This window comes from Neoarius graeffei, chromosome 15, assembly GCF_027579695.1.
Source record: "Neoarius graeffei isolate fNeoGra1 chromosome 15, fNeoGra1.pri, whole genome shotgun sequence".
In the NCBI taxonomy this organism is placed as follows: domain Eukaryota; kingdom Metazoa; phylum Chordata; class Actinopteri; order Siluriformes; family Ariidae; genus Neoarius; species Neoarius graeffei.
This window is the reverse complement of record NC_083583.1, coordinates 36,727,270-36,799,358: the sequence shown is the minus strand read 5'-3', so window position 1 is coordinate 36,799,358 and position 72,089 is coordinate 36,727,270. Positions and strand designations below refer to the sequence as shown.

General features: G+C 40.4%; 4 protein-coding genes across 10 annotated transcripts in view; 2 read left to right on the top strand and 2 right to left on the bottom strand.

Annotated features, from left to right (window-relative positions):
* The window catches only part of rc3h1a (ring finger and CCCH-type domains 1a), a 55,600-nt gene extending 54,823 nt beyond the window's left edge, over window positions 1-777 (top strand). For all 3 annotated transcript variants that reach the window (XM_060941232.1, XM_060941231.1, XM_060941230.1), the window contains exon 20: window positions 1-777. This exon is cut by the window's left edge and continues 3,575 nt beyond it. The gene's annotated coding sequence lies outside the window, so the exon portion shown is untranslated.
* A 16,086-nt stretch (window positions 778-16,863) lies between these two features.
* On the bottom strand, window positions 16,864-67,817 carry zbtb37 (zinc finger and BTB domain containing 37). Of its 5 annotated transcripts, XM_060941226.1 has the most exons (5): window positions 67,355-67,817; window positions 64,310-65,257; window positions 63,764-63,863; window positions 17,096-17,171; window positions 16,864-16,944 (listed from the first exon to the last, which is right to left on the bottom strand). In XM_060941226.1, exons 2-4 carry the CDS (start codon window positions 65,245-65,247, stop codon window positions 17,124-17,126), a joined length of 1,086 nt encoding a protein of 361 aa, XP_060797209.1. In that variant the 5' UTR covers window positions 65,248-65,257; window positions 67,355-67,817; the 3' UTR covers window positions 16,864-16,944; window positions 17,096-17,123. The 5 variants fall into 5 exon arrangements, with proteins under 5 accessions (XP_060797209.1, XP_060797210.1, XP_060797207.1 ...); XM_060941227.1 differs by lacking the exons at window positions 16,864-16,944; window positions 17,096-17,171 and adding an exon at window positions 19,801-19,979; XM_060941224.1 differs by lacking the exons at window positions 16,864-16,944; window positions 17,096-17,171 and adding an exon at window positions 39,746-44,890.
* serpinc1 (serpin peptidase inhibitor, clade C (antithrombin), member 1) lies at window positions 17,560-32,867 on the top strand. The gene is made up of 7 exons (XM_060941229.1): window positions 17,560-17,934; window positions 19,857-20,072; window positions 20,161-20,298; window positions 24,794-25,012; window positions 25,144-25,318; window positions 25,415-25,479; window positions 32,697-32,867. Exons 1-7 carry the CDS (start codon window positions 17,560-17,562, stop codon window positions 32,865-32,867), a joined length of 1,359 nt encoding a protein of 452 aa, XP_060797212.1.
* Window positions 67,818-71,253: 3,436 nt separating the features above from the next.
* The window catches only part of s1pr1 (sphingosine-1-phosphate receptor 1), a 3,902-nt gene continuing 3,066 nt past the window's right edge, over window positions 71,254-72,089 (bottom strand). The window contains exon 2 of the mRNA XM_060940502.1: window positions 71,254-72,089. This exon is cut by the window's right edge and continues 2,140 nt beyond it. The gene's annotated coding sequence lies outside the window, so the exon portion shown is untranslated.

Below are 72,089 nucleotides of genomic sequence, written 5' to 3'. Positions count from 1 at the left end.
CATTATGTCCTCCCATTACACAGTCTGGTTAGTGTATATACCCTCTTAATGCATTTAATCCAGAGGTGGGTGATTTGTAGTAAACATGTCGGCTTTGTTCTGGACTTAATTTTGCTCGTTTTTGTCAGTGTTTCCATCGGCTTTCCAGGTTTTGAGAAGATTGGTGCATGTTTGTTAATCCAGTGAGTAAAAATCATTGTGGGCGGCAGAGTGGTGAAGTGGTTTAGCACGGTCGCCTCACAGCAAAAAGGTTCTGGGTTCAAGCCCAGTGGCTAACGGGGGCCCTTTCTGTGTGGAGTTTGCATGTTCTCCCCGTGTCTGCGTGGGTTTATTCTGGGTGCTCAAGTTTCCCCTACAGTCCAGAGACATGCGGTTAGGTTAACATGGGGCAGCCATGGCCTGAGGTTGGGCTGAAGTGCCCTTGAGCAAGACACCTAATTCACAACTGCTCCCCGGGCGCTGTGGCATGGCTGCCCACGGCTCTGGGTATGTGTGTGTGCTCGTTTGCTCACGTGTGTGTGTGTATGTGTTCGTTCACTGCTTCAGATGGGTTAAATGCAGAGGTTAAATTTCACTGTGCGCTTAAGTCTGTGCTTGAGTGTATGTGTGACAAAGGCTTCTTGGCTTCTGCCATCAAGCAGATCACACCGTGAGTAGCATGTGCTATAGTAACATCAAGGTTGGTTACATCACTGTAATACGCTTTAAAGTGCCATTCCACCATTGGATGTATTTTTTTGGCATAAAATACAATATATATTTTATGACAACATGACTAGACAGAGAAATCTTTTAGCTTCAAAATGATGTATCAGACATAATTTTTTGACAACGACAAGTATATTCATTTTGCGACCGAAGTCACCTACCCTTTTAATTTCCGCGCGGTAGTGAAACGTGATGTCATTGGCAGGTTCCCCTTCTTGTGTACCACGTCACGTGTGACGTGGCACAGATTATCAGCAATGGCAGATAGAACGCGATTTCCACTTGTCGATTGCTGTGCCGATATTCACCATCGATCGTCTCCTTTGGGCATCACTTGCTATTTTCCTTCGCTTCTTTTCCGAAGCTGTCAATCGCGTTCTATCCGCCATTGCTGATAATCTGTGCCACGTCACACGTGACGTGGTACACAAGAAGGGGAACCTGCCAATGACATCACGTTTCACTACCGCGTGGAAATTAAAAGGGTAGGTGACTTTGGTCGCAAAATTAATATACTTGTCGTTGTCAAAAAATTATGTTTGATATATCATTTTGAAGCTAAAAGATTTCTCTGTCTAGTCATGTTGTCATAAAATATATTGTATTTTATGCCAAAGAATACATCCAATGGTGGAATGGCACTTTAAGATTAAACATGCATAACAATTGTTGAAAATGGTTTTGTGAAAGTCAATAGGAAGTGTGTGGGGTTTTTTTTTTTTTTTTGGTCCCCCCCTTCTAGTTGTTGACTACTTGTCCACAAGGCAAATGCGTATTAAGAAAAACTAGTATGAAATTTGCTAGTCCCGGGTACCCGGGAAACCGATTTGTCCACTCCTGTACTCGACTCCTTTTTCATCAACCAGCAATAATGCAGTGTGTTAACAGGACTCTTTTTACGTAGTGAACATCAGCAGAGCATTGATTTTCTGAGACTGTGGATGTTGTGTAGCATCAGTCACCACCACTCACTGTTGGTGTGCACAGATTAATTACAACCACTTTCACATCGTTATTCTCATATTAGTTAGATTTAACACTTTTTTTTAAATTTGTCTGTGTGTTTATACACTCTGAATGGCTGTTTAATGGCCATTCTGTGCTGCATCATTTAACACACCTATTTGGTGTCAAATTTTCTTTAACTGTTGCTGTTATTGCTTGTGCAAGAGCTTGACATTTATATACATTAATGCAGTGGAAGTGAACATTAGATCTTCCTGTACAGAGTTTGTGAGGTATTATGCGGAACCACTTTTGCACACTTTCGATACATCATGTTGGGGAAGAATTACACATTAGTTCAGCGCTTGAGAGGAAACCGCAGTGCCTTGCACTTACGTTGCGTCATCAGCCAGTTCGATTGTTCATCTGGTTTGTAAATCTGCCTTTGAGAAAAACGTTTGTTTTTAGGGTGATTTCATATGCCGATTTGCGATGTCTAAGAGAAGTTTGATACTTTTGGGTTTGATTTTTCATAGTGCAGATAGGGAAACCAAAAAGGGGAAAAAAAAAACATTGTGTAGGGCTGAAAATGACTTTGTAAACCAGAAATATGGTGATAGAAAAATAAACCTTGTTTATGTGTAAACGTCACAAAAATCACCCAAGCATGAAAACACAGTCTGTGCTAAATAAATTATTATACAAGTATATAAATAATGTATGTAAACATTGTGTCGCATCCAGAATTTTCTTTTTATTCATCCAAATCTCCAGAACAAGCCATCAGTGTCTGGCCTGGTGATTTTTAATTTTTATGCGTTTTGTAAGTGTGTGTGTTTGTGTGTGTGTGCTTTTTTTCATTCTTGTGCAAGATTTGAATTTGAGACTGGTTTGAATTTGTTTCCTTACATGAAACGGAGTGATAAACTAGTGTCTGTCTCTCAGAAGGCCTTCAGTTACTGACCTGCTGAAGGAATTGATCAGTCGTTTAAAAACTGCTCAGCTGGTTAACTATTGTTGCAAAGCAACATCCACATTCAGCCTCTCATCAGGCAGCGGGAGAAACACCTTAAGTGTAAAAGGAAAAAAAATGGAGCGACCATGTTTACTCAGTGTCATGTTTTATATTTGATCAGTAACCAGTAAGATGTCTCTCATTTTCTGTAGAGAAATGTAAATGTTTAATTTTTTTTTAAAGATTTGTGATAGTAATTTGTTTCAAACTCATGTACAGTGAAGCAAGCTTGTGTATAGGGTTTTTTTTTTTTTTTGAACACACTGTCTGACAGCTAGAGTGGGAGGGGATTCCATGTGGACCAATGAGTGAGTGTTGAACAGGAAGTCGAGCATCAGGCACACTTGCTCAGAGATGTTCAGGAAGGACTCCTCACCGTAATGTCACCACACACAAACACGGGTCTTAGTGTTCAGCTCCTAGACATAGGATGTTTCAAAATCGATGATCATGTACGAGTCCCGATGGGAGTGTTTTTTGTTTGTCTTTTTCTTCTTGTTCATGCTGAACATGTTCACTGCTTGTAGTCACCTGGTGTGTGTGGGGGTTTTTTTTTTTTCCCTCCTCTCTTCTCCCTCCCCTGTGGCATCTAGCTGTTCTTGCATTTTTTTTTTTTTTTTTAATCTGTAAATCCTAACCTTGGGAAAATGTAATTGCTTTTGATTGATTCCTCTCAGGTTAGCTCATAAAAGATTGCATAAACTAAGGTACACAAACCAACTGCAACATGAGTAAGAATTTAAGGGTTTTTTAAATATATATTATACTCCATTAAGGAATGTTTAGAACTATTTCTCCAATGTGGATTTAGCTGTTAAACTTTTTTTTTTTCCTTCGTTAAAATTCACTGTGTGAAATTTTGGATTGCATTTTTGTATAATACAATTGCTTTTCTTCATGGAATGGGGATGGGAGGGGAACTGACTGGAAGGCTGAATTAGATAAAACATGAAATTATTTAAAAGTGTAACTTAATGTGCAACAATAATTCTGTACTGGCAGGGATTGTGATTAAATGATATTGTAAACAGCTGCTTTTCATGTTTCATTTATTAGCACATGCAAGAGATCATTCACCTCCAAAAGTATATGAATACCATTTACCCATTAACCACGATTACACAGCACCATTGTTGCTATAGCAAAAATATTACTACACTACCGTTCAAAAGTTTGGGGTCACTTTTGAAATGTCCTTATTTTTGAAAGAAAAGCACTGTTCTTTTCAATGATCACTTTAAGCTAATCAGAAATCCACTCTATACATTGCTAATGTGGTAAATGACTATTCTAGCTGCAAATGTCTGGTTTTTGGTGCAATATCTCCATAGGTGTATAGAGGCCCATTTCCAGCAACTCTCACTCCAGTGTTCTAATGGTACAATGTGTTTGCTCATTGCCTCAGAAGGCTAATGGATGATTAGAAAACCCTTGTACAATCATGTTAGCACAGCTGAAAACAGTTGAGCTCTTTAGAGAAGCTATAAAACTGACCTTCCTTTGAGCAGATTGAGTTTCTGGAGCATCACATTTGTGGGGTCGATTAAATGCTCAAAATGGCCAGAAAAATGTCTTGACTATATTTTCTATTCATTTTACAACTTATGGTGGTAAATAAAAGTGTGACTTTTCATGGAAAACACAAAATTGTCTGGGCGACCCCAAACTTTTGAACAGTAGTGTACATGAATAACATTACCACCATTAATTATTCATGTAATAACTAATAGTAACAGGATTACCAGTAAAATTATTCTAAATCAATAGTACTTGCAGAACTATTGCCAATAACACTAAACCAACATTGCAATATCACTAACAGTTATTAAACCAATACACCAAAGTATATTATACCAGTAACCCTACCACTATACCAATAATATTGTCACTATAGTACTGGTTCTCAAACTTTTTCTGTCATTCCCCACTTTGGAGAGGGGGAGGATTATCAAGCCCCACCTGCCCCCCATTGCCCTAACAAAATAGGCCAATTTTAACATTTCAAATTTATTGAAATAACATCAAGTTCAAAAATGGAGAAAATAAAAGTGCATTTGTATTCTCACTGTGTGCAAAAAAAGAGCAAATGTATTTGGAAAGATGAACAAGTCAAGATGCGAGTTCTCACTGCATTAGTGGCTGCAGTGAGCCGGTTTTGCTTTTCAAAACGGGGTTGCAGGCTTGATACTGCCACTCTCAGGTCATGCTCACTGTTGAGCTGAGAGCTGCACTTTTTCAATGAAGCAACAGCTGAAAAGCTCATCTCGCAGAGATGTGGCAAAGGGAAGAAGAATGCTCACAACCCTCTGCCCAATGAATGGATGCTCCCTCTCCACTCCAAGCCAGAATTCATTCAGTGTCTGAAATGTACACCTCCACCTCAATGGTCCATCTCGATGAACCGGTCCTCTTCAGCAGAGCTGAAATTGGCAGATAGAATATAAATAAATATTTTTGTCATTGCATATTAAACTCAAAGAACTGTTTGATGATCCATTCCAGTTAGTAAGTAGCATACACCATAAATAAAATGTACAATATAGGAGTATAATAGTCAATAAAATAAATACCAAAACACCAACCTGCTGCATTGAGCGGATCCATAACCCAGTCATACTGAGCACTATTGTTTTTGGAAAGTATTTTTGAAATAATCCTCTCAGGGAGGAGGAGACGTGCTGCTTAATACATGGGATCGCTGTGGTGGCTCCAGAATCACTGGTTTCAACAACTTCACTCGGATTCTCAAGGACCTCGGTATTTCCTTGATCGAGGCACCTGCCCCATATCTCGAGCTTTCGGGTGAACGCAGTGATCTTAGCTGCCAGGTAAGTCGGTGCTTGTTTCTGCCTTGAAGCTGAAGATTGAATTAATTCAGCTTTCCAGATACATCGCTGAGAGGCCAGCCTCATCAGAAACTGTTCATCACTGAACTTGCTTGCAGCTTCATACTGTACATGCACTCCAAAAAGATCCAAGTCTCTTCTCTGAGCTCAAATACTCATGACAACGCTTTGCCTCAGGAGTGCCACCTTGCCTCACTGTGAAACAGCACCGCCGGATGATCAGCTCCTTCTCACAGAGAACAATCGCGTTTTCAGGGGTCGGGTTTTGATTAAATCGACCATGCTCACTGCCTTTGTCAAAACCTCGTTTAATTCGGGGCCGAGTTGTCTCAATGCTCGCGCTTCTCTGTGAAGGACACAGTGTGTCCATTGTGCATTTGGCATGACCCCCTTGATCAGTGCCTGCAGTCCTTTTCTTTTCCCTGCCATGGTCTGTGCACCATCTGAGCAAAAGCCCACATGGTTTTCCCCATTTCAGCCCATGCTCTGTGAAGTAACTGTCAAGAATCCTGAAGAGCTCATCAGCTGTAGCTCAACTTTGGACGTTCTTACAAAACAGAAAATCCTCACTCACTGACTCAGAATTTACAAAACAGACATATGAAATGAACAAACAGTCTTTATTACTGTCAAAACTTTGTCCACTTGTAATGCAAAACGTGTGTCTTTGAGTTTTTCTATTAGTTGTTCAAGAGGCGGCATGGTGGTGTAGCACCATGCTACACTGTCGCTTCACAGCAAGAAGGTTCTGGGTTCAAGCCCAGCGGCCAATGGGGGCCTTTCCATGCGGAGTTTGCATGTTCTCCCTGTGTCCACGTGGGTTTCCTCCGGGTGCTCCGGTTTCCCCCACAGTCCAAAGACATGCAGGTTAGGTTAACTGGTGACTCTAAATTGACCGTAGGTGTGAATGTGAGTGTGAATGGTTGTCTGTGTCTATGTGTCAGCCCTGCGATGACCTGGCGACTTGTCCAGGGTGTACCCCGCCTTTCGTCTGTAGTCAGCTGGGATAGGCTCCAGCTTGCCCGCGACCCTGCACAGGATAAGCGGCTACAGATAATGGATGGATGTTCTTCAAGATCACATGAAATATTGCATACTGTATGTGTCTTGCAACAGTGTCATTTGACAAGGGGATAGCTTTCAATTTTGTGGCACTTGACGTCTCATCAAGCATAATTGACACCATGTCTAGCGCAGCGGGGAGAATGAGCTGCTCAGCTATCGTGTGTCGTTTCTTGTGCTGGGCAATTCTGTATGAAATTTTAAATGCAGCCATTTGTGCTTTGCAGATTTTACCAAGCGATTTTCCTGCTGATGGTATTCTGCCCGTTTTCTTTGAAAGAAGTTGAGTGGTTTATGTACGTGATTGGAGTGTGTTTGTCTCCAAGTGTATTCTTAATTTGTTAGGTCTCATGCTGTCTGCTGCCAGTGGTTTAAGACACAAAACACACATGGGTCTCTCCTGTGCCCTCACCACCCCCACTATGAATCCAAGAACAAGATAAGCTTCTTTTTGGCTGGCTTTTTGGTTGTTTACCATCAGTCTTGTTTTTCTCTGCTGGTGTTGCAACACCTGTTTTCTTTGTCATCCATGTCACAAATTTATCCATTCTGTAACGTTATGCCCACTACTGCCTCTCTGTGAACGCCACTGTGGGAAAGTTTGTTTATTGTTCTGCTGCAATTAACAAGTTGACGTTAAATCATGGTTTTTACAATATGGTTCCATGTTAAATTTTACTCTCAGTCCCCTGGATCTGATGTTTTAATTTATCTGTATTAATGACGCCTTTGTGTGTGTGTGTGTGTGTGTGTGTGTGTGTGTGTGTGTGTGTGTGTGTGTGTGAGGGTTTTTTTTGTGTTGAGTGTATGATCTTTAATGTCAATAATTGCATTAATAAAGACAGGCACAAAATACCCCCCCCCCCCCCCCCCCCATTGCACCCTATTTGTCACGTCTTTATCCCCACACATTGAGAACCGTGGCGCTATAGAAATACATCAATAACACTATTGCCATAACATTTATTATACCAGTAACATGACTATATTAGTAAATATATCTGTATTAATAACATCATTACTATAACATTACCATTGATATTACTATACCAATAACATTATTACTCTACTAGCAACACTATCATACCAATAACAGTACAGTGGTGCTTGAAAGTTTGTGAATCCTTTAGAATTTTCTATATTTCTGCATAAATATGACCTAAAACAACATCAGATTTTCACAAAAGTCCTAAAAGTAGATAAATAGAACCCAGTTAAACAAATGAGACAAAAATATTATACTTGGTCATTTATTTATTGAGGAAAATGATCCAATATTGCATATCTATGAGTGGCAAAAGTATGTGAATCTTTGCTTTCAGTATCTGGTATGACCCCCTTGTGCAGCAATAACTGCAACTAAACGTTTGCGGTAACTGTTGATCAGTCCTGCACACCGGCTTGGAGGAATTTTAGCCCATTCCTCCGTACAGAACAGCTTCAACTCTGGGATGTTGGTGGGTTTCCTCACATGAACTGCTCGCTTCAGGTCCTTCCACAACATTTCGATTGGATTAAGGTCAGGACTTTGACTTGGCCATTCCAAAACATTAACTTTATCCTTCTTTAACCATTCTTTGGTAGAACGACTTGTGTGCTTAGAGTCGTTGTCTTGCTGGATGACCCACCTTCTCTTGAGATTCAGTTCATAGACAGATGTCCTGACGTTTTCCTTCAGAATTCGCTGGTATAATTCAGAATTCATTGTTCCATCAATGATGGCAAGCCATCCTGGCCCAGATGCAGCAAAACAGGCCCAAACCATGATACTTCTACCACCATGTTTCACAGATGGGATAAGGTTCTTATGCTGGAATGCAGTGTTTTCCTTTCTCCAAACATAACGCTTCTCATTTCAACCAGAAAGTTCTATTTTGGTCTCATCCATCCACAAAACATTTTTCCAATAGCCTTCTGGCTTGTCCATGTGATCTTTAGCAAACTGCAGATGAGCAGCAATGTTCTTTTTGGAGAGCAGTGGCTTTCTCCTTGCAACCCTGCTATGCACACCATTGTTGTTCAGTGTTCTCCTGATGGTGGACTCATGAACATTAACATTAGCCAATGTGAGAGAGGCCTTCAGTTGCTTAGAAGTTACCCCGGGGTCCTTTGTGACCTCGCCGACTATTACATGCCTTGCTCTTGGAGTGATCTTTGTTGGTCAGCCACTCCTGGGGAGGGTAACAATGGTCTTGAATTTCCTCCATTTCTACACAATCTGTCTGACTGTGGATTGGTGGAGTCCAAACTCTTTAGAGATGGTTTTGTAACCTTTTCCAGCCTGATGAGCATCAACAACGCTTTCTGAGGTCCTCAGAAATCTCCTTTGTTCGTGCCATGATACACTTCCACAAACATGTGTTGTGAAGATCAGACTTTGATAGATCCCTGTTCTTTAAATAAAACAGGGTGCCCACTCACACCTGATTGTCATCCCATTGATTGAAAACACCTGACTCTAATTTCACCTTCAAATTAACTGCTAATCCTAGAGGTTCACATACTTTTGCCACTCACAGATATGTAATATTGGATCATTTTCCTCAATAAATAAATGGCCAAGTATAATATTTTTTGTCTCATTTGTTTAACTGGGTTCTCTTTATCTACTTTTAGGACTTGTGTGAAAATCTGATGATGTTTTAGGTCATATTTATGCAGAAATATAGAAAATTCCAAAGGGTTCACAAACTTTCAAGCACCACTGTATCACGATAACAAACATTAATTTCCTGTCACTTTAAATATCATACACTCAGGTAAAATACCTAGATAAAATGATCTCTCCCCCTTTAAAAAACACCCAACAACACAGCCATTAATATTTAATTGATATTGTATTTCATTACAGACAGTATGAACCCAAGATGTTTCATGTTTGTCTGGTTTTGAGGGGTTTTTCACTTTTCTGTGTGAAGCACAGCTCACAGATTCCTCAGGCTGATTAAACTAACCATCATAATGACGGCTACAGCTGATATAAAGCGTTGTTTTGTATTTTCACCTGCCACAACAATGAATATTGTTTTTAAACATAAATTAATGATGGGTGTAGGGGCCAGAATTGAAGAGTTTTATTCTAGAGGAGACATTTTATTACTGATGCAGCCCTGAGACAACTGGATGAATGACAAGTGGGTCGGTTTCTGCAGCGAGCTATTACAACCCCAAATCAGAAAAAGTTGGGACGGGAAAAAAACAACAACAGTTATGTCAAAATTTATTTTGACTTGTATTTCATTACAGACAGGATGAACCCAATGTATTTCATGTGTTGTCTGGTCAACTTCATTTCACTTGTTGATATACATCCATTCCTGCATTTCAGGCCTGCAACACATTCCAAAAGAAGTTGGGATGGGGGCAATTTAGGGCTATTAATGAGGTAAAACAGTTAAATAATGATGTAATTTGAAACAGGTGATATCAACAGGTGATTGGAATCATGATTTGGTACAAACTCAGTATCCAGGAAAGGCCTAGTCTTTGAGGACCAAAAATGGGCCGAGGATCTCCAGTTTGTCAACAAATGCGAAAGAAATTTTTTAAAATGATTTAAGAAAACAATGTTCCTCAAAGAAAGATGCAAGATATGGTGCATAATATCATTCAGTGATTTCAAGGAATCTAGAGGAATTTCAGTGCATAAAGGGCAAGGGCACAAGCCTAAGCTGAACACCGGTGATCTCCAACCCGCTAGACGGCACTGCATCCAGAACTGTCATTCATCTATAGCTGATATAACCACATGGGCTCGGGATTACTTTGGCAAACTTTTCTCAAGCGCTACAATACAGAGTTACATCCACAAATACCAGTTAAAACTTTACTGTGCAAAAAGGAAGCCTTATGTTAACAGTGTCCAGAAGCTCTGTTGACTTCTCTGGGCTAGGGGGCATCTGGGACGGACCATCACACAGTGGAAACATGTATTGTAGGTCAGATGAATCAGTATTCCAGGTCTTTTTTTTTTTTGTAAGAAATGGACACCATGTGGCGGCACGGTGGTGTAGTGGTTAGCGCTGTCGCCTCACAGCAAGAAGGTCTGGGTTCGAGCCCCGTGGCCGGCGAGGGCCTTTCTGTGCGGAGTTTGCATGTTCTCCCCGTGTCCGCGTGGGTTTCCTCCGGGTGCTCCGGTTTCCCCCACAGTCCAAAGACATGCAGGTTAGGTTAACTGGCGACTCTAAATTGACCGTAGGTGTGAATGTGAGTGTGAATGGTTGTCTGTGTCTATGTGTCAGCCCTGTGATGACCTGGCGACTTGTCCAGGGTGTACCCCGCCTTTCACCCGTAGTCAGCTGGGATAGGCTCCAGCTTGCCTGCGACCCTGTAGAACAGGATAAAGTGGCTAGAGATAATGAGATGAGATGAGATGGACACCATGTACTCCGGACTAAAGATGAAAAGGACCTGTTAAAGTCCAAAAGCCAGGGTGTGTCGTGGTATGGGGTTGGGTCAGTGCCCTTGGCAAAGGTAACTTGCACTTCTGTGATGGCAGCATTAATGCAGAAAAGTACATTGAGCTTTGGAGCAACATATGCTGCCTTCAAGATGACCTCTTTTCCAGGGATATTTCAACAAGCCAATGCAAAACCACATTCTGCACACATTACAAAGGCATGGCTGTGGAAGAAAAGGGTGTCTGTCCTCTCTGTCCCCAATAGAGAATGTGTGGAGAATTTGGAAACGAATGACCCTGCGCTGTTGCACACTTTACAACCTGTTTGCAGGAAAAATGGGACAAATTATCACCTGAAACGCTTCATCACTTGGTGTCTTCAACCCATTGACATCTTTTAAGCGTTGTGAGAAGGAATGGCAACATTACAAAGTGATAAATGCTTTACCATCTCAACTTTTTTTGAAATGTGTTGCAAGAATTAAATTTGAAATAAGTATTTGTTTTGAAAAAAAACCCAGCCAATATAATTCATGAGGTAAAACGTCAAATAATGTGCTAATGTATTGTTTTGAGTGCAATACAGGTCAAATATTATTTACAGATCGTTTTCAGTTTTAATTTCAATTTCAACACACCGTCCCAACTTTTTGTGATTTGGGGTTGTAGGTGAATTTGCTTTACAGCACTGAAACATTACTCTCAGCCATAGCACAAACAATAATTTTATGGCAAAATCAGCTCAAATACATGATGTGAGTTTTACTTTTTTGTTTCATCGAGGAGGCACCAACTTTACAGAGGTAAAACAACATGGGCCAAAAAAATGACAGAAAACAGTATTTCTAAATTGTTTTGGAGAAAGTACAGAAGGCTGTTTTAGCCTCACTTTAGATGAGATGAGCTGATCAATAGCTCAAAGGTTGCATTGAGTAAACTGTTGGCGCCTCAGTGTTCTGTCGGACGCTGACCTGTTTGGCTGTGTTGCATTTTATGCTTTACTCCTGAGCAGTGTCACCTTGAAAATCTGCTCTCTTTGGAAGGATTTAAGATCGTAACAGGTAAGTATAATGGACAGTGATAATTATTCATAAAGTCAAGGGAAAAATATGCTTCTGCACTTTTATCCTTAATGCACTGCTTCTCAGTAAACAAGCTGTACCATGTAAGGCAAGGCAAGGCAAGGCAAGTTTATTTATATAGCACATTTCATACACAATGGCAGTTCAATGTGCTTTACAGAAGCAAAAACAAAAACAGTAAACAATAGAGAAATAAAATTACATAAAATAATTTTATTTTTAATCTAAAACAATTAATTAAAAGAATTAAAAGAAAATAATAAGAATTAAACAATAGTAGAAATAAAATAATAAAATGCCAAAAAGAAAAAAGGAAAAAAAGAAAAAGAAACCAGCGGAATAAAATAGAATAAAATTAAAGTAAATTTAAAACATGCAGAGAAAGTAAAGATTATAAAAAATGTAAAAATATTAATTATTTAACAGAAAGCATCTGAGAACAGCTTGGTCTTTAACCTAGATTTGAAGCTGCCAACAGCAGGAGCATTTTTAATGTCCTCTGGCAGTTGGTTCCATAGCTGTACTGCATAGTAGCTAAAAGCTGCTTCACCACACTTTGTTTTAACAACTGGTTTTAATAGTAAATTTTTCTGTTTTGATCTGGTAGATCTGATTGGGTTAGGCCGCTGCAACATATCAGAGAGGTAATTGGGCCCTGTACCATTTAGAGATTTGTATACCAGCAGCAATACTTTAAAGTCAATTCTGTAGCTTACTGGAAGCCAGTGAAGGGACCTTAGAATTGGAGTAATGTGCTCTGTTCTTTTTGTTCGTGTGAGAACCCTAGCCACTGCATTTTGAACCAGCTGAAGTCGTTTGATGGTCTTTTTTGGCAGGCCTGTGAAAAGGCCATTGCAGTAATCAACCCTACTAGAGATGAAGGCATGCATAAGTTTTTCCAGATCATTTTTTGACATAAGTCCTCTTAGTTTGGAAATGTTTTTTAGGTGATAAAATGCCGTTTTAGTGATTGCTTTCATGTGACTGTCAAAGTTTAGCTCGCTGTCAATGAAAACACCAAGATTTTTAACCATTTCTTTAGTTTTAATCCCTTTTGTGTCAAGAATAGTGGTAATCCTGAGTCTTTCATCTTTTTTTCCAAATAGAATTACTTCTGTTTTATCTGTGTTCAACTGGAGAAAATTTTGTGACATCCAGCTATTGATTTGATCAATACACTGGTAGAGACATTCAAGGGGGGCATAGTCATTTGGTGATAGAGCAAAATAAATTTGGGTATCATCTGCATAGCAGTGATACAAAATTGAATTTTTATTGATGTAGTTCGACCTTACTATCTGTACAGTCACAGAAACTCTGGAGTTGTACTCTTTTCTTGTTTCAGTAATTGATATACAAAGGTGAGTCAAATGAAAGCCTTAATTTTATAAGTATCACAGAAGTGTAGCGTTTTCTGCATAATCTCCATTTCATTCGGTACAAATGTTGCAGCACTTAATCAGGATCCAGATTCTTCTAGAAAAAAAAAACTGATTCAATTGGATTTTATTTAGACTTTCAAGGTTTTTATTTCACTCACTTTTGTATAATTTCTGGGTGACTTATTTTGACATGGACTTACTTTGTGAGGTTTCTCATTATTTACCAACAGAAGCAGGCAGAATGTTGGCTACGATTCAGGGGGTGTCTAATGTGGGTCCTGGGGTGGCACCAGGCCCCACACTTATATAAATTGGCCACTCCATTTGCTGAATCTGGTAGTTCGAGTTATTAGGTTGGGAGTGAAGGTTGCCTTTATCATCACATGACAGTACAGTGAGGTTCTTTTCTTTGCATCCCAGCCTATACCCTAGGTAGCTGAGGTCAGAATGCAGGGTAAACTCTGATGCAACTCCCACGGAGCAGAAAGGGTTAAGGGTTTGATGTTGCCGTGTCTTAAACTTCTAAGCTTTAATCAGGCATAAACTTTTGAACCTGAACCCAAGCAAAGTAACAAATCAGACCTGAAGCCAACCAACCAAAGACCAATGAAGCAGAACAATCCTAATGAACGTTAAACATAAAATATGTCATTTTCTAAGTCTGCATTTGCAGGGTCATCAAGTCATGTCTGAATCAAATGTTTGCATAAAATACAACCTTTTGAAGTAACTTCATCATTCACTGTCCTACATTTCCCATGAATACAGTCTGTCAGTCAGTTAAAAAAAAGCCGTGGAAAAAGACAGGTGAGCAGTTAGTGAGCAGAAAAATAAGTTAAATTTTACAGTGTTTTTCTTTCTTTTTAATAAGAAATGTCTGGTGAAGTCAGAATTTTTGCTCTGTCTTCATTCCATATCACTTAATGGACTATTGAGTTGGGCGGCATGGTAGTGTAGTGGTTAACGCTGTCGCCTCACAGCAAGAAGGTCCGGGTTCGAGCCCCGTGGCCGGCGAGGGCCTTTCTGTGTGGAGTTTGCATGTTCTCCCCGTGGGTTTCCTCCGGGTGCTCCGGTTTCCCCCGCAGCCCAAAGACATGCAGGTTAGGTTAACTGGTGACTCTAAATTGACCGTAGGTGTGAATGTGTGAATGGTTGTCTGTGTCTATGTGTCAGCCCTGTGATGACCTGGCGACTTGTCCAGGGTGTACCCCGCCTTTCGCCCGTAGTCAGCTGGGATAGGCTCCAGCTTGCCTGCGACCCTGTAGAACAGGATAAAGCGGCTACAGATGATGAGAAGAGATGAGACTACTGAGTTAGTAACTGTTAGAAAAAGTCAGTAAGATAGGAACATGGTGATGTAGGATGCTTTAAAAGCCGAGATCAAACTGAAGTGAAATCAGAGTTAGGTGTGAAATTAACCTCTGTAGCAAATCCCTTTTTCAGGTACTGTGTCTATTCAAATGAATGGGCTTCCGGGCATCCAGTGTAACCATGGAGTTACCTGTACATTACATATACGTGTACTGCTTTTAAAAAAGAACCGACTTATGAGCGAGCATAGGCATCAAAATAAAGCTTCCTTCTGTTCTTTTCAGAAACATTAATCTGACCATGGCTGGACTGCAAAGTCCAAGTGTTGGAGACAAATCATGCTCTGATCACTCAGACCACTTTCAGAGGATGCAAGTGACAGCATTTATGTGACTTTATTATGAACCTGTACGTTCAAACACAGGCTGAATTTCAAACTGCTTTACTGCTATACACCTGCTCATTCATGCAATTATCCAGCCAACCAATCATGTGGTAGCACCACAATGCATAAAAGCACTCAGATACAGGTCAAGAGCTTTGGTTAATACTCACATCAGACAGAAGAGGGAAAAATGTGATCTCAGTGACTGCTGATGCCAGATGGGCTGGTTTGAATATTTCAGAAACTGCTGATGTGCTGGGATTTTCACACCTTTAGTTTGGTGAAAAAAAGCCCACCCAGTGAGCAGCAGTTTGTAGGCAGAAATGTCTTGTTGATGATAAAGGTCAGAGGAGAACAGCTAAATTGGTTCGAACTCTCAGGAAGGCTCCAGTAACTCAAATAACCACTCATTACAACCAGATGGGCTACAATAGCTGAATTCCACATTGGGGTCACTGTTGTCAGCCAATAATAGGAATCCGAGGCTACAGTGGTCACCGACTCACCCAAACTGCGGTGGGTTTCCCAAAAGCCTCTTAACGTTAAGAGTATCTTAACTAGGCGAGACAGAGTGTTCATTGTGTTGCTTGCTCTACCATTTAACGATGATCTTTGTGCTATGATGCTTTTGGGAAACTTGGCACTGGACAGCTGAAGATTGAAAAAAACATTTCCTGGCCATTTTCCAATCTTGAACTGTCCAGTTTTGATGATCGTTTGCCTGCTGTAACCTCAGCCTTCCTAATAAAATAGTTAGTGAATGCATACAAACTGCATCCAATATAGTGGTGTAAAGTGTACCAGACAGTATACTCAGAACTTTATCAGGGATTCAGCAACCAAAATATGTTTCTATCCACCTTTGGCATGTAGATGCAGAAAACTGAATGAAACCTGATTGACCATATACTTGGTCTGAATAATAGTGTTGAAATAAAACCCTGGTGGTTTTATTTGATAACAGCCTTGAACCAGTTCAAAATCAGAGTCCATACATGACACAAATCATTCCAAACATAAATGACTAATATCATTACATTACATCGCATGGCATTTAGCTGACTCTCTTATCCAGAGCGACGTACAATGAGTGCAAAAGTCAGGTACACGAAGTGCTGAACTTCTAGACAAGAAAGTTCTAGTGCCAACTGAAAAGGTGACAACAATACCTAGTGTAATATTCTGTTGAAGTACCAATACTCAGCAAACAGCCAAGGAAACAAACCAACCATACAAAGTACAACTAAATAGAGAACTCAAATGGCTAACCCCAGGGTATACCATACACAGCCTGGGTTGGTCTAGACCGAAACACAGTTGCACAGTGGGCAGAGGAGAGGTGCAGCCAAAGGGGTGGATCTTCAGTCTGCCCTTGAAGGTGGTCAGGGAGTGAGCAGTTCTGACCTCAGTGGTAAGGTCATTCCACCAATGGGGAGCCAGGACAGACGGCAGTTTTGAGCGGGCTGGACAGGAGCAGAGAGGAGGAGGGGCCAGGCGACCAGTACTAGCGGAGCGTAGGGATCTGGCTGGCATGTACAGGCAGATCAGACTTTGGAGGTATGTTGGCCCTAATGCTTTGACAGCCTGGTAAGCTAGCACCAATGTCTTAAATTTGATACGAGGTGTGATAGGTAGCCAGTGCAGGTTGGCAAGCAGAGGGGTGACATGGGAAGAACGAGGGAGGTTGTAGACCAGGTGAGCTGCAGTGTTCTGGGTGAGCTGCAGGGGTCTGATGGCAGACGCTGGAAGGCCATCAAGGCGAGGATTGCAGTAGTCCAAGTGGGAGAGGATCAGTGCTTGGACCAGCAGCTGAATAGGTGATAAGAAAAGGGAGGATATCAGACTCGACCAGTAAAAAGACCAGGTACTATATTATAATAGTTTTTCATTGTCAGGCACTTGTAATGATTGAGTAAATCAATTTAATGCACAACATCTCCATGCTACCATGTATACACACCAAGGTGGGCAGACAAATAGACTGTTCTTTAGGGAAGCTGCGCCATCTGAGTGCTGGATTCCATGTTCCAAAAATACTGTCAAAATGAAGTAGATTAATCATTTAGGATGCGAAACTTCATTTACCAAATTATTCTTGTCATGTCACTGTCCTTGTACATGCACGTGCATGATAGAGATCATGCGGAATTATATAAGCAAAATATAGTTTCATCTCACATAACTTTAAAATTGAGAGGCAACTGTAATATTACTAACATAAAAGTCCAATTTTATTATTCACTGATGCCTTGGATACACCACTACTAGCAGAATATCAGTATTGGATTAGTATCAGTATACACTATAAGCCTTTAATAGAGAGGATGTTATAAAACCTATTTCTGATTCAGATTATTTATTCTCCTAGAAAATCAGTTTGTGCTCAATGTCTAAGCATTTTCACACATTCTCGCTTCTTCCTAGATGAGAATGAGGTGGGTGGTGTGTGTAGGAGTTTCCTGGATCCTCTCCATCTCCATAGCTCATGCAGACTTTGACATCTGCAGCCTGAAGCCCAAAGATCTGCCCCTGGAGCCAGTATGTGTATACCGCAACCTGAATATCCTTGATGAAGAAGAAGAAACAGTTGCGACCTCTAAGGAGATCCCTACGTCCACCAACCCCCGAGTGTGGGAGCTGTCTCAAGCCAACGGGGGCTTTGCACTTTCTCTCTTCAAACAGCTCTCCAAAGGCAAGTATGAGGATGAAAACATCTTCATGTCCCCGCTCAGCATCTCAACAGCCTTCGCCATGACGAAACTGGGGGCTTGCAACAGTACGCTGGAGCAGATCATGAAAGTAAGGCAGTGAGTTTATATGGAACACTTACTTAGCGTATACATTCAGGTCAAAATGACCAATATGTAAGTCTGTTTTACAAATATAAATATTCAGGCCATTTTTTCCTGTGTGACAGAGTTACATAAGCTGTTTTTACATAAGCCATTTCTAGCACCCTCTGCTGGCTGTAAGACAAATCAAAATCTCAACGAAAATGAAAACAATAACAACCCCTCTACTCCTCTCTTACATATGGTTTGTCCATTTCCTTTAAGGAAAAGGGATAGAGCTGTGCAACACTGCTCTGGCTGGGGGTAGAACTCACGTTAAGGTCACAAGAATATAAACAGAAAATGGAATGATCAATTGTATGCCAATATCGCACATCAGGGGTTTTTTTTCCAGAGGTGTCCCTGAAATTAAGATTGCATGTTAAAATCCTACAGCACTGTGGAATTCTCAGTTGTGATTGGTTAGAAGGTGTTGTTAATTTTCTATAATAGCAGCTCTGATAATAGTGCACCTGAAAATCACAAGTTTATATTAATGCCCTTGATCTAATGCTCAATCTATAGTAACAGCTTATTCACAGGGACTTGTTCAGTGGATGCTTCGCATAAACGGATTAAAAACCAGGTGTTGTTATTGATATGGTGACATTGTAAAATGTTTATTTGAACATTTATGGAATAAGTCTCTCGTGTCAGCACTTTGTAGCAGTCAGAGGTAAAGCTGTAACTAAGGACAGAGGAGTTTATTCTTTACAGTTTCTCTGTAACATGCTGAATTTTTCATTTGATTAACTATAAGAAAGAGAAAACAGTGCTGTAGTTGAGCCACTAAACCTCAAGTCCAAGTCCAGTCTCAAGTCCCCAGTGTTCAAGTCCGAGTCAAGTCCAAGTCATTAAAGAAAATTTCGAGTCAGAGTCAAGTCTACTACTGATCTGAGTTGAGTCCGAGAACAGGACTCCAATCGCGCCATTTGACGGTGGCTGTTGCTGCCTTTATGTGAACGCGTCTCTGCTACTGTGTTGGACTAACGTTACTGCTTGACTGCCCCATTTTAGTTAATAGGCTGCAGATAAAAAGCTTGTTCATCGCTCAGCAAGCCCCGACCACTATCAACAGGGCAAATAACATGAGAGAGGGTTAACACTAGCTAGTTCATCTCTCAGCAAGCCCCGCCACCAACAGGGCAATGAACATAGCGTGTCACTGATTCCTCTGGGTGGAGTCTTGCCTAATGACGATTGAAGCTCGAGGTTGTCCCCGTCGTCTCCTCGATAGTTCTTCTACATAGCAGTGCATTCTTTCCCACTGCATGAGAAGTCTGTATAAGCAAAGTGGACAATCCTAGGGGCTTCTCTCCAGGCATTTTAGCACCATTAATGTTAGTTTGTTCCTGAACATGACGTATGAACAGGTGAATGTGCATTCTCTTGCACAAAATTAATATAAAAATTAATGTAGATATAAATATCTTACGCCAAATTATTATGGCATGTTACAAAAAATAAAGAAAAAATCGCCTCCAATTTACAAGTCCGAATGCAGTTAATGCATGAGTCCGAGTCCAAGTCCGAGTAATCAGTGCTCAAGTCCAAGCCAAGTCACGAGTCCTTAAAATTAGGGCACGAGTTGGATTCGCATCCGAGTCCTGGACTTGAGTACTACAAGCCTGAGAGAAAATAATGGGATACTGGTGAGGGAATGACCAGTTTATAAATGCAAGTTTATAAAATGTTTATTGCTGCTATAAATGATAACAGGATCTTGTTTCATGGACATTCTACATCATCAAATGCAACTATTAATGGATAAAAAATAAAATATTGCATTCTTTAGTACTGATGTGGTAACTCTGCTTCACCACACTACCTTTTTAGTGACGTTTCTCAGAAAGTGAAGTTGACCTTCCATCCATATGCCCTCAATCACAGGTGTTCGAGTTTGACACAATAAAAGAAAAGACGTCAGATCAGGTTCACTTTTTCTTCGCCAAGCTGAACTGCCGCCTCTATCGCAAAACACACAAATCTGTGGAACTGGTCTCAGCAAACCGTCTGTTTGGAGAGAAAACATTCGAGTTCAGTGAGGCCTATCAGAACATCAGTGAGATAGTCTATGGGGCCAAGCTGCTGCCGCTCAACTTTAAGGTCTTTAATACTTCACAAAACATAACCAACAAAACAGTAAGAACCATCTCTTTGATCAGCATTCATCAGTCTTGTTTCCTTCCTGCAGGAGAAACCTGAATTTTCAAGGCAGAGAATCAACGAGTGGATTTCTGAGAAGACAAACAATAGAATAAACAACACGTTGCCTGAGGGCTCAATAGATGTAAATACCATTCTGGTGTTGGTCAATACAATCTACTTTAAGGTAGGCATAACTGTATGGGTTCATCAAGGGTTCTCAGAATGGTCCATGGTTCTAGTTTTCTGAAAGGGTTCTACTTTGAATCTTTTCTGCAAGAAAAACATTCTTCATAGAACCTTTATGAAGAGCAAATGAGTGAAATCTGAAGTTGTCAATTCCAATGACAGCTGGAGGGAACCCAAAGCGGGAGGGGTTAGAGAATGGAAAAATATTTAATATAGTTATGTGGTGACTTCCAGTTGGAATGAGTGATGCTTTACGATTCTCTTTTCCACTCTACTGTGAAACAGCCATAATTATTCATTTCAGATGCCCATTCTTTAAGCAGCCAGCAAGATTTGCAAAGAGGAAATGTTGTTTCTACCAGTGATGTACTGAAGTCAGGAGTGGAAAATTCAGTAGCCCAGGCAGCCAGGACAAGCAGATTTCATGTCCAGGGTATGATTTTTTTATTTGAAGGTGCCTGGCGGACAAGTAGCTTCAACAACCAGAAAAGGAAAATAATCCCTACTATTGCAAAAGTTTTTATGTTACAAGAAGGTTTAAATATAATATTATGCTTCATGGGCGGCACGGTGGTGTAGTGGTTAGCGCTGTCGCCTCACAGCAAGAAGGTCCTGGGCTCAAGCCCAGTGGCCGACGAGGGCCTTTCTGTGTGGAGTTTGCATGTTCTTCCCATGTCTGCGTGGGTTTCCTCCAGGTGCTCCGGTTTCCCCCACAGTCCAAAGATATGCAGGTTAGGCTAATTGGTGGCTCTAATGTGAGTGTGAATGGTTGTTTGTGTCTCTGTGTCAGCCCTGCGATAACCTGGCCCATAGTCAGCTGGGATAGGCTCCAGCTTGCCTGCAACCCTGTAGGACAGGATAAGCGGCTACAGATAATGGATGGATGGATTATGTGATGTACATCACTGCTGTAACAATAGCACAAGCTACTCATTCTGAATGCCACCACCTGGTTGCACTACACACATTATCTGAGACGATCTGACAGCAGAATGACTTTTACTAGGCAGATTAATTAAGTATATCTCATTGCTGTAATGTTTTCCAACAACTTTGAGGGCACAAACATACTCATCTATACTGGAAACTGTTAATGAAGACAAATAATCACAAATGTTGATTTCCTTTAGTCACCATTAATGCACTTGTCTAGTAAACTAGCTGATTGATTACCTGTTTTTACATTGTTAGTTACCACTATTTTATACCATTTTAGTTTTTCCAGGCAACTAAAGCATGGCACTGGGCAGCACACTAGAGCTTTTACTTGCTTGCTGTGCTTGCTAATGAATTTATGAAGGGAATTTAATTTATCACATATACATTTTTCCTCCAGAATGATTATCTTTAGGGGGAAGGCATCTGGTTTGTGGTTCAAAAGGGTTGTTTTGAATTGTATGTGTTGTACAGTTTTGGTGGGAAGTTTACATACACAAGCAAGAATGTCATGGCAATATTGGGCTTTCAATGATTTCTTTGAACTGTTCTTTTTCTGTGACAGAATGGTTGCACCACATACAGCTTTAATAGGAAACCCCCCCAATAATTTAGTGTACAAATTTTAATTTATTTTGGGTGTAAAAAAAACCCATACATGTTGGATGTCACATCGCTTGCGACAAAGACCGTCATTGGCTGTCTGTGGCATGGCGAAGATGGAGGTGAGTGGCGAGACCAGCAATAGTGGCATAGGGCCTTCTGCACAGGTGGCATGCAAGTCCTGTTGGTGCTACCTTTTCAGGTTCCTTTCTTCTAAGTCGATGCTGAATTATGCACTCAGAGCGATCCTCTTTGAAGAGCTTGATACTCTGAGGTAGGCTCCTTCGCTATGATGATGATTGATTATTAGCTTTCAGTTCCCACGTCTCTGAGTCAATCCCAAAGCTCTTCACTGATGCTTTTATACAGCCCTTGTAGCGTTTCCTCGGTCTGCCCCTTCCATGCTGTCTTAATGTCAGCTCTCCATAAAACAACTATTTAGGTATCATGCAATCTTCCATTCTAATTAAGTGGCCTGCCCACTGTAGCTGGCATTTCTTTACCAAGCTCTCAACTGATGGACAGCCAGCTTTAGTTAGAACTTTGAAGTTGGTCACTTTACCTTGCCAAGTCACGTGAAAAATTTTGCATAGGCACCTTTAGTGAAAAGCCTCAACTTGATACTTGATGGAGGTGACGGGCATAAGTCATCCAGGACTCCATGCAACGTGCAGAGCAACATGCTCAAAACCACGGCTCTGTAAACAGTGATTTTAGTTTTCAGGGTGATGTGGTGGCTATTCCAGACATGGTCATAGAGGTGACCAAAGGAGGCACTAGCTTTAGCAGTGCAATTGGCAATCTCATGGTCTAGTTGGCCATCATCAGCGAGAATGCTCCCCAAGTATGTGAAGGCATCTGTGTTCTTCAGCTTATAACCATTTACCAGGATACATGGCTCCATACGTTCCGACCATAGCGGGGGCTGGTGCAGGACTTTGGTTTTCTTGATGCTGATGGTCAGGCCAAAGTCCTTGGCTGTGGTACAAAAGTTGAGACAACGTCAGAAACATCTTACTTGGGCTAAGGAGAAAAAGAACTGGACTGTTGCTCAGTGGTCCAAAGTCTTCTTTTCAGATGAAAGTAAATTTTGCATTTCATTTGGAAATCAAGGTCCTAGAGTCTAGAGGAAGAGTGGAGAGGCACAGAATCCAAGGTGTTTGAAGTTTCTGCAGTCTGTGATAATTTGGGGTGCCATGTCATCTGCTGGTGTTGGTCCACTGTGTTTTATCAAGATCACTGAGCAACAGTCCAGTTCTTTCTCTCCTTAGCCAAGGTAAGATGCTTCTGATGTTGTCTCTGTTTCAGGAGTGACTTGATATTAGGACTGCAACAGTTGTAGTCCCTTTCCTGAAGACATCTGTGTGTGATGGCTCTTGATGCACTGACACCAGCCTCAGTCCACTCCTTCTGAAGCTTTCCCAGTTTCTTGAATTGACTTTTCTTGCCAATCCTCTCAAGGCTGCGGTCATCCCTGTTGCTTGTGCACCTTTTCTAGCCAGTCTTTTCCAGCAATGACCTTCTGTGGCTTACCCTGTGGTTTTCGATAGGGTTGAATTTAGGACTTGTTTTAAGCTTAATGTCAGCCTGCTTTATCCATTCCACAACCAGCTTTGATGTGTTTGGGGTCATTGTCCTGTTGGAACACCCGATTGTGTCCAAGTTCCAATTGTCTAGCTGATAGTTTGAGGTTATGCTGAATAATTCAGAGGTTCTTCTGTGTTCCATCCACTTTGTGCAATGCACCAGTTCCACTGGCAACAAAACTACCAACATGCTGAACAGATGGTACAGTGTTCCTCTGTACCTTTGTTATTGTGGCAAAACAACTCAATCTTTGTCTCACCTGACCATAAATCTTTCCTCCAGATGTTTTTTTCTTTGTCCATGTGGTCAACTGCAAACTTTAATTGAGCTTGAAGGTGTCAATTTTGGAGCAAGGTCTACTTTTTTGGACAGCAACCTCTCAGTCTATGATGATGTAAAACTTGTTTGACTGTAGACAGTGTCACTGGTGTTCCAGCAGCTTCCAGTTCATGGAAGGCCTGTGCCTTGGTAGTTCCTGACCATCTGAACCAATTTCCTCTCAGCTGAGGGTGACATTTTGGGTCACCAAAGTGTCACCCTCACCTTGAAATAATTTGGTCTTACACTTTCAAATAATTTGTTCTTACAGTTGTTTGAACTGATGATCTTGGAATCTGCAATTGTTTAGAAATGTCTGAGTTGTGTGATTCTATGATCCTCTTTCTCAGATCTGCACTGAGCTCCTTAGACTTTCCCATTGTACTATGTGTTGGTGAACACAATGAGTACTGTCAAAGAAACCCTTTTTATGTTGGCACAGAGAAGCTACCAGCTGTAGTCAATCATGATCACTAAGAGGAAGTTAAAAGGCCGTGGCAAGTTAAGACGTTTTTGAACTTTCAGCATTGATGTATATTGCACAATCATTCTACCATAGAAAAAGAACAGTTCAAAGAAATTATTGAAAGGCCAATGTGCCATGATATTCATGTCTATGATATTCATGTCCCCGTATGTAAGTTTCAAACAGCTGTACATGCAATAATATTGCACTAGCCAAGTGATACCAGGAAAACCATGACAACTCAGCAATGTCCACTAGACACCGACATGGAATTACCGAAGGTGATAAATTACTGCCATCATTCACACAGGTTGAGTGTAGGAAATGAAAGAAAGGGGATTTTATTTACAATGTCTAGTAGTAGTAGTATGTCAAAGTGAGTGGATTTCTTTTTCATTAGCTTGATCAACACCTGTGATATCATGAAACTTGCTAAGGTGCATGAAATTTATCCACTTGACATTATTACTTCACAGGGACTGGAATGAATGAAATCTATCTATCTAATAATAATTTTATTTATTTTTAAAATTTCACATCTACCTTTCTTGCTACATGACATTTGATGTTGTACATTATCTAGGGCCAATGGAAACACAAGTTTGACAGATATAATAGCATGGAGTCCAAATTCCATGTCAACAAGACGCAAAGCTGCCTGGTGCAGATGATGTACCAGGAAAACATATATCACTATGGAAACTTCCCAGAGGACAAGGTACAGGTGCTTGAGATGTTCTACAATGGAGAAGGCATTTCAATGCTGATTGTATTACCACACAAGGACACAAAGCTTGCTGAGGTATAATTTTGTAACTTCCTTTTTTTTTCTCCAAAAAAAAAGACCAAACATCCAATAACTTTTTGATTACAAGCAGTAAAAGGTGTTCTTGCCTGACATTCTACACCTGTTTCTACACCTTTTTAATAAAGGTGGAGGAAAATTTAACTCTCCAGAAACTCAGTGACTGGTTGAACAAAATGAAAAATAAACCAGTGGGAGTGCATTTTCCACGTTTCCGCATAGAGGATAACTTTGGCCTCAAAGAGAAGCTTCAGGCTATGGGCCTCCGTGATATTTTCAGTGCAGAGGATGCCAGTCTACCAGGTAAAGCCTCTGGTTATGAATTTCACAATCCATGCCTAAGTATAACTGCATAGTCCAGTATGAGAACATCTTTCTCTGTCTGGAATCTATTTTCAGGCATGGTAGCGAAGAATCAGAATGACCTTTACGTCAGTGATGCTTTCCACAAAGCTTTCCTTGAAGTAAGTTCCTCTTTAATAGCAATTAGTCTATTCCAGCATTGTTTACACAGTGAATAATCAATCACTGGGTCTCATTTTTCAAGATACATAGGAATTAATTTACAGTCATGGAAAAAAGTAATCCCTCCTTCAGTTCTATATTTTTATTTAGGGCCTAAATAACAATTGTGTAGTCTTCACCAATTTCTGTAAACAAACAAGTGTTGCCAGGCAAAACAAACCTCGCCTGGCAGCACTTATTTTATACCTACAGTGGTGCTTGAAAGTTTGTGAACCCTTTAGAATTTTCTATATTTCTGCATAAATATGACCTAAAACAACATCAGATTTTCACACAAGTCCTAAAAGTAGATAAAGAGAACCCAGTTAAACAAACGAGACAAAAATATTGTACTTGGTCATTTATTTATTGAGGAAAATGATCCAATATTACATATCTGTGAGTGGCAAAAGTATGTGAACCTCTAGGATTAGCAGTTAATTTGAAGGTGAAATTGGAGTCAGGTGTTTACAATCAGTGGGAGGACAACCAGGTGTGAGTGGGCACCCTGTTTTATTTAAAGAACAGGGATCTATCAAAGTCTGAGCTTCACAACACATGTTTGTGGAAGTGTATCATTGCACGAACAAAGGGGATTTCTGAGGACCTCAGAAAAAGCATTGTTGATGCTCATCATGCTGGAAATGGTTAGAAAACCATCTCTAAAGAGTTTGGACTCCACCAATCCACAGTCAGACAGATTGTGTAGAAATGGAGGAAATTCAAGACCATTGTTACCCTCCCCAGGAGTGGTCGACCAACAAAGATCACTTCAAGAGCACGGCGTGTAATAGTCGGCGAGGTCACAACGGACCCCAGGGTAACTTCTAAGCAACTGAAGGCTTCTCTCACATTGGCTAATGTTAATGTTCATGAGTCCACCATCCGGAGAACACTGAACAACAATGGTGTGCATGGCAGGGTTGCAAAGAGAAAGCCACTGCTCTCCAAAAAGAACATTGCTGCTTATCTGCAGTTTGCTGAAGATCACGTGGATAAGCCAGAAGGCTATTGGAAAAATGTTTTGTGGATGGATGAGACCAAAATAGAACTTTTTGGTTGAAATGAGAAGCGTTAAGTTTGGAGAAAGGAAAACACTGCATTCCAGCATAAGAACCTTATCCCATCTGTGAAACATGACAGTGGTACTATCATGGTTTGGGCCTGTTTTGCTGCATCTGGGCCAGGACGGCTTGCCATCATTGAGGGAACAATGAATTCTGAATTATACCAGCGAATTCTAAAGGAAAATGTCAGGACATCTGTCCATGTACTGAATCTCAAGAGAAGGAGGGTCATGCAGCAAGACAACAACCCTAAGCACACAAGTTGTTCTACCAAAGAATGGTTAAAGAAGAATAAAGTTAATGTTTTGGAATGGCCAAGTCAAAGTCCTGACCTTAATCCAATCGAAATGTTGTGGAAGGACCTGAAGTGAGCAGTTCATGTGAGGAAACCCACCAACATCCCAGAGTTGAAGCTGTTCTGTACAGAGGAATGGGCTAAAATTCCTCCAAGCCGGTGTGCAGGACTGATCAACAGTTACCGGAAACGTTTAGTTGCAGTCATTGCTGCACAAGGGGGTCACACCAGATACTGAAAGCAAAGGTTCACATACTTTTGCCACTCACAGATATGTAATATTGGATCATTTTCCTCAATAAATAAATGACCAAGTAACATATTTTGTCTCATTTGCTTAACTGGGTTCTCTTTATCTACTTTAAGGACTTGTGTGAAAATCTGATGATGTTTTAGGTCATATTTATGCAGAAATATAGAAAATTCTGAAGGTTCACAAACTTTCAAGCACCACTGTATATGTTGATAATGGTAATATTTCTCAATCATCAGCTGTCAGGTTATAGTCCTATGAAAATCCATGACCTTGAGTATGACATTTCAAAGTCATTCAAGGTCAAAGGTCATGGCAGCAACTGAAAGCCCATATGGGACTTCTTATATGTTGATAATGGTAAACATCTGGCTATCATGAACCATTTTAAAGTTATAGCCCTTTGAAAACCCATGACCTTCAGTTTGACCTTTCAAGGTCACTCAAGGTCAAAGGTCATGGTGTCAAATGAAAGCCCATATGGCACTTCCTATAAGTTGATAATGGTAAATCTCTGTCTACCATCAACCGTTTTCAAGTTACAGCCATCTGAAAATCCGTGACCTTGAGTTTGACCTTTCAATGTCACTCAAGGTCAAAAATCATGGTGCCAAATGAAAGGCCATATGGGAGTTCCTATATACTCATAATAGTAAACATCTGTCTCTCTGCAACTGTTTTTGAGTTATAATGGAAAAAAAATTATTTTGACTGAAACGTTGACCTTTCCGGTGACCTAGACCTTCACCTTGACCCGATTAACCCCAAAATTTAATCAGGTAATCTACGGACCACTGCCCAGCTACCCTGAAAATTTGAAGTCAATCGGTGCAACCGTCTAGACGCTAGATTCTTAACAGACAGACAGACACAAACAAAAAGTCGTGCAGAGCACGATACTTGCGAAAATCACAAAGAAACGGAACTTATGGACGATTAGGTGTTTTTACAAGATTTGACCTCTGTGACCTTGACCCACCAAAAATTAATGATGTTTTTGTATGACCCTAGTGAGTTGTTCTGTGCATTTTGATGAAGATTGGTCAAGAAATGATGACGCTAGAGCACCAACAAACAAACAAACAAACAAACAAGTCAACATACTTGCAAAAATCTCCGATTTTCGCAAGTAACAAACAAAAATCAAACAGCACTGATTACAATACCTCGCCCCGCTTACCCTGTCACGGATGAGGTAATAACCTCAGGTGACAACAAAAAATACAATGGATTTAATTATGTAGTTTTTCTAAAAAAGTAAACCAACATTCAGAAACCAGGTGAGGATAAAATAAGCACACCCTTCCTACTTCCAATGGAATTGTTAGCAGCCAGATGTTACTCATGAAATGCACAAGATTAATTAATCATCAAGAAATATGACCATCTCTGTAAAAGCAGAACTTTTGGCAATTTGGTGTTCTGGAGCACTCAGTTGTGTACCCGTATGGGTTCTGGGTGAGAATAGGCCCAACGTATCCTCTGTGTGTCGTAAAAGGCGACTAAAAGGGGTTGGCGTCAGGAAGGGCATCCGGCTGCAAAACTCTAGCTTCAATTTCATGCTATGATCCGGAAAAGAATTGGGCAGGGTACAGCCCGAAGTACCCTGTGGGCGCCCCCACCTGCATACGACAAAAAAAATGCTGGGGACACCGATGGAAGAGTAGTGGGATATGACGGCTTCCAAAGGCCCGATGTGCTACCTGGAAGTCAGAAAGGAAAGGAGGGATGGAGATATGCTACATGGAATGTAGGCTCTATGATAGGTAGAGGAAGAGAGCTGGCAGATGAGATGGAGAAAAGGAACATTGATGTAATGTGTATCCAGGAAACCAAGTGGGGAGGTAATGCTGTTAGAGAAATAGGAGGAGGATATAAACTGTACTACAGTGGAAAATCCAATAAAAGAAATGGAGTGGGGATTATACTGTCACAAAAGTGGAAAGAAAATGTACTGGAAGTGAAGAGGGTCAATGACAGACTGATGTTAATCAGACTGAAAGGTGGACTGGAGATGGTCACAGTAATATCAGCATACGGTCCACAGGCCAGATGTGAAGAGGAGGAGAAAGAAGCTTTCTTGATGGATCTGGAAGGTCTGATAGAGGAAGTGGCAGAAAATGAAAAGCTGGTAATTGGAGGTGATTTAAATGGACACTTGGGTTGGGAGAGCAATGGTTATGACGGAGTGCATGGTCGTCACGGCTATGGAGTGAGAAATGAATAAGGGGAGAAAATCCTAGACTTGGCGCAGAGGCAGGAGTTGTTAGTGTGTAACACAAGGTATAGAAAAAGAGATGACCACCTCATTACATATAGTAATGGAGGAAGATGTAACCAGCTGGACTATATCATGGTCAAGCAGAGTGAAGCAAAGAACTTGAAGGACTGTAAAGTTATCCCAGGGAGTGACATTGTGAGCCAACACAGACTAGTGGTGCTTGACATGAGAAGCAAAGAAGAACAAAAGCGAAATGTCTGGAAGATTCAGAACATGGATACTGAAGAATATGGAAACAAAGTGTGAGTTTAATAAAGCGGTGGAAAAGTTGAGTGCAGGGAGGGAAAGAAAAGGTGATGCCGAGGGTATGTGGCAAAAGTTGAAGGAGACCTTGAGAAAAGCAAGTGAAGAGACATTAGGAAGAACAAAGCCCGGAAGAAAGAAACAGAGAAACTCATGGTGGTGGAATGAAGATGTGAGACAAGTTCTCAAAGAGAAGAAACTGGCTTTCAAAAAATGGCAGAAGTCAATGTTGGAGATTGATAGGATGGAGTACAGGTTGAAAAGGAGAGAAGCCAAGAAGATTATCGCTATCGCAAGAAAGCAGGACATGCAGGAGCTGTATGACGAACTAGAGACCAAGGAAGGGGAGAATCGAATCTACAGGATTGCAAGAGCAAGACACAGAGTGTGAGGATATGGGAAACATCGATATCATCAAAGATAAAGAAGGAAAAATCTTATTCGAGGAGGAAAAGATTGGTGCCAGGTGGGCCGACTATTTTGAAGAACTCTTTAACATAGAAAATGAGAGGGAAGAGACAGGAGAATCGCTCAAAGTGGAAGGACCAGTAAAAGGGATAGAGGTGGAAGAGGTGAGAGAGTCATTAAAAGAAATGAAGAACAACAAAGCACCAGGAAACAGCGAAGTAAATGCTGACATGTTGAAAGCAGGAGGTGAACAATGCCTGATATGGTTGACAGACATACTGGGAGCGGTATGGATGGAAGAGAACATCCCGGAGGATTGAAGGAAGAGTTTGATAGTGCCCATTTTCAAGAAGAAGGGTGACATTCTGGAATGTGGTAATTATCATGGAATTAAGTTATTGGAACATGGACTGAAACTATTGGATAAAATATTAGACAAGCGAATCCGTGCAGTGGTAGAAATTGACCCTAAGCAGTTTGGCTTCATGCCAGGAAAGAATACAACAGACGCGATCTTTATTGTCAGACAACTAGTAGAGAAAAGAATTGAAGGTAACCTGTCAGTATTCTGTGGTTTTGTGGACCTTGAGAAGGCATACGACCGTGTTCCGAGGGAAGTAATGTACTGGTGCTTGCGAAGAAAAGGAATACCAGAGAAACTGGTCAGACTGGTCATGGAAACATATAAGGAGTCAAAGACAGCGGTGAGAACAGCAGAGGGGATGTCAAGAGAGTTCGTGATCAGGGTAGGACTACACCAAGGCTCAGCATTAAGTCCCCTTTTGTTCGTGATTGTCATTGATGTACTGTCAGAGCATCTATGAGCTGAAAATCTGTGGGAGCTGCTTTTTGCAGACAATCTGGCGATTATGGCAGACAGCGCAGGTCAACTGCAGGACAGACTTGTGAGATGGCTGGAGAGTCTGGAAAGATACGGGTTGAAGGTGAATGCTAAAAAGACGGAGGTGTTAGTGTGCAGTAAGAAAGGAGATGAGAATGTTACTATCAGAGACAGACATGGAGAGGAATTGAAGCAGGTAAAATGTTTCAAATACCTGGGATCGCTAGTCGCTGATAGAGGAGGGTGTGAAAAGGAGGTACAAGCAAGGGTGAATGCTAGCTGGATGAAATGGAAGGCGGTTAAACCAGTTATAACTGACAAAAGGATGCCAATGAGACTGAAAGCAAAGGTCTATACAACTGTAGTCAGGCCAGTGTTGACTTATGGGTCAGAATGCTGGGGCTTAAAGAAGAAAGAAAGATCAAAGAAAACTACTAACAACAGAGATGAGCATGCTCCGAAAGATGTCACTGCGTGACAGGATAAGAAATGAGGAAGTGAGAAGAAGAACAACAGTGATGGCAAGTGTAGTAACAGTAATAGAACAAAATAAACTCCGCTGGTACGGTCATATTTTAAGGAAAAAGAAGGAGGAGGTGGTGAAATAGGCATGGGAAGAGCCAGTGAGGGGAAAGAGGAGCAGAGGGCGCCAGTTGAAGAGATGGAAAGATGGATTGAGTGAGAGACTGGAAGAACTAGGGTTGAACGAACAGGACGCCGAGGACAGGCAGAAATGGAGGAGGGGGGATCATGGCCACCGACCCCCAACCAGGGGAATAATAAGGTGTTGGCAAAGAAGAAGCAGAAGAAGCACTCAGTTGTGTCTACATCATGCCAAAAAGAAAGGACGTCAACCATGACCTCAGAGAAGCAACTGTTGCTGCTCATCAATCTATGAAGGGTTATGAGGCCACCTTTGAATTTCACCATTCTACAGTGAGAAGGATTGTTTACAATTGGAGAGCCTTCAAGACAGTTGCCAATCTTCCCAGGAGTGGCCTTACCAGCAAATTCAGTCCAAGGTCAGACCACTTAATGTTCAGAGATACGTAGAAAGAAAAACCCAAGAGCTACATGATGTGGTAGCAGTCACACTGAAATGGCTGAGTTGCATTAATGGAATATTTAGCACATGACACGTTGAGGAGGAGCTCTTCCACTATTTGAGAGCCATTTTGATGTTTTCTGCTCATATGTGAACTTTGCCTTTTATGGAATTTTGCCGGCATCACCAAGTATAAATCAGCTGTGCCGTGAACCTGTATGATAATTTATGGGTGATTGATATTTAACAACAGATTTGCATATGAAGAAACTGTTTACGTTTGGCCAAAAATTTTACTAATTATTTGGTTCCTGAAGTAACAAAAGTTCCTTATAAAATTTTGTGGGTGGGTACAAACAAAAATAATAACTGCAGTATTGGGATTAAAATAAAAAAAACAAGGTCACGCGCACACACCTCTAACTTTTAATGCTTAGCAGCAAAACCCACAAAGCAGCAAACTATAATTCCCTGCTGAATATTCTGACAGCATGCAAAACTCTGGTATTAAATTGCATTCGGTTTGTCTAGACTCCTACATGATGTTAGTCTTCTACGCATACTACTGACATTTAGATCAAGGTTATTAAAAGATGTCAAATCTATTTCAGTACACCCCAAGGTGAAGCCCTACATAACAGTAAAAAAGTTGCTATAGATGGAATCAAAAACAAGACAATATAATATTAAAATAAACTAATAATAATAATAATATATTCATAATAACATCTACCTTTCTTCAAGGTCAATGAAGAGGGTAGCGAGGCCGCAGCAACTACTTCTATCCTGTTCATCGGTCGCTCCCTCAACCCGAACCGCGAGGTTTTCTTAGCTGATCGGCCTTTCCTGCTCTTTATCCGAGAAACCACCATCAACACCCTGATCTTCGCAGGCCGTGTAGCAAATCCCTGCTAAGGAGATACAGGTTCACTCCTTTACTCACGATGAGTGAGGAGAAGAGAGAGGAAGATTATGATGAAGCGCTCAATGATGGTGTTATTATTCTCATTCTACAGGTGGTATGATGGTGTTCCACTTCATTATTCATTACAAATAAAAAAAAAAAAATTACAAACTGGTGTACTGTGTTTCTATCACGGGCGATTGCTCTAAGACAACGAGAGAGGCTCAGCCTCCTCTAAAAATTCTGGATCTGAAATAGCAATGTTATAAGTTATAACATTGCTATTTCAGATCCAGAATCATAGAAATATATGTGCTCAACCCAACTACAGTGCAAAATCATTCCGTTATAACTTTCCCCAGTTCACCTAATGTGTGCGTGAGTTTTTCCCCCTCGTGACAGCGCGATGCAGCCCAGCCTCAGTGGACTTCAATGGCATTTGGGAGCTCTGCGCTTTCAATATCAAAATGCAAGACGATTATTGGACAAATACTGCGAAAACGCCCGCCCCACGGACTCCCAGCCTCAGTGGACTTCAATGGCATTTGGGAGCTATGCACTTTTCAATATCAAAATGCAAGACGATTATTGGACAAATACTGTGAAAACGCCCGCCCACGGAGTCTCACGGACTCCCAGCCTCAGTGGACTTCAATGGCATTTGGGAGCTATACGGTTTTCAATATCAAAATGCAAGACGGTTATTGGACAAATACTGCGAAAATGCCCGCCTACGGACTCCGAGCCTCACAGTGGGAGGGACATGGCAGTTTCCGCGAGGAGACTGGTGATTGGTGAAAGCGGCTGGATATTTTCTTTGATTGACAGCTCATTTCAAATATAGACAGGCAGCGGTGAATTTCAGTTCAATCCCATGCGGATTCGCAAGTGCTGTGGTGTATTGTAAGAGATCAGTTTACATTTTGATTTCATTCATTACATACGGTTTCTACCAGCTTTTTTAGTTTGTATATATTTTCATTGTAAATAAAGTGCAAATATAGTGTTGTCAAGTTTGCTATCTTAGTTCCAGAAATGTCGTTTATTTGAGTGACTGAACTTGAACTTGAAGGGGCTAGTCAGCTAGCAAGAAAGCTGCACACGGATGCCAAGCATTGCTGATTTAATTTTGGCGAAGCCATTTGCCAGTCTTCCTTTCGAGGAAAAAATTAAAATTAAAGAGCAGGGTAGACCAACGCCTCAAATTGACTTGGTGAAAAAGGTAGGGAATAATACTCGTTCCTTTCAGCTCTCCTGGTACGAGAAAGTGAATTGGCTAACAGCAAGTGACCCACATCAACAACAGTAAATAGGCTACTTTAGTAATATGTCATGGATGGACCAAAAATATAGAATCTATTTAAAATGTTTATGCTGATTATATTATATTGGAATATATATTTTTCTGGATATGAATTAAACACAGCTACAATTTGGAAAACATTTTTAAACAAAAACACAGCCGAGAACATTTCACACTACAGACCTGGATTAAAAGTGAAGGGTTATCAAAATTGTCAATAAAACATTTCTCAGTCAAAATAAGTAAAATATAGGGAAAGTGTCATTGAATGAAATGTGTGGCACCCAGCTCTATGTTTGGCTCCCCAAGGTCAGTGCTTGTGCCTATTCCAGAACACTCTGCTGTTACTGCTGAGGTTCCTGACAAAGAGCTGCTTTCAATAATGATCAATTTTTAAACAACATGCCACAATTTTAAAATATAAAATGTTAAAATATACCCCTCCCCAACACCACCATCATGTATATTGGACAGTAGGCTAATGGGCCAAAAGAACCTGTTATTTCACAGTTTGTGACCTTGCCAACAATCAGCCAGATCAGAGGCAAGAGTATGGGCAAAATTGATGTGTTTTTTCTTTTAAAATCTGGAAACATCGTAACCGACCAGCCTCCCCTGTTTGAAAGACTACCAGCCGCCACTGGTTTCTATATTATTGACATACCCGTGAAATAATTTGAGAGCTGTGGTTTTATTCCATATGTTGAAGTATTTCCTTCTGAAACAGGAAGTCGGTGACAGCTTGAAGTACTTGACCAACTTGTACAGCAGCCAATAACATTCAATGTTATGCCACACCACCACCATAGTATCTAAACAAACCTGACGATAACTTAGTGAACTAGCTAAATTGGGAAAACATTGATGAGTTTTTCATTTACTCTTGCTGTTAGAGGAATCATGTTCTAAAAAGACAATCACAAACTCCATCAGTGTGAGGTATTGACATATTCCAGGATTGATCTGCTCCAAATTAGTAAATCTCATCTCATTCATCTCATTATCTCTAGCCGCTTTATCCTGTTGTACAGGGTCGCAGGCAAGCTGGAGCCTATCCCAGCTGACTACGGGCGAAAGGTGGGGTACACCCTGGACAAGTCGCCAGGTCATCGCAGGGCTGACACATAGACACAGACAACCATTCACACTCACATTCACACCTACGGTCAATTTAGAGTCACCAGTTAACCTAACCTGCATGTCTTTGGACTGTGGGGGAAACCGGAGCACCCGGAGGAAACCCACGCGGACACGGGGAGAACATGCAAACTCCGCACAGAAAGGCCCTCGTCTGCCACGGGGCTCGAACCCGGACCTTCTTGTTGTGAGGCGACAGCGCTAACCACTACACCACCGTGCTGCCCATGGAAAATGCTAATTAAAAAAAAAAAAGAGGCAGTGATTTCTAAATTTACTTTGATTTGTATTCCATTGCAGACAGTATGAACCCAAGATATTTCATGTTTTGTCTAGTCAACTTCATTTCATTTATTAATATACATCCATTCCTGTATTTCAGGCCTGCAACACATTCCAAAAAAGGTTGGGATGGGGGCAATTTAGGGCAAGTAATGAGGTAAAAATAATTAAATAATGATGTGATTTGAAACAGGTGATTATAATCATGATTTGGTACAAAATCAGTATCCAGGAAAGGCCTAGTGTTTGAGGAGCAACGATGAGCCGAGGATCTCCAGTTTGTCAACAAATGCGTGAGAAAATTATTGAAATGTTTAAAAACAATGTTCCTCAAAGAAAAATAGGAAGGGATTTGGATATTTCACCTTCTATGGTGAAAAATATCATTCAATGATTCAAGGAATCTGGAGGAATTTCGGTGTGTAAAGGTCAGCCTAAGGTTTAGGTTCAGCCTAAACTGAACACCCGTAATCTCCGATCCCTCAGATGGCACTGTATCAAGAACCATCATTCATTTATAGCTGATATAACCACATGGGCTTGGGATTACTTTGGCAAATGCTACAATATGGAGTTACATCCACAAATACCAGTTAAAACTTTACTGTGCAAAAAGGAAGCTTTATGTTAACTGTGTCCAGAAGCTCTGTCAACTTCTCTGGGCTTGGAGGCATCCGGGATAGACCATCACACAGCCAAAATGTGTATTGTCAGACAAGACAGTATTTGAGGTCTTTTTTTTTTTTTTGTAAGAAATGGACACTGTATGCTTCAGACCAAAGAAGAAAAGAACCAACCAGATTATCATCAAGTCCAAAAGCCAGGGTGTGTCATGGTATGGGGTTGGGTCAGTGCCCTTGGCAAAGGTAACTTACACTTCTGTGATGACAGCATTAATGCAGAAAAGTACATTGAGATTTGGAGCAAGATATGTTGCCTTCAAAACGACATCTTTTCCAGGGATATTTCAACAAGACAATGCTAAACCACATTCTGCACACATTATAAAGGCATGGCTGTGGAAGAAGAGGGTGTCTGTCCTCTCTGTCCCCAATAGAGAATGTGTGGAGAATTTGGAAATGAAAAATATGACCACAACCCCATAGTGTTGCACACAGAATGGGACAAAATCACACCTGAAATGTTTTATCACTTGGCATATTCAGTCCCTGGACATCTTTTAAGTGTTGTGAGAAGGAATGGCAACATTATAAAGCCATGGGGAAGCCATGGCCTAATGGTTAGAGAAACAGCTTTGGGACCAAAAGGCTCGCCAATTCATATATGTTATACAGTTAGGTCCATAAATATTTGGACAGAGACAACATTTTTCTAATTTCGGTTCTGTACATTACCACAATGAATTTTGAACAAAACAATTCAGATGCAGTTGAAGTTCAGACTTTCAGCTTTAATTCAGTGGGTTGAACAAAACGATTGCATAAAAATGTGAGGAACTAAAGCATTTTTTAAACACAATCCCTTCATTTCAGGGGCTCAAAAGTAATTGGACAAATTAAATAATTGTAAATAAAAATGTTCATTTCTAATACTTGGTTGAAAACCCTTTGTTGGCAATGGCTGCCTGAAGTCTTGAACTCATGGACATCACCAGACGCTGTGTTTCCTCCTTTTTAATGCTCTGCCAGGCCTTTACTGCAGCGGTTTTCAGTTGCTGTTTGTTTGTGGACCTTTCTGTCTGAAGTTTAGTCTTTAACAAGTGAAATGCATGCTCAATTGGGTTGAGATCAGGTGACTGACTTGGCCATTCAAGAATATTCCACTTCTTTGCTTTAATAAACTCCTGGGTTGCTTTGGCTTTATGTTTTGGGTCATTGTCCATCTGCATTATGAAACACCGACCAATCAGTTTGGCTGGATTTGAGCACACAGTACGTCTCTGAATACCTCAGAATTCATCCGGCTGCTTCTGTCCTGTGTCACATCAATAAACACTAGTGACCCAGTGCCACTGGCAGCCATGCATGCCCAAGCCACCACACTGCCTCCGCCGTGTTTTACAGATGATGTGGTATGCTTTGGATCATGAGCTGTACCACGCCTTCGCCATACTTTTTTTCTTTCCATCATTCTGGTTGAGGTTGATCTTGGTTTCATCTGTCCAAAGAATGTTCTTCCAGAACTGTGCTGGCTTTTTTAGATTTTTTTTAGCAAAGTCCAATCTAGCCTTTTTATTCTTGAGGCTTATGAGTGGCTTGCACCGTGTAGTGAGCCCTCTGTATTTACTTTCATGCAGTCTTCTCTTTATGGTAGATTTGGATATTGATACGCCTACCTCCTGGAGAGTGTTGTTCACTTGGTTGGCTGTTGTGAAGGGGTTTCTCTTCACCATGGAAATTATTCTGCGATCATCCACCACTGTTGTCTTCTGTGGGCATCCAGGTCTTTTTGCATTGATGAGTTCACCAGTGCTTGCTTTCTTTCTCAGGATGTACCAAACTGTAGATTTTGCCACTCCTAATATTGTAGCAATTTCTCGGATGGGTTTTTTCTGTTTTCGCAGCTTAAGGATGGCTTGTTTCACCTGCATGGAGAGCTCCTTTGACCGCATGTTTTCTTCACAGCAAAATCTTCCAAATGCAAGCACCACACCTCAAATCAACTCCAGGCCTTTTATCTGCTTAATTGAGAATGACATAACGAAGGAATTTCCCACACCTGCCCATGAAATAGCCTTTGAGTCAATTGTCCAATTACTTTTGGTCCCTTTAAAAACAGGGTGGCACATGTTAAGGAGCTGAAACTCCTAAACCCTTCATCCAATTTTAATTTGGATACCCTCAAATGAAAGCTGAAAGTCTGGACTTTATGTCCATTATATAACTATAACTTGAATATGTTTCAGTAAACAGGTAAAAAAAGAAAATTTGTGTCAGTGTCCAAATATATATGGACCAAACTGTATGTCACTCTGAATAAGCGCATCTGCTAAATGCCATTAATTTAATGTAATAATCCCAACTTTTTTGAAATGTGTTTATTTTGAAAAACCAACATAATGCATGAGGTAAAACATCAAATAATGTGCTGTTTTGAGTGCAATACCTGTCAAAGATTATTTACAGATCATTGCAATTTTAATTTGAATTTCAACATACTGTCCCAACTTTTTCTGATTTGGGGTTGTAATAAGGCTAAAATGAGAATATCTCCAAAACCATTTTGTATTCCCCCCCACATAGTACTGTGTTTGTACTAAAAAAAGACAGATATAAAAAGCTCTAAATCAGAAATTTTGATTCCAGGGACAGTTTAAAAAGACCATAATTATCTTTCTACATTTAAAAAAAAAAAAACCTCTTGATGTGGCAGTGTGACAAGATCTGTCATTAGACAGCAGAAAAGGTGCAGAACATAACTACTTTTACTCATCAAAAAAAAAAAAAAAAAAGATAAAATAAAATATTTTATTGAATATGCAGATTGGACACACCCACAACTGTACAGACTCCACCCCATTTCCTAGAGAACCGTTGTTAGGGGGCCTGTATTTGCATACTGGAACGTGATTGGCTAGCTTAGATTTTTCAGTGAAATGTTTCTCAGCTTGTTTCTTGAAAGACTGTACAGCCAGGGCATCGAACAAAAACATACATTAAATTAAAAAAAAAAAAAGTTATAAAATGACGCTAAAGTAAAAAAACAAAACATGAAAACATGCACTACAGCTTGGATTAAAACAAGTTTATTTTCTATGTTAGAAATGTTGGGTTTATCAGATCACACAATGTGGGCTTTGTATAATCAGGCATTTATAGAATATTGTAATAAATCCTTCACAGTTAAACACTTAAAGTGCTTTATTTCCTTTTAGGAGAATGGATTTAAAATCTGCTAGTGAGGAAGAAAAACAGTGGTTGTGGAAAGAGGCATTCACATTATAAATCACTAATAATCACATGTATCTCTGTACCTTTTCCAAAGCAAAATCTGATTTGCAATAATTCATTTTCTTACATTATATTACTTTGAGTTTCAACAATATTCTGGTTATTACAATAAATGTCTAAAATTTAAATATATGAGTAATTGATGTCTAATACACTACTAAATCATTTTAACTTAAAGAATCCAGAGTAAAATACCTTATTTTAAAAATATGCTTAATTCATGTTAATGCAAAATAAAATATTTTAATGTATGCGTAAGAGTAACATGATCAAGACAGACATAGAAATATCTTTAGAGACTATATTGCTTTTGGGAAATAAACAATATAGCAAGACAAAATGAGGGGGAAAAACATCGTTATTTTGGCATATACTGGTGCAATACTTTTAGATGAGTGGAAACATTCTTATAAACAGACTAATGTTTGGCCATCACAAATGACAAAGACATGCAAATTAACAAGTAACATTTCAAACCAAGTCTGTTTACATCCCTCCCCCCCAAAAGACAGAGTGTGAGGCTGCAAAAACAACAACGAGAGGGAAAAAACGTCTCTGCCGCAGCTTCACAAATCAGTGTTGTTGTTCCGTTAGAAAAAAAACTTTGCATTCGACTCGTCTAATACGGTCCCTGTACAAAATATTCTGAGGGACGAGACAAGACTGAACAAATCTGTCAGATATGGCTCAGCACTGTCGTTCAGTGTTCCCAGGTTTTTTTAATAAAATGAATACGTAGTAGAGACATGCAACTTCACAAGCTTACTGTTAGAAAACTGAGAATCTGAGGTAAGTGGAGTTGTTGAATGAGGAGCTACAAAAAAAAATTTCACTGCATTTTCCAAACGCAACAGCCTGGAACAATAAATACAATGAAATGTACAGGATCACAAATTGCCATAGATCATGATATCCTGTAAGCAGAAACTGCTTAAAGAAATTGATGGTGTTTTCACTATATTTTGTGCATAACAGAGCCTCAAAACATCAGACTCCGATGCTCCATATGATGCATGATGGTGTAATCGGACTTTACATTTCAGTGGATCTGCACAAGCTTTTTGTGGGAAAATACATTTTTGAAAACTGGAAAATGAGGTTTTTAGATCGACATATAATCAATCAGTTATTAGTAAGTAAATGTGGTTGGACTTTTGTGCAAGTAGGGCACACTCTACACCCCAGATTCTAGTGAAAGAAAGAAAGTCTGGCTCACAAAGATAAGGGATAAAGCAATTTTAAGTTAAGGGATAAAGCAATTTTAGATTTTCATAAATCACAGGTCTTGGATGAAGCACGTACTAGTGTTCATCCTTCTTTTTGGTAGCTGTCGTGTGCAGTCAATCTGCCTAAAGACATTAAAACCTCACGAGCTAAGGGTGAGCTTGTCACACGGTCAATGTTACACTGAGTTGGAGATCACCGTGTTGTATCTGCTTTGCTACAAGTCTAATCAGTTTGTGATCAGACACTGAGTGTCAAAAAGCCTGTGCTGTTCCTCTGGAATGAAACATAACATGACTTCCTCCCTTATTACTTTGAGGATTTAAAAATAAAAAAATATATACTATTACTTTTGGTTGATCTACATACAAAAGCTAAACATTTTTAAACAAATTTTCACCAACGACGTTCCTCTCTTGGCTGCCGTACAAATGCATGTGGATAAAACTTGATCAAAATACACTCCAGGTGTAAACGAGGTCTACAGACAGATGCTGGTTGGAAAATGCACTGAAATTTCTTGCAACAGCTCAATTTTCCTGTAAAATCCGACATGAAAACATGTAAGCCTGGAGTGTGCGTTTAATACAGAACACTTGTTCAGTCAATGCCATCTTATCTGCAGTACCTGTGCTGATTATTAGAAATTTTAAATAGCACTAGTATTTACATCATGATAATGTGTTTGTCTTATGTGATTAAAGCTTTGAAAGCAAACAAAAAAATCAAAATGAGAAGGTCAGAGAAAGATAAGTAAATCATGAAGAGCTTGGTTTCTCAAAAAAAAAGTAATTAAGAAAAAATATGTTGACAGACTTTAGTGAGCACATTTTTTTTTTTTTTAAACCTGGACAGATATGATACTGCACGTTAGTATTAGCCCTAACATTTTACTCTTCTGATAACATTCTGCAACTTGGAATGATCAATCATACACACAAATCCTTTGCATTGTACTGAACAGAAACAAACACGCATCTGATACTAAGATACGTCCAGTACGGTCACTACAACCATCACCCTGCCATTATGGGACTGGTTAATATCAAACAATTTTAAAATATGAGGGGAAAAAAAACCAAACAAAAAACAACTTGCTTATATCGTGTCGCACTAGGTTATTATTATGAGGTTATGAATATATAAAGTTGTAATCTACATCGGCTGTTCTCATGAGGTTGCGCTGGAGTAAAAAGAGACCCACGACATCGGCGTGTTCCTCATTAACCTGACTGATGCACGCCGACACCACATGTACACAGTTTTATAACATTTTCATGTTGCTACTTCTTCTGAGGCTTTAACTATGGAGATGCTTGGACGTCGTCATCGCCGTTGTCAACGTGTTTTTCTGCTGCACTTGTGAAGTTGAAAGTAATATGAGGTCCAAGAACATCAAAATAAACGGCTTTTAGTGTGGAAAGAAGAGTAAACATCAAAAAAAAAATAAAATTGAGATCCTGATATCGTTCTAAAGAGGTGTTGACCTGTATTAACCTGTATTCACAGAAATGAGAGGAAACGGTAGAAAAGTCTTGAAGAGTCCTGAATGGTTATTAAGAGGATAAGAGGTGCATTCCATTGAAGGTAATCAGTAGCTGTTTCTCATCTAGGCTCTTCCCAGTCATCAGGAAAGAGGAAAAAAAAAAATTTATGGTCACAACCAACGTGTGATTCACAGCCTTAAAGGAGGAAAAAAAAAATCCACACCATCGATCAAACAAACATCTTTTCACTTTACCAAAGCTTTTCTTTCCTTTCTCACTTTTACACATACAAAAAGTTGTCTCTATATGCATAAGTGATATATAAATAGATACTTTAAAAGTCCCCCTTCCTGCTTAAAAACAATCCTATCTTTATGTGCCGGATGTAATCTTTCTCTCTCTTGTTTTTTTTTAATAATAGATTCCTCAGTGACATGGACACCATGCGTCACAGGGATAACATCTACAATACATTTCTGTTCCTTTGGTTCTCGAGAGCTTCTGTCCCTTGAAGTCGAATCGGAGCACCAGTATGGCTCTGGTGCGTTTATATAATAATTAAAAAAAAATAATAATAATTGACTCCACACTTAAAGTGCTCTCCTCTGATAAATCCTAATCTCACAGTCATTCCGTGGCATTAAAAAAAAAAAAAAAAAATCCTGTTAACAGACGTACATGTGTCCTGGATTTGGTTCCATTCCTGACTTCCATTTCTTGGACGTTTGCCATAAAAATGTTCTTTACCTACAAAGGAAAAAAACAACCCCCCCCCAAAACAAAAAACAAAAAAACCACACGCTTCCCACTAATGTAACATGCTCAATCAATCACTTTCAAAGCGATACTGAGGAGAAAAAAAAGAAAAAAAAATCTACAAATTACAAATGTCTTATTGTTCACTTATTACAAAAAGAAGAAAATAGTAAAATACAGAAACATGGAGAAAGAAACCTTTAAACGTGAAACTGAGTTGAGTGCATCCACCAATCTGTGTGTAACAGATCTGTATTGCGTAGTGATGAGGGAGAGGTAACTGAGTGGTACTGTAGCTTATCTGAGGTTGAACACTTTCCTGTTTTTTATACTACTGTATCAGTTATATTCAGCAGCTGGATTTGGAGTATGAGAATGAGAAATATTAATCAAACATCATTTGCTTTTTTTTTCTCCCCACATTCCAATATTAATCTTACTGTTTTCAGAACATGCTAAATTGAGTTAACGCAACAACTAATTAAAATCTAAGTCTAAAGTCCATCACCTAAAGTTTTTTTTTTTAAGCCTATTGACTAATTACAAACAGAACAATTTATAACAAATTTATGACTAATCCAAACTAATTAAGAATCTGGCATTAGATCAGACCTGAGGGGCCCTAACGAAGAAAAACAGAACCCGTTTTTCTAGCCTAGCTATAGCTGGGGAGCAGCAGCATCGAACCCCAGATCAACGTGTTAAGATTGTCTCAAGGCAAAAGTAACTGAGGACTGAAACATCCTCTATTTTATAATCACCATCTGGCACACCATCTGAAGTTTGGCAATTTTAACACAATTTGACCAAATCATAACATCTCTGTCCTGAATCCTGAAGCTTTTGTTAAAGTTGTACAAAAATATATTTAAAAAAAAAAATACAAAAAAAAAAAAAAACCCACTGCAACACACAGAAAAGACAAGAAAGTCAAATTAAAAAAAAGAAAGAAGAAAACTGCATCCAGTGGTGTGTGAGGTTGTTGGAGTGTGGCTTGTCTTCATTTGTTGAAGTAACGGTTCAGTTTGTGCAACTGAAGGTAGATGCGGTTTAAAGCGCATATATGTTATTTATTTATAAATACCTAATCACTCTTACTTTAGTTTTATAGCAAACAGTCTTCGCAATTGTTTCGCAGTTTCATGTTTGTTTACTTACAGTTGAAAAAAAAAAAAAAGTCTGAGAATCAAAGAGAAAATACCCACCAACTTATACTGAGACTGACAGTAGCTTTACAAGCGTATACGGATATACCGTACTCCATCAGCTCCTGTACATGCTTACTTGTTGACTAGCTTCTCGAAAATGTCTTTTTTTTCCTCAAAAGCCCAAAATGTTTTTCATCTCCTCAACCTCCATGCATTGCATCAAACCCAATCCCTTCAATCAGGCCCAGTGGTGGAGACCGACGGTTGTATCCCTTCACCAAAAGATGAAGCTCCTCCTCTGGTTCCTGCACCGGTTCCCTCAGACTCATCATCATCTTCATGCTGAGTGCGGCGTGGTGTGGCAGAATTGGCGTTCGCGTTGTTGATGTTATTGTTGTTGTTGGTGGTGGTTTCAGGCGAGGCGCTGTGTGAGCCCTCATGTGGTGTGCAGCCTGGATGGTTCTTGCGGAAATGCTGGTTGAGGATAGCCTGGAAGGGGAAGCTCTTGCCACAGACGTGGCAGTGGAAGGGCTTGTTTCCTGTGTGCTTGCGGATGTGGTACTCCAGCTGGTCCTTGCGCGTGTACTTCTTTCCGCACATGCGGCACACGAATGGAGTGATGCCCATGTGCAGCCGCATGTGACGATCAAGACTGCCCTTCTGGTTAAAGGACTTGCAGCAGTAGATACAGGTGAGGCGGGGGTTGTAGCGGAACCAGCGATCACCCACCTGTTCACGCAGATACTCTTCATACCCTCCCACATCAAACACAGCTGCTTCCTCTCCCTGCAGAGCAGAAAAGCAAAAAGGAGTTCTTTTTTGCACATTGAAAAGCATATTCTACTGCCCCACATTTTCTTGTTTCTTACACTTTGTCTTTGGGTTGCACAGAAACAGGTGCCATTCATGCAGGAATTCAGTGGAATGGCGTTTTAACACTCAGTACGTTTACATGCACATAGAGAAAATCGAATTTCTGCCGTTGCTCGACTGAAATCAAAGTTCTAAATGCCATGGAAACACCTTAGCTAGGCTGAAATCGAACCGAACTTAATTTCTCGTAATCAAGCTACACGACCTAGATTATGCGATTTTAGCCGAGCTACTTAGTGCATGTAAACCCTATCGAGCTACTAGTCGAGCTACTTACTTCAGCACTGCCCCTTCCGGAAGTGACGAGACCACAAGCGGGAAACACAACAGCCTCGGTCGGCATGACAACGAATCATGACAACGGCATGAATCTTTTCTTTTTGTGGCATTGTTTGCACTGTTAAAATTTAGCTCACTTACTGTATCACCAAATACATCTGTACAGCTGTTGCATAGCTGTGAATTGTGTACATAAACAAGTCATTGTATTTTTGTGTGTGTGTGTGTGTGTGTGTGTGTGTGTGTGTGTATATATATATATATATATATATATCTATCTATCTCCAACATCTGAAGAATGTCAATAAAAACAAAACAATTGAACTTTTTTGTGTGTTTATTAAGACACAAGTTAAATTGTAAGCAAAGAAATTTTTTTGTAAGTAAAAAATGGACTTTAGAAAAATATACAATTGTGCAAAATAAGTTGTCTTACAAAACAGTGGTCTGCGCAGGACAGTTTGTAGCCATACAGTCTGTTAGAGCAAGCCTAACAGCTTGAGCACGGAACTTGTGAACACGGAACTGCCAGTGTTGCCAGATTGGGCGGTTTTAAGTGCATTTTGGCGGATCTGAACATGTTTTGGGCTGGAAAACGTCAGTAGTATCTGGCAACACTGCTGATAACTTTGTTTATACTCTTGAATAGCTCTTCATGACGACAACCAGAAGTGTACCAACACGATGGGGCGTGTAGTGCCACCTGTGGCTCGGGTGCACAATGTACCTCACACAATAGCTCGATTTCCTTGTGTGCATGTAGGATTGGATTTCTCTGGCACCCCTGCTGGGACCCTTAGCTCGATTACTGACAGCAGCTCGATTTGGATGTGCATGTAAACACACTGAATGACGAGCTGGTTGAGGAGAATAAAGCAAGAAGACCCTTTCAAGGAACATGGAGTGGATGAAGAATGGATACTGAATTAACTTTGCACACCTGCCTCTACCAGCACACTTACAGTAGAACACACTGCCCTAACACAATTCCCTGATTAGCAGCAGATCACCAGGTGGAACTTTACTGGCCAGCAGAAAACTCACATACTGAAGACCTGGGATTATTCAAAACGGTCCAGGATTTGTGAAGGAGGCAAACACACAACCGTTCAGCCAACACTGAGAATAAAGGCTTTGAAAGCAAGAACAGAATCCGTTAATGAAATAAATCAATTAGGAGGCTGTAGAACTAGCAGAGGCTGACCAAACAGGAGTAGTAATGAAAACTAGAAAACTAGAACTGCGAGAGTTTAACGACCAAATACTGAACAACGGGCTGATATTAAGCTGTTATATTGGCATTGGATTGAATGACATTTTCAGATCCATGCCACTCACGTACATCATGAACCCATATTATGTTGGCGGATATGATTTTTTTTGCCTTTAAAGAGCATGTACAACTTGTCTTAAAGCACGCCACCATTACCATGTTTCATAGAGTTCTGCAACTGAAGCTTGTAAGGAATTGGCTGGGTTTCTGTGGGGACGTCAGCAATATTCAGAGCTCCGATTGTGGTATTGCACTAAAAATGGAAAAAGTGGAATCCCTATGGTGATCTGAAAATTTTCCCATAGGATACCAAGGACCAACACTAACCACTGGTTGTATAGCATAGTAGCAGGATGAAAGCGAGAACTCCTGGTCCTGCTCATGAGTTCACATCAGTCTAAGAGCCACATCATATTTATATGAATTCCAACCAGTCAACAGTATACCAAAACTGTCTGATAGGCCTGTCACGATGACAAATTTTGTTGGACAATATACTGTCTCAAATTATTGCGATAAATGATATTGTTGAAGTCTCATCTCATTATCTCTAGCCTCTTTATCCTGTTCTACAGGGTCGCAGGCAAGCTGGAGCCTATCCCAGCTGACTACGGGCGAAAGGCGGGGTACACCCTGGACAAGTCGCCAGGTCATCACAGGGCTGACACATAGACACAGACAACCATTCACACTCACATTCACACCTACGGTCAATTTAGAGTCACCAGTTAACCTAACCTGCATGTCTTTGGACTGTGGAGGAAACCGGAGCACCCGGAGGAAACCCACGCGGACACGGGGAGAACATGCAAACTCCGCACAGAAAGGCCCTCGCCAGCCACGGGGCTCGAACCCGGACCTTCTTGCTGTGAGGCGACAGCGCTAACCACTACACCACCGTGCCACCCATTGTTGATGTCTTTCCAAGACAATTTTATGCCACTAGTAAATAATGATCATGCAAATACACCCTTTCAAAGAACAGTAAACTTTAATTAAGTCAACTTATTCAACAGTGGAACGTAAAAAAAAAAATTATATAAAATAACCTAAAGAAATAAAACAAATCAAACAAAAACAAAAAATAAAATGCAACTTATGGCTCTTAAAAAAAAAAAAAAAATGTACTTAAGTGAAGTACAATTAAGTGGAACTCACTGCCAGCCTCGGTTTTCCCTGTCATTGCAAATGTGAGCACTTAAAACTGCAGTTAACAGATTCCTCTTAAACTCTTCTTAAATGTTACTTTGTCGTATCTACATGTATATCTACCGTTTTAGAGGTAATGAAATGCAGATGACAATGTTCAATGTAACTTCAAGGCAAGATTGTGATGACGCATTCTTTTTTGTTTTCGCTATTATGTTTTGTATTATTTGATTTAATGTATGATCCGCTCTTCATCTTTAATGATGGCAACACCAGGCTCGTGTTGAACCTGATTTAAAAAAAAAAAAAAAAAAAAGGTAAATATTAACCTGGCACAGGGTAATAAAAAGAAGTTCTTTTCTTCACAGGCAACATTCTGCCAATCCAGTTTCTCAAAGATTAATACCCAGATAAACAAAAAGTGCAAAGTAACAACATATTGCCAGCTGTTATTTGGATAAAAGTAACAATTAGAATGAGATAACATGTAGTCAAGGGCATAGGTTTGGCATTAACATTGGTGGAGACATAAACCCAATGCCAACTGCCAGTGGCGTCAACTTCAGAGGGTCACAATATTTTGCTCCGTTGTGTTCCACCAAAAGAGTATCCATCATCTCTCCAAAGTCCAGACTTTTAAAATTTGAAGTTCAGAACTGTAGTAATTCATGAATAATAAATATGCAATTCATTTGATTAATTGCAAATTTTGCATGTGATGACTAACTCATTCTACCAATTTGCAAATGTGTTTTACAAGCGAATAACGCATTGACTGTCGGGAGGGAGTATGTTCTTTTCCCCTCATAAATGGAAGTAACACACATACGGAGCCATAAACACTGTGTTCCATTAGGCTGTGTGGTCTTTACCTAGTTTTAGAACGCTAATTTAAGCTGATATGTGATTGATCTAATGGTAAAACAGGACGAGGGCTCGAGAACTTTGATACGTTGAAAGGTTACAATTTCACTTGGCAGCAGAATGTATCTGAATTCTGATTGGTGGTTGTTATATTATTGCCCTTTTGTTGTCTTCTTGAGCCCAGAGCAGAGGGAGCGACAGGGTTCTACAGAGAAAAGTTTTAGCCTACCGCTTTCAAATGAACCCCCTTGAAAACCAATCAGTGCAGCGTATGTATGTACTTGGTATGGGACGTTTTCAAAAGAGAGGCGGGAGGAACCAAAAATTTCTGATCAAGAAGGCGGAGGCTGTTACAGTGCCTTGAAAAAGTATTCATACCCCTTGAACTTTTTCACATTTTTCCACCTTACAACCACGAACTTAAGTTTTTTATTGAGATTTTATGTGATCGACCAACACAGAGTAGCACATAATTGTGAAGTGAAACGAAAATGATAAATGGTCTTCAAAATTTTAAACAAATAAAAATCTGAAAAATGTGGTGTGCATTAGTATTCAGCCCCCTGTCCTCTAAATACAATCCAGTGCAATCAACTGCCTTCAGAAGTCATCTAATTAGTTAATAGAGTCCTACTGTGTGTAATTTACTCTCAGCATAAATACACTTGTTCTGTGAAGGCCTCAGTGGTTTGTTAGAGAACACTGAAGAACAAACAGCATCATGAAGACCAAAGAACTCACCAGACAGGTCAGGGATAAAGTTCTGGAGAAGTTTAAAGCAGGGTTAGGTTATAAAAAAATACCCCAAGCTCTGAACATCTCAAGAAGCACTGTTCAGTCCATCATTCAAAAATGGAAAAAATATGGCACGACTGCAAACCTACCAAGACATGGCCATCCACCTAAACTGACAGAGCGAGCAAGGAGAGCACTGGTCAGAGAAGCAGCCAAGAGGCCCATGACCACTCTGGAGGAGCTGCAGAAATCCACAGCTCAGATAGGAGAATCTGTGCACAAGACAACTATAAGTCGTACACTTCACAAATCTGGCCTTTTTGGAAGAGTGGCAAGAAGAAAGCCATTGTTGAAAGACGGGCATAAGAAGTCCCGTTTGCCAGAAGCCATGTAGGGGACACAGCAAACATGTGGAAGAAGGTGCTTTGGTCAGATGAGTCCAAAGTTGAACTTTTTGGCCTAAATGCAAAGTGCTGTGTGTGGCGGAAAACTAACACTGCTCATCACCCTGCACACACCATCCTCACTGTGAAACATGGTGGTGGCAGCATCATGCTATGGGGATGCTTTTCTTCAGCAGGGACAGGGAAGCTGGTCAGAGTTGATGGGAAGATGGATGGAGCTAAATACAGGGCAATCCTGGAAGAAAACCTGTTGGAGGCTGCAAGAGACTTGAGACTGGGAAGGAGATTCACCTTTCAGTAAGACAATGACCCTAAACATACAGCCAGCGCTACAATGGAATGGTTTAGATCAAAGAATATTCATGTGTTAGAATGGCCCAGTCAAAGTCCAGACCTAAATCCCATTGAGCATCTGTAAAAAGACTTGAAAATTGCTGTTCACAGACGCTCTCCATCCAATCTGGCTGAGCTTGAGCTATTTTGCAAAGAAGAATGGGCAAAAATTTCAGTGTCTAGATGTGCAAAGCTGGTAGAGACATACCACAAAAGACTTGCAGCTGTAATTGCAGCAAAAGGTGGCTCTACAAAGTATTGACGCAGGGGGGCTGAATACTAATGCACACTACATTTTTCAGATTATTTGTTTAAAATTTTGAAGACCATTTATCATTTTCGTTTCACTTCACAATTATGTGCTACTCTGTGTTGGTCTATCACATAAAATCTCAATAAAAATTTAAGTTCATGGTTGTAAGGTGGAAAAATGTGAAAAAGTTCAAGGGTATGAATACTTTTGCAAGGCACTGTATGTTTATTATGTGAAAATGTTTTATTTGATTAAAAGGTTTCTGGGCCACGAACAATGTCCACATCACCATCGGGTTGTTGTTGTTTACATGCGACATGTTACATGAACTTGGTCAGGGCTCTACAGGTCTTAACTGAAGCACTTCAAATTAAGGGTTAGCGGGCTGCTAAAGTTTGCCGGCACTTCACAAGCAAGACCAGGTGCAATATTAGCCAACATTAGCACAATCTGATATGATTTAATAATGCCTTTGTGACCTTAACGAACACCAGTTGTTGTTAGTATCAAGTCGGATTGTTATTTACATGCCACACAAACTTAGAAAACAAACAAAGTCATATTCGTATGTTGTCATTTTTACACACTGAATATAAACTGTTGTTAACTGATTAATTTTACAATCTAATCTAAATGTTACATTCCTCAAGGACAGTTTGCTAGCTTGCTAGCTAGCAGCTGGTCACTGCACTGCAACCGCACTTGCTAATTGACATGGTAGCCAAACATGCTTGCTGTTTTCACGACCACGCCCCCAGAGCAAATATTCATGAGCGAATTTTGCATGGTGTTTCGCCCAGTGGAAACCTACAGTAACCGTTTGTTTACCGCACATGGAGTGATTTTTTTTTCCTTCAATCAGAAGTATTGGTAGGGACATATCAGTCGTCATTTGATATTGGTAGGGACACATCCATACCCAATTCTACGCCTATGGTCTGTACAACGGAGCAACGTGTTGTTGTCTTTTCCCCATTCAGTGGATACCCTGGCTGGATAACTGTTGCATGCTGGGAGGCTCCGCCTCTGACAGAGAGCCGCATGAGACGACAGAAAACAGCGCGGTGTTTTATTCAGTCAATGGGTCAAGCTAATACTCTGGCGACTTCCCTTTGTAGATGCACAGCACATAAATGCCAAAATTGCGGTAAAAAAAAAAAAAGTTAATTTTCATTTACCTTACGATAAGTCAGTATATTGAATATCGCGACAGGCCTACTGTCTGAATGATGTCTTACCAAACGGCAAGATCATAATTTGGGAACGAGGTCCAAATTAAAGAGGCTCCTTACCCAGGTAACAGAATGAGGATTAGACCTAGTGTTCATTTTGTTAAAGAAAACTATCACGAAATATATTCGTCAACGACTTTTTTTCCATGACCAAGACAAGACGATGACTGGACAGAAATGACGTCATTGATGCCAACTGAAATAATTACCAACATGCAATATCGTTGACAAAGACGAGACGAAAATGTGATTTACAAAATTTAAAAGCCTTTGCCAAAATCTCTTTGTGTTTTCATTTCTGTTTTAGCCAGCATTAACTTTTTCAGCAGTTCACGCTACAGTAGGACCATATGGGCTAGCCTTCGTGCCCCATGCGAATCAATGAGCCTTTGACATCCATGACCCCTGTCGCTGGTTCATCAGTTGTCCTTCCTTGGTCCACCTTTGGTAGGTACTAACCACTGCATACCGGGAACACCCAACAAGATGTGCCATTTTGGAGATGCTCAGACCCAGTCATCTAGCCATCATAATTTGGCCCTTGTCAAAGTCACTCAGATCCTTACGCTTTCCCTGCTTCCAACACATCAACTTCAAGAACTGACTGTCCTCTTGCTGCCTAATACATCCCACCCCTTGAGAGGTGCCATTGTAATAAGATAATCAATGGTATTTTCACTTCACCTCTCAGTGGTCATAATGTTATGGTTGATCAGTGTACACACACACACAAATGAGAGTGCAAACCACAGACACTACAGTCAGGAAGTCAATATCAGAAACACTCATAGTATATAGAACAAAATATACCTGGCCAAAAAGGAAAAATTCAAACAAAGACTGCCCATGGTATACAAAATAACCATCGACTTAGACGTATGGACTAAAAAGGGGCTCACAGCATCCTTTCTTGCAGTCAGTGCTTGTTATTTTAACTCCCAGGATAATTAGGCTGAACACATACTCCTGAACCTAAAGCAAATGGTTCACCCACACACTGCTCAGGCTTATCGCTGTTCTTGTGGAGGAGTGTACAGAACAATGGGGGATCCCAAAAGGGAAACTTCTCACCATTATTCCAGATAATGGAAGCAACATGGTTGCTGCTTTTCATTGCAACAGTGAAGAGAACAACCTCCACGATAGTAATGATGACAGAGAAGACGACAAAAGGTCAGTCTGTGTCCGATATTTGTCATTGATCATTCATACATTTTAGAAATTTTTATACAAGTGTGTACCCAACACAAAACCCAATGCGGTCTTCCCAGATACTGTGACTATTCACCGTTTTAGATATTTCTCCTAAAATGTGATCTACAAATCATTTTTAATATTTTGTGTGGTGATGAATTGTGTGCTAATGTATACTATTAATTATTCCTGGAGGATTTATGAAAAGTCTGTGTTGTGTGTTCCACTTTCCATTATATGTGGTACCTTGGAGAAGACCCTCTGTGTGCTCCATACCCTTCAGCTTCTTGTTAACATGATCCAGAAGGAACTCACAAACAACTTCTGGACAAAGTGAGGTGCCTGGTGAAATGGTTTCTCAAATCATCCATTGTCACAGAGCAGTTTCTGCAACAGTACAGACTCATCCTCAAAGACTATCCAACCAGATGGTCCAGTTCTTATTTGATGAGTTCTCGCGTTCTAGAAGTGAAGGGCCATCTTCCATCAGTAGCGGACACTATAAACTGGGATGGCCTGCTACACAGTGAGTGGCAGAAGGTGGCCATCCTCAGAGATTTGCTCCTTCCATTTTCAGAACACACAAAGCCGAAGTTCCCATCCCTTGTTGTGCCTGCACTATTGGACTTGAGGAATCATTTGTCCAAGTTATCTGTAGCTCATGCCAGGAGCTACAGGGAAGCAGCTATACTGACACAGAAGAGGAGTGTAAATAGGGAGCAATGCCTCAGCGGTTTCCTTGATGCTACGGCTGTCAAGTTCTCTCCTCTTGCTGCAGCTGCATGCTTCGTTGACCCCAATATCAGCTGAAGCCCTTCTTGAAAATAAGGATTAGGGAATTCATCTATCCATCCATTATCCGTAACCACATCCTTATTAAGCTGGAGTCTATCCCAGCTGACTATGGGTGAAACGCAGGGTACACCCTGAACAAGTTGCCAGATCATTGCATGGCTGACACAGAGACAAACAACCATTCACACCTACGGTCAATTTGGAGCCACCAGTTAGCCAAACCTGCATGTCTTTGGACTGTGGGGGAAATCGGAGCACCTGGAGGAAACCCACGCAGACACGGGGAGAACATGCAAACTCCACACAGAAAGGCCCCCCCAATCAGCTGCTGGGCTCAAACCCAGAACCTTCTTGCTGTGAGGCGCCAGTGCTAACCACTACACCACCGTGCCGCCCTATGAGGGAATTCAGAATCTTCTAAAGGCGGCAGAAGACTACATCGTTTGCCACCAAGACTGCAAGTACAAGGGAGGTGACTGCTGATTAAGAGAAAACTGGGGATACAGAGGCTTCAGAGATGATCCATTTGCGAATGCCAACATGGCCTAGATTAAGGTTTTTAAGTGCCAGTTGTTCATCGAGACCCTGGACATCCAAGACTTCTACTATCAGGCAGTAGATTAAGAAATATAAAGGTGGCCTGTACCATGCTGCCAACACTGAGGATTCTGGGATAGAGTTTTGGACTTCTCAGAGTTACATTGTGTTTTCCCTTTTGAAACCTCTGGCCTTGGACCTTCTGGCAATGCCAGCATCACAAGCCTTTGCTGAGCGTACCTTCAGCGTAACCGGTGACCTCTCAAGCGGCCGCTATAACACAGCAAGAACCACTTTGGAAAGAAAGAAGTGCTCTTCTCAAGGTTAACAAGAACTAAAGAGTGTGATGGCTACCAGAGACTGTTTTGAAGATTGGTCATTTCACATGGTGTGCTGCATTAGAGCGAGTGGACATGCACTTAATGTGTAATCATTTAATGTTAATGGACAGAAGAGTGCAGACATTTGTCAACATGCAGCTGGTACAGGAGTTGTTGGGCAGAGTTTTTGTAGCTTATTGGTTCAGATTTTATGAGTAGGCTATTATTCAAAATCCATTCTTTTTCACTTTCAACACCACAAAACAATTAGACATACTTTTTATTTGCATTTTTGCTCATCATGGTTGTTATTCTAGCAAACCATGCCTTGTTTAAACTTTAACTGATTAAATTTTAAATGGCATTACTATGACATGTAAACTAGATTGCTAGACAGTATTTTTGTTAACCTTTAAATTATTAAGTCCATGGAGCACAAATTGTTTTCCTGCTAATGCTGACCTCAGATCCATTTATTTTTAAATGCAAGCAGACTGCAATTAATGTGTGCATACTACAGTATCCTGTGTTGTTAACACTTCAAAATCAATATGCAAATCGGAACATTTTCCATGTTTGTATCTATTCCTTCAATTGATAGCAGACCATTAGACCAGACACTTTCTGCAAAGCTGCATTCTTAATCATTCAACCTGTGTTTTTCATCAGATAAGGACACAATTAAATCTTATGAACTGTGAATAAAAAAAAGAAAGACACGAAAATGTTCAATATGAGGACTTAAAAAAAACAAAAAACCAAGAGTGCTCTGATGCCCCTTTTCCACCAAAGCAGTTCCAGGGCTGGTTCGGGGCCAGTGCTTAGTTTGGAACCGAGTTTTCTGTTTCCACTGACAAAGAACTGGCTCTGGGGCCAGAAAAACCCGTTCCAGGCTAGCACCAACTCTCTGCTGGGCCAGAGGAAAGAACCGCTTACGTCAGCGGGGGGGCGGAGTTGTTAAGACCAACAACAATAACAAGACCGTGAAAGATCACTATTTTTAAGCGACGAGAAGCAGCAGCTGTACAAACGCGAAGTCATCCATTATTATTATTGTTGTTGTTGCTGCTGCTTCTTCCGTGTTGTTTTTGCTTCGATAATCGCGCCAAGGTTTATGCAAACGTAGCGATGTAACTGACGTATACAATGACGTAATGACGTGGCTTCCCTTAGCACCGCGAGCTATGGAAAAGCAAACTGGTTCTCAGCTGGCTCGCAAGTTGAACGAGTTGTGAACCAGCACCAGCACTGGCCCCGAACCAGCCCTGGAACTGATTTGGTGGAAAAGGGGTATGAGAGCACAATATCTCCCACTACAATATATTGCAATATGCGTATGACTGTCCTATAACAATGTCTTCTGCCAAGTTTCATGAAATTCCTCCAAAAATTGAGAGAGGAGTTGATTTCAGAAGGTGAGTACCCTTTCCTGGGACGGACGGACAGACATCGCCACAACATAATCCCCCTTTGGGCCTTTCGGTCAGCGGGGGATAAAAAGACTACAATGTCAGTTTTCGTTGACTAAAACTAGACTAAATAAAAACAGGATGAGATTGACTAAATATGATAAACTCTAACAAGGACATTTTACACAGGACTAACTATAAAAACAGCTGCCAAAATTAAACACTAATTGGACCCAATCCATAAACAAGCCTTCTCTAATGGGACATGGCAGGGGAGCTTGGATGGTGCTCGAGCTGCCTGGGATAAGCAGCTCATCATTAGGTTTGAACCCATATCACTACAGGAAGAAGACCCCCCACCCAAACACACACAAAAAGAAGAAACTGCCTGAACAATGTGGTAGAGACACCTGAAGGGCATCTCCACCCACAGCCATGGACTACAGCCAAGCTGAAGAAGCTTTTATATACATACCACCCTAAATACAAGCTATATGCAGTTAGGTCCATAAATATTTGGACAGAGACAACATTTTTCTAATTTTGGTTCTGTACATTACCACAATGAATTTTGAACAAAACAATTCAGATGCAGTTGAAGTTCAGACTTTCAGCTTTAATTCAGTGGGTTGAACAAAATGATTGCATAAAAATGTGAGGAACTAAAGCATTTTTTTAAAAAAACAATCCCTTCATTTCAGGGGCTCAAAAGTAATTGGACAAATTAAATAATTGTAAATAAAATGTTCATTTCTAATACTTGGTTGAAAACCCTTTGTTGGCAATGACTGCCTGAAGTCTTGAACTCATGGACATCACCAGACGCTGTGTTTCCTCCTTTTTAATGCTCTGCCAGGCCTTTACTACAGCGGTTTTCAGTTGCTGTTTGTTTGTGGGCCTTTCTGTCTGAAGTTTAGTCTTTAACAAGTGAAATGCATGCTCAATTGGGTTGAGATCAGGTGACTGACTTGGCCATTCAAGAATATTCCACTTCTTTGCTTTAATAAACTCCTGGGCTGCTTTGGCTTTATGTTTTGGGTCATTGTCCATCTGTATTATGAAACGCCGACCAATCAGTTTGGCTGGATTTGAGCACACAGTACGTCTCTGAATACCTCAGAATTCATCCGGCTGCTTCTGTCCTGTGTCACATCATCAATAAACACTAGTGACCCAGTGCCACTGGCAGCCATGCATGCCCAAGCCATCACACTGCCTCCACCGTGTTTTACAGATGATGTGGTATGCTTTGGATCATGAGCTGTACCACGCCTTCGCCATACTTTTTTCTTTCCATCATTCTGGTAGAGGTTGATCTTGGTTTCATCTGTCCAAAGAATGTTCTTGCAGAACTGTGCTGGCTTTTTTAGATGTTTTTTTAGCAAAGTCCAATCTAGCCTTTTTATTCTTGAGGCTTATGAGTGGCTTGCACCGTGCAATGAACCCTCTGTATTTACTTTCATGCAATCTTCTCTTTATGGTAGATTTGGATATTGATACGCCTACCTCCTGGAGAGTGTTGTTCACTTGGTTGGCTGTTGTGAAGGGGTTTCTCTTCACCATGGAAATTATTCTGCGATCATCCACCACTGTTGTCTTCTGTGGGCATCCAGGTCTTTTTGCATTGATGAGTTCACCAGTGCTTTCTTTCTTTCTCAGGATGTACCAAACCGTAGATTTTGCCACTCCTAATATTGTAGGAATTTCTCGGATGGGTTTTTTCTGTTTTCGCAGCTTAAGGATGGCTTGTTTCACCTGCATGGAGAGCTCCTTTGACCGCATGTTTTTCTTCACAGCAAAATCTTCCAAATGCAAGCACCACACCTCAAATCAACTCCAGGCCTTTTATCTGCTTAATTGAGAATGACATAACGAAGGAATTTCCCACACCTGCCCATGAAATAGCCTTTGAGTCAATTGTCCAATTACTTTTGGTCCCTTTAAAAACAGGGTGGCACATGTTAAGGAGCTGAAACTCCTAAACCCTTCATCCAATTTTAATTTGGATACCCTCACATGAAAGCTGAAAGTCTGGACTTTATGTCCATTATATAACTATAACTTGAATATGTTTCAGTAAACAGGTAAAAAAACAATTTGTGTCAGTGTCCAAATATATATGGACCTAACTGTATAAGCTTATATAACCTATATATCAGGTATATCAGCTTTCCTCATTAACCTCAAGCTGAGAATATTTAAATGCTGGCAAAACCAGACAGCTGAGACACACGTAATGGCAGCTTGATTCAGACTAGAATGCATGTGCATGGTTTTCAAGTAGTGATACAGGTTAGATAAAAATAAGCAGCTGGTTATTAGACACCTAAAGCCTCGGTCACAACCGGCCGTACGTGCTCCTACAGCCGGTCTGTGCAAAAAACGCAAGAAACGCACGGAGGGCGCGCGTGTGATGTGCTGATTTTCGAGCCGTAGACTGGCCGCAGAGGTTCTTTGTCATGTCAAACAAACTCTACGGGCGCTTACGTTTTTTTCAGGTTGCAAGACAAACTTACGGCCAACGTGCGTCTTTCTCCACGAACAACAACAACAAAAAAAGCAGCGATTTGGGAAACGCCAAAAATTGCACGGCCAAAGAATCGTATGTCCGGTTGTGACCTAGGCTTTAGTGAAGAAAGGAAACTCCTCAGCATGTAATAGAACATGAGAAAGTAGAAAGAAGATCTCTTCCAAATAAGGAACTCCGATGGATGAAGGATGGCTGGAGTGATTCCATGCTATCAATGGTTGAATAGAGAGTTATCGCAAGGACCAATTCTGAGTTAAATGTAGCTTAATAATTAGCAAGCATTTGGTATCTGAGCCCAAAATGACCCAAATGAAATCATTGTTGTGAAACATTTTTTCAATGATGGGATACGGGCTCATCAATGATGAACTGAATCAGTGTTCTGGCAGCCTGATCCTGATGAGTTCATTGCAGTCATTCCATTTTGGTATGGGAGCCAGATGGAAGTGAAGGTAGGCCAACACTGGGCCATTACTCATTTGCTATTCAGGGAAAGATGTTGTATAGCCAGCATAGAAGCGGGTGGAGGGTTGTAATCACCCAGTGTAAAAAAACGGGTGCTTTCAAAGACTGTCTGATCATACTGGGGGGACTTCAAAGAGGCCAGTATTAAATTACACGTTCATTAATTAATTACTGAGCACCAATGTGCCTGATAAACACCAAGCAGTCCTGGGCAAGCAGAGGGAGAAACCAGATAGGATATCCCAATGTCTGGTAGGTGCAACTTCTTTGGAAAAACCAAGATGAGTAGCACAGGCACAATCACCATTCAGGGACTTTCATGTAAATATGGACAAGCAGTAGATGCATTCATATTCTGTTTAACAAACAAACACTTTGTTGTTAAGAACCTTAACAAAATCAGGAGCAAGAATATCATGCACTCCTTAGACCTTCTGCAGACGTTAACTAGATCAGAAACTGCATAGTGAATAGAAGTTGCAAAACTGAGCACAGCAGAGCACTGAGATGCAGATATCTGGTACCGGCAATGGTCCTCTGGGACAACCAGTGGCCCCATCAGCAGATGTCTGAGAATACCAGTGGACCTCTGTGGAACTATTCAACTAGTGAAAGAGAATTTGAGACATGCCTATTGAAGTCTAGAAATTTTAGCCAGACTGGAAACTTTCCAAGGCAAACATACTAAAGACAAGGGTGCCTAATGAAGCCTGCAATGAACTCATGATGACCAAATGTATCTGCCCAAAGCTATGCACGTGGGAAGGACAGAGAATGCTCCTGGAGAACCAGGGATCCAGAAGTCCTGGAATTCGAACCCAAAGACCCTTTTCCCATTACTCGCCAAGGACCAATAGAACTCCCTCCTGCCAGAAGCTATTGAATACAGATGAAGTCTGAAACTCCTCTAACCCTTCTAGTATAGTATAAAAGATGTTTTTCGTCTGACAAAGCTTCTTCTGTCTGAGTCACTGCACAAGAACTTGCCAAACTGCAAACTTTTGTTTCTTCTGCCTTTCCCTATGATTATTATGTCTGCATGGGTTCTGACCCTGCCTTGGACTCAAACCATACATTTTTTAGAAAAAGCATAAATAAAACGATTCAGAGATTCCATCCAACCACTTTTGGCTCCCAGCATTAGAAAGCCACTTTGCAAGCAGAGGTCAGCTTTTTCTGTGTTATTAAAAGGAGCCTCGGAGCCTATAGACATTACCAGGCTTAAAAAAGAAATACATTTGCCTAGTTTTAAGGTATTTGTGACAGAAAGCCTTTAGGGCAGCTTGACCAGAAAGCCAGAGGTCTTCACCATAAAGGGATGGTTTTGCTGCAGGTATTCATTCCAGGCAAATAGGATCTAATAGTCATTTAACAATATCAATCGATTACAGAAGTAGAATCAGCTGTGCTCCTGGTTGGCTGGAATGAAAACCTGAGAACCCTGACATTAAAAGCAAAAATTGTTCCTGCACACTTGAGGTAGTTGGCAAAATTACACACACTGTTTTCTTTCTTGATACCAAAAATGATAGCGATCCAGAAACCTGGAGCCAAATATTTTTAAAACCACTATAGCTATCAGCATGACTCGCACAAAACCACAGCCTTCTTTACCGAACTAGAGTCAAACCAACAAGCAAAACGATTACAGTATAAATGTGTGCAAAATGAGATAAATTTAAAATAAAAGAATTGTAATTTCAGTAAAATATCTAACTACTCATTGAGGTTATAAACTTGCCAACTTCTATTATTATCATCATCAACTCGTTTTGGTTCTTACACTACAAACAATTCTGATTTTTCAGGCCAGATTCTGTTACAGAAATGGATAGGATTTATTCTCTCTTCCCTTCAACTACCAATCCAGCAGTTTCTGCTTTGATCAAACTGACAGTGATACTGGATATCAGATTGGTGATGTCGCCAATCAAAATCTATTCATGTTGCACAGATGTATATTCAACATTAAAATTTAAACAGTTTGCAAGTTATTTTCGGTACAAGTCACCCTAATTTATATCATCCATTATCCGTAACCACTTATCAAAGTATATGAAATGCATATTATTTGCTGATGATACAAACATCTTTTGCGCCGGGGACAATGCACAGCAGCTTATGGAAACAATCACAACCGAAATGAATAAATTAAAAAGGTGGTTTAACGTAAACAAATTGTCATTGAATTTGAGTAAAACAAAGATTATGTTATTTGGAAAATATAAGTCGAACCCTCAAGTTGAATTGAAAATTGACAACATAACCATAGAAAGAGTGTATGAAATAAAATTTCTGGGTGTGACTGTTGATCATAAAGTCTGCTGGAAACCGCATATTAATCATGTTAAAGCAAAAATAGCAAAGATTACTGCAATTTTGGGGAAATCAAGACACATTCTGGACTATAAATCACTACATACTCTGTATAATGCACTCATACTTCCATATCTGAGCTACTGTGTGGAGATATGGGGTAATACCTACAAATCTAACCTGCAGCCGTTATGCACATTACAAAAAAGAGCAATAAGAATGGTCAATAATACGGGATATCTTGAGCATACAAACGCATTATTCGTAAAAGCACACACTCTGAAATTCACGGATCTGGTTAAACACAAGACTGCACAAATTATGTATAAAGCAAGACATAACCTTCTTCCGGGTGAGGTACAAAATACGTTTATGGAAAGGCAGGGAGGGTATAACCTGAGAGGGGAAATGAATTTTAAGAGAGTAAATGTTAGAACAACTATGAAAAGTATGTGCATAACAGTCTGTGGGGTGAAATTGTGGAATGGTCTGGAAAATGAACTCAAAAATAGCACCAACATAAAACTGTTTAAAAAATTATATAAAAACATGTTAATAAAAATATATGAGAATGAGGACAGGCAGGCTATATAGGTGATGATGAAATTGAGAGTAAGTCTGTGACTGGTCTTCTTGTATTTAGTGTATAGCTATAGGTATGTGTATATGTATGTACTGTATATATGTATTGTATATGTGTGTCTATATGCATAACAAGTATCTGTATATATGATTTTATCTGGTCGATATTATACATGTTGGTATGTTTTCTTTTTTGTCTATTGCTTTTGTTTTCTTTTGTATATATAGTTTATTATGGTGGAAAGTGACATTTGATTAGCGGTGGTATAGAGGGTTAGGATTGGATAAGTTATTACTTCTTCCTAATCCTTTCTGAACATTGTTATGTTATTGCCTTGTGGCTACGCTATTCTGTTTATGACGACGTTTTGATTATTGCATTTTTTATTTCAATTTTTATTTTTATATATCTTTCTTCTTTATTGTTCAGAATAAAGTAATCAATCAATCAATTATCCTGTGCAGGGTCACAGGCAACCTGGAGCCTACCCCAGCTATGGGCGAGAGGCGGGGTACACCCTGGACAGGTCGCCCGGTCATCACAGGGCTGACACAGACAACCAACCATTCACACTCACACCTACGGTCAATTTAGAGCCACCAATTAGCCTAACCTGCATGTCTTTGGATTGTGGAGGAAACTGAAGCATCCAGAGGAAACCCACATGGACACAGGGAGAACATGCAAACTCCACACAGAAAGGCTCCCGTCAGCCACTGAGCTCGAAACCAGAACCTGCTTGCTGTGAGGTGACAGTGCTAACCACTACACCACCGTGCTGCCTACATCACCAACCTCCTTGCTTTAATATGCTATTAAACTGTTTTTTTTTTCCTCCATATGCAGACATGTTAACTGTATACCCAATCAGCTAGAACATCAAAACCACCTGCCTAATATTGTGTAGGTTCACCTTGTGAAGCTAAAACAGCGACTCACTGAGGCATGGACTCCACCAGACCTCTGAAGGTGTGCGGTGATATCCAGCACCAAGACGCTGGCAGCAGATCCTTCAAGTCCTGTAAGTTGCAAGGTAGGGCCTCCATGGATCGGACTTATTTGTCCAGCACATCCCACAAATGCTCGATTGGACTTAGCTCTGGGGAATTTGGAGGCCAAGTCAATACCTTGACCTCCTTGTCATGTTCCTCAAAGCATTCCTGAATTTTTTTTGCAGTATAGCAGAGCACATTACCCTGCAAAAAAGAGCCCATTGCCATTAGGAAATACTGCGGCCATGAAGGGGTGTACTTTGTCTGCAACAGTGTTTCAGGAGGTGGTACATGTCAAAATAACATCCGCATGAATGCCAGGACCCAAGGTTTCCCAGCAGAACACTGCCCAGAGCATCACACTGCTTCTTCTGGCTTGCATTCTTCCCACAGTGCACCCTGGTAGCATCTCTTCCCCATGTAAACAACGCACACACCTGGCCATTCACATATCAAAGAAAATGTGATTTACCAGACTAGGCCAGCTTCTTTCATTGCTCCATGGTCCGGTTCCGATGCTCACATGCCCATAGTAGGCGCTTTCAGCGGCGGACAGGGGTCAGCATCGGTGCACTGATCGGTCTGTGGCTACACAACAAGGTGCGATGCATTGTGTGTTCTAACGCCTTTCTTTCATAGCCAGCGTTAACTTTTTCAGCGATATGCGCAACAGTAACCTCTGTGGGACTAAACCAGATGCGCTTTACACTCCACATGCATCAGTGAGCTTTGGGCACCAGTGACTTTCACCGGTTCACTGGTTGTTGGACCACTTTAAATAGGTAATAACAACTGCACACCAGGAACACCCCACAAGACCTGCCGTTCTGGAGACACGACAGGACCCAATCGTCTCGCCATCCTAGTCTGGCTCTTGTCAAAGTTGCTCACTTCCCCGTTTTTCCTGCTTTCAACACAAACTTCGAGAACTGTCTGTTCACTTGCTGCCCAACATGTCCCACCCTTTGACAAGTACCACTGTAATCAATGTTTTTCACGTCAGTGATTTTAATGTTATGGCTAACTGGTGTATATTTACTGTAATACAGTTATCTAAATAACATGACATGCTTTTTAAACCATGTGATCTAAACCCTAGCCAAGTCTCCTTTTTTCATTGTACCTGAGAGCTAGGATGCCTCTGATCGTCCACTCTTCCTGGAGACTCGCTTTTGGCCCTCGGTCTTTCAGCCATCACCACCACACTGCCTGTTGGGCTAAACCTGATACACACAGAACAGCTGCAATGAGCATTTTTAGAAAGAAAGAAAGAAAGAAAGAAAGAAAGAAAGAAAGAAAGAAAGAGAATTGGTGAAAGAGAAGGCTTTCTAATGAGCACAAAAATTCTCGTAAAATCATGCAAGTGATAAACTTGACCCATCACAACACACCATTACAGGGCTTATAATGCTTTCAATAAAGACCAAGATCTAAATACCAATATGACTAAAATATCTATTAGCAGTTAAAGGAGCATTACTCATTCCCCAGGCACTCTATTCGTTTAATAGCAGTCATGTGATTTTCCCCTTTCTTAATACATATCCATACACAAGAATTACCAAGTCACATGCCTCTTAAGCTAGTGGAGTGCTTTTTCTGCCTAGATATTGAATCAATGTCACTGAGTCTTTAAAATGTTCTCTCTCTCTCTCTCATATACACACACCTCTCAGACTCGCTGAAGCTGCTGGATGGCTGAGAGCTTTTGGCTCTGGATGCGCCAGTAATGAAGCCCTCCTGCACCAGCGTGCTGCGTCCTGAGGTGTCAATCATCACAGTAGGCCCCTCCTCTGTCCCGCTCCCTTCCTCAGCTGAGGCTTGAGTCTCTGCCCCCATCCACTCCTCCATGCGCTCAGTCTTGATGCGCAGGCCTTCCACAACATGCATGGTCTCATCTCTGCTTCTCTCCATGTCAGGCCCTGCCTCAACGTACCACTGCCCCGCCCGGTTAATGCGCAGTATGGGTTCATTCACGGCACCCACAGCTTCAGGCCCAAGCCCGCTGTGCTCTACGATCTGTGGGCTCATGGATTCCCCGGGTGGGCTGACCTCCCTGATTTCACTCACTTCCATGACCCCAGCAGCAACTCCATGTGTAGCCAGAACTCTGGAACCACCATGCCTGGGGCTGAGTGAGCGCGAACCACCCCTCTCAGCCTCAATGGTTCGTCCCGTGCCCCGACGACCACGCAGCTCCTCCTCCACGTCAGCCAGGCTGATCTTGAAGTGGATGCCCTCCAAAATTTGCGTACAGCGGTCAATGATGTGCTGCATCTGCAGGAAGCTAGCAGCTGTCAGGTAGCTGATGATGTCCGCCAGCTGCAAGCACAAGCGGCCCGTGTAGCAGAAGGAGAGGAGCTGCTCAAACACAGACGGGTTGCGGATCACTGACAGAGACACGGTGCTCATTTCACTCAGTGCCATGTGGTCCCGGAAATAGGGTGAACTGGCAGCCAGGACCACCTTGTGGGCACGGAAACTCTGGCCCTGCACGTTCACTACAATGTCGCATAGCCGGCCCTGCATGCGCAACTGGTTCAGGTGGGACAGGACAGAGTTGCTGAAGTCAGGGATGTCCAGCTGAATGCTTCCTGCTCGCTCCATGTGACCTGCACTTAAAAAAAAAAAAAAAAAAAAACTTTAATGAGATGAGATGGAAAATTATTAGTAGACACATTTCAGGTTGGACTGGAATCAGACTTGACATTTTCTGATCCAAACAGGTCTAATATTGACTGGCACGACATCGATCATGGATGTGACAAGGGTTGCATCAATACCATTTTTTCCAGACTGAGCACAAGCACACCTTCAATACCATCACGCGTGTGTGTGTGTGTGTGTTCATGCACTTAGGCTACTACACTTGTTCTTTCTTACATTAGTGTGTTGATTTTAACTTAAGTAGCTGGCTACATTAGTTTTATTTCTGTTTCCAGTTGAGAGCACGCTGTGTGCATTCTGGCTGCCGCTTCTCACTCAAGCTTTTTCTTTTTTGTGTAGTTTGATGTTTGTTTGAGTGTTCTGTCCGCCGGTTGTGGTGTGGCTCCGGACCCGGTTTTGGGCGTCGGTTCCCTCCAGGCCTTGGTCCGCTGTGGGTGATGCCTGTGCTCCTCGCTATGGACTGCAGTGAGCTTGTTGCTCTTTATACATCAGGGTTGTCCAGCACTCTGTTGCCCCTTTTCCACCAAAGCAGTTCCAGGGCTGGTTTGGGGCCAGTGCTTAGTTTGGAACCGGGTTTTCTGTTTCCACTGACAAAGAACTGGCTCTGGGGCCAGAAAAACCGGTTCCAGGCTAGCACCAACTCTCTGCTGGGCCAGAGGAAAGAACCGCTTACGTTAGCGGGGGGGCCGGAGTTGTTAAGACCGACAACAATAACAAGACCGCGAAAGATCGCCATTTTTAAGCGACGAGAAGCAGCAGTTGTACAAACACGAAGTCACCCATTATTATTGTTGTTGTTGCTGCTTCCGTGTTGTTTTTGCTTCGATATTCACGCCAAGGTTCATGCAAACGTAGCGACGTAACTGACATATACAGCGACGTAATGATGTGGCTCCCCTTAGCACCGTGAGCTATGGAAAAGCAAACTGGTTCTCAGCTGGCTCGCAAGTTGAACGAGTTGTGAACCAGCACCAGCCCCAAACCAGCCCTGGAACTGATCTGGTGGAAAAGGGGTATATGTGGCGGTGTTCCTGTGCTGTTCTGAGTGATGTTGCCCGGTGGCTGTGCAGGTGGTTTGGGACATACCAGAGCTCTGTGCGGCAGTGCTTCTGTACTCACTTTATGGATCTATGGTGCAGTGTTCTGAGCGATGTTGCCCAGCAGCATGGTGGGATTTATCTTTGTGCGCCTTTTGGTGGGACTGTAGTAGCTACGCCATTGGACTCACATCCTGACCCTCTTTTGGTGGACTATTTTTCCCCCTCGATTTTAAAGCGGCCTTGGGTGTGAGAAAGGTGCTATATAAATTGAACTGATTATTATTTTCACTTCAGAAAAGTGTTTCTTTACAGCATGTTTTGTTGTTTTTGTAGTTTCAGAATCCCTTGTTGTCAATGTCTGACATTAACATTACAGGCATTTAGCGGACACTCTTATCCAGAGCGACGTACAACATACCCAGAGCAGCCTGGGGAGCAGTTGGGGGTTGGGTGCCTTGTTCATTCCTGCTGGTCCAGGGGATTGAACCAGTGACCTTTTGGTCCCAGAACTGCTTCTCTAACCCTTAGGCCATGAATTCCTTAGAACGTCATACTGAGGGGTCAGAGCTGTTATACACGCTCACCTAGCATCGTCTGGACACATTTTTTCTCACTTAGCTAGTGTTTGCTGATAGTAATGAACCCTTTGTGCTTAGGATGTTTTATCAGGTTACTTGTACTGTAGGAAGAGGATTCAATCCGTTTCGCTTTAATCATCATTAATTTGTAAAACATGTCCAGACTGCTGCCATGTTAAAGACAGAGTGCACTGGGCTTACACCACGCCAAACAACAGACGCTTACAGATGTGCATGCTGCTGTCCGATACTCAAAGCTCCGGGATCTGTATCGCAATGAAAATGTAGAAAGTCGTATCGGTGAACCCGTAATTATGAAGGCTAGTCAAATAAACGCGCTCTACACCACCATTCAGGACACTATTGACACAAACTATGAAAATATAAAGTAAATAATGACAAACCAAACACGACAAAACAAATACTTACCTTTTCCTAATATCAAGCACAAACTCGCACCCTAGTTTTTCGGCACTTGGACGTTTTATGGCTACAGTCGGCGATCCGGTAGAGAAACGCTTCTGAGATTACTTGTTAATTGTGAAGTTAACATTTTCGCTTGCATAGATGAATGTGGATAATGAGCGGTGTTTGGCTGCTGCTTTGCTTTGGGCCATTTCGGTGCAGCTCGGTCACTGCAGCTGAAGCCAAACCGAAAAAAAAAAAACCCCAGCTACAGGGAGGCGCCTTGCCTCTCTCAGCGCCAAATAACACCCAAAACCGACACGATATAAACCCGTTTTCTCCTCCCTCACACGGATAGCACTTACAGGATTACATCAGCGTCCGTCTATTGCTTCCTAGCCGCTTAATTTTTTTATTTAATGCCCCCCACGTTACTGTTCTTTCCCATTTCTTCCCCGCTCTCATATTCCCCATGTATGAAAATGAGTCGATGTGCAGATTCTACACGGAATTCTGGGAAATGGAGTTCTCTACCCAGCTTCAGTACGGCGCAGAAAAGTAACGAAACGACTAACGAGGACTCGCTTTCCCATGATGCTTTGCGGTTATGGTACAGTTAAAGGAAGGGAGGTGTAGTTTGGTTGCATTTCTAGGACTTGCCCTTTTTTTTTTTTAACTCCTGACCAAGGAAATGGACAAAATGACTGCATTATATTAAAATTGTTCTGAATATTTGGCCAGTTTAGTGCGAATAATTAAAACAAAATACAAAAATACTGACTATCGAGCGAGCTCAGAAACGGTTTCTCTTTGAAAACATGATACATCTCTGAAATGTAGTGAGAAAAATAATGAAATATGGCTTTACCTCTGAGAGAGTTGGGCTGATTAAAATTACATCAATTTCATATCACTTTTAAATTATTATTATTATTATTATTTTTATTATTATATCCGCAAACCATTTAATTAATGCAAATGTTAAATTTTTTGATCTCTAAATTTGTAGTTTATTTCTTATATATATATATATATATATATATATATATATATATATATATATATATATATATCTCCTTTTTTTGTATACTTAGTACTTTTGCACTACTCCTTCACTGCCTTATCTTTTTCTCTTTATATATTTTGCTGCTGTAACAATGTAAATTTCCCCTTGTGGGATAATAAAAGGCTATCTTATTATTATTATTATTATTATTATAAATGTTCCAATGACTATTATAAATGTATATTATATTATATTACATTACTTTATCTGCCAAGATTTCTTTAAAACTTTAGCCTTTTTGTATTTAATAAAAGCAATGTATGTGTTTACTTGTAAAGCCTGATATGTTTAAGATGAAAATGTCATTAAAATGCAGCTTTAAACATTTTGTTCACAGTTAACTAAGAATTACAGACAGTTCTGTCACATTTTACTTTTAATTAACAAATTAAAATCACGCACTTAGAACAAAATACACTTAGAACTTGTATTTTAAAACAAAAATATCGTTGACATATCATGTGCAGTTTAACATGCTTTATGTGCAAAATTAAAAACAAAAGTAAATACTCAGTTAAAAGCCATCACATAAGTAAGTCAGTGCAGATAACATAAAACATTGAAACAAAATGTTAAAAAATTATTAAAGAATTAAACAAAAAAATACATAGTTAAAATGGTATTCAAAGCAAAATCAGGGCTGATAACAGAGAACAATGATGAGTGATCACTAATCTTTATCACAGTGCAACAGTTTCCTCTTTTTCTGTTTACTCAAACCCATAGAAATATAAATGTGAAGTAATAAATGTAATTTATTACTACAACAATTATATGGTAGATGAAAAAAAATCAATATTTAGGTGTATAAATTAGTTTATCAATATGTGTGAAAATCTAAAGTCAAATTATTACAAAATGCAGAGTATTTTCTAATTAGTAAAACAAACAACTATATTTATATTATATACAATAAATACATTGCATTACACATAGAGTGACAAATACACCAGTGTGTGTGTGTGTGTGTGTGTGTGTGTTTGAACATTAAACGAGAACAAATGCTCCATCGAGCAGGATTGATTGTGATTGTATTTTCAGGTTGGATCCTCCAGGTGGCGCTCTCTGAGCAGAAATGTGATCACACGCGTGTGACTATTAAACTTTTCTGTGGCCTAACAGGACATATTTTCGGTCACATTCTTATTTGTGTATATGTGTATGGTGCTGCAGTTTCCTTCACTTTTTACTGCATAGGGGAGAGTGGGGTCAGTTGTAACACTATTATTGAGGCATAGCCAGATGTGTCTGTGAAGATTCTTAGTTATCCAGGTCATAGTAAACTGTGGGTGGTAAAAGACAGCAACTGGACTTGCTTGAAGATTCTTGAAGACGTTTCACCTCTCATCCGAGTCGGATGAGAGGTGAAACGTCTTCAAGAATCTTCAAGCAAGTCCAGTTGCTCTCTTTTACCACACACAGGCATAGCCAGACTTTTACAACTGGGTGGTAAGATTATATCCAGTGACTTTACTGGGGAGGCAAATGGAGCAGATACTAATTTGCATCCAGAGTAAATGCCATAATGTGCTACCCCTGTCTGTGTATGGCCTGAATAGCATCCAAATCAGCCTTAAAAGGCACAAGGCTAAACTGGATTGCATTAATGAGCTACAAACAAATCATATCTAAAATAACTGTCGGCTACATCTTATGAAGTATACTAACATTACAAATTCAATATTGTTATCTAATAAGCTATTTTAAAAATCCGATGTTATACCTCTGACTCATGAATATTGTTAATGTAAAAGATGTGGGGTGAGGGAGTAGTCCTCTAAGCTTGTTTCTTCCTCCATGACATTTCTGTTTTGACAATCCTCACCATTGAACAACGATGAGTTCCTTCATCTAAACAGACCATTTTATCTTTATTTTGGAGGCAAATGGAAAGCGAATAGATGAGTTTTGATAACTGTGTAGTCAATTATCTTATGGCGTGATTGATTGTTGACAATGCTAAGCTGGTTAATTAGCATATCGGACTTGATCATGGCTGATAGTGTTGGGGTCAGTGTTTATTTAACAAAACACAAGAACTTCAGTTTCTTGAAAAAACGGTTTCCTTCCTGGAAAACATCTCATCATAATAAGGATAAAGGTCAAAGGCCTAAACAGATTACCTAGTAGTTATATGACTGATGGATTTGTTTGTCATGCTGTGCCCAACATTTATGCACCCACTTAAGTATATGCTTTAGCAAAGAAAGTGCTTTATCTGATGCAGAAATTCTGCAACGAGAAAATAATTCTTTACCTAATGATAAAATAATTAGCAAAAATATACTTATCTCTTCCACAGATTTAATGAACTGAAATGTTACAACTGACCACACCCATGACTCCTTTGATTGACTTGTATATAACCTCTAATAGTAACATAAAAAGGTTTTTTTTTTTTTTTTTTACTTATGAATGAGTTACCAGGCAACTGCACTTGTATAATATTTTGATTAGGAAACAACCAAAATAATGTGATAAATGTTGCAACTGACCTCACATTCTCTGATATTTATTCATGTTTCAGCTTCTTCATACTTCTAACACTCAGTGTAGTTCACATTCATGTAATTTCTAGTGAACTTCTCGGTTAAAAATCAAGAATATATAATATTTTCCATCTGATAAATCATGAAATATTGTTCTTGTTTTCGAGATTGTCATCACACACCTTTTGGCATTGTTTGAGTGTATGCATTTCAGCTTGTAGCAAAAAAAAAAAAAAAAATCTGTTCCTGCAAATGTACTTGCATTTACTTTGCATGTACTCCATTAAGCCATGAAATAAGATATAAACTGCCTTTTGTAAATCACAAACTCCCAAAGCCTTGTTTCTTTTTTTTTTTTTTACAGCAAATATTTATTGACAAGCTAACAAAATATAGACACAGGTGTTACAATGTGCAAAAAAAAAAAAAAACCACAGGGAAAAAAAACAGGCTCGTGACTGACCTTTTTCTCTGAATTCTTGTTGCTAAGTGATACATTTTGAACCATATCTATATTCTCCAATATTTCAGTACAAATTTTGTAACAGGAAAAAAAAAGATAATTAAGATGATGATGATGATGATTATGGATCTTATCAGATTCACATTCCTAGAATCCATCTGTAATGCATGATTCATTTGTAATGCTAGAGTCTCATTTCTGATTTGCATGCATTTTAATGACGAGATTGCAAATGCAAAGCAGTTTGTGCACGTGCATTATCTAGCAACAACACAATAACCCCTAAAAACTATTAGAGTGGTATAAAAATACCTTAAATTCATGATGCATTAATACCACATTGTAATTCAACCCTCATTCAGGTTATGAGTTTATTCAAGATAAATCAATACTGGCGAACTACTGTATATGCTAACTGAACTTCTACAGCTGTTGGATGAAAGGTGAGATCATACATTTATGAAAATAAAATACATTTTCAATCAGTATTGTAGAAATCTCACTAAAAGCATGGCGTTAATTCAGAGAAACACAAGTACCTTTTTTTTTAACTGCATTTCTTTAATTTAATTTTTGCCCTTACAAAAAACAACAAAAAAACCCTTCTGTTTCTCAGAATTTTAACCAATGATATGATGTGTGAATTTTCCCAAAGCATGTTATTTTTCTTTTATATATGTTTATACATGTAAGTTCAGGTGAAAATGTGACATGTGCAAAAGTAATGTGTAAAAATTACAC

Bases quoted from the DNA above. Each gene is read 5' to 3' on its own strand.
- zbtb37 (XM_060941224.1), bottom strand. From the start codon at position 65,247: ATGGAGCGAGCAGGAAGCATTCAGCTGGACATCCCTGACTTCAGCAAC. The intron at 63,864-64,309 runs GTGTGTGTATAT...TGTGTGTATCAG, and splicing joins AGCTTCAGCGAGTCTGAGAG to GTTTAGCCCAACAGGCAGTG. The intron at 44,891-63,763 runs GTACAATGAAAA...TCTGCTCTGCAG, and splicing joins AGAGGCATCCTAGCTCTCAG to GGAGAGGAAGCAGCTGTGTT.
- serpinc1 (XM_060941229.1), top strand. From the start codon at position 17,560: ATGAGAATGAGGTGGGTGGTGTGTGTAGGAGTTTCCTGGATCCTCTCC. The intron at 20,073-20,160 runs GTCTTTAATACT...TCCTTCCTGCAG, and splicing joins TGCTGCCGCTCAACTTTAAG to GAGAAACCTGAATTTTCAAG. The intron at 20,299-24,793 runs GTAGGCATAACT...TACATTATCTAG, and splicing joins TCAATACAATCTACTTTAAG to GGCCAATGGAAACACAAGTT.